The sequence below is a fragment of the Antechinus flavipes genome, chromosome 6 (genome assembly GCF_016432865.1).
Source record: "Antechinus flavipes isolate AdamAnt ecotype Samford, QLD, Australia chromosome 6, AdamAnt_v2, whole genome shotgun sequence".
Taxonomy (NCBI): Eukaryota; Metazoa; Chordata; class Mammalia; order Dasyuromorphia; family Dasyuridae; genus Antechinus; species Antechinus flavipes.
In genome coordinates this window covers 203,843,769-203,915,857 of record NC_067403.1, presented here as the reverse complement: position 1 = coordinate 203,915,857, position 72,089 = coordinate 203,843,769, and the positions used below count along the sequence as shown (strand labels likewise).

The following is a 72,089-nucleotide window of genomic DNA, read 5'->3' as shown; positions in this document are numbered from 1 at the left end:
ATATTCTATTCCTTGAAACATCACTACAAATGTAAGTACATGATCATACATAGGTAATGAAAATTTAGGTAAAAATCTTTTTGTATACATAAGAACATTTGTTTCATTTATTACCTCCCACCCCCTACTTTTAAAATTGAGTCTTTGGGGAAGGAATTTCATGAATATATTTGTTGGTAGATGTAATGGAGAGAGAGTTGGACTTGAAATCAGGAGAACTGGATTTGAAACCTACATCTGAGCCTTGTTGACTGTGATTGTGAATAAATTACTGCACTTCTGTTATCCTTAGTGATCCTCTTCTGTAAAATTAGTATAACAATATATTCTAAAAATTGTGGAGGGAATAAATTATGAAATTTAAGTTGTCTTATTGAATTATTAATATTCCTGTTAAGTGATTATTTTGATTATGATACCAATATGATTGAAACTTGAAGTTTTCAAAAATGCAGTGTTGTCTTCCATTCAACTAATCTTTTGCTGCATACATTATACAGAGTGTGTTGTCCTAGACACTGGGGATTAAAAAAAATGCAAGAATCGATCAAGAAGATTACATTGTATTGGAGAAAAGGGGTTAAAATATTTAGAGAGATAAAAAAGAACAAGGTAAGCTAAAGAAGGACAGAGTTTTAGAAATTAGGCTTCCTATAAGAGAAAAAGTCCCATTGAGAAATTTCCTATATTCCTTCATGCTAGCAACATCTCATTGAAAGACAGTCCTATGACTGTCTATGAGCAAAATAACATAAGATGACTTGGAAACCAGATTTCCTGTTCCTGATGATTTTACAGCATAACGATCATCTTAGAAAGCAGGATTTTCCTTATAGTCAATTAGCATTGTGAATAATACCTTCAGTTCTGGAAGGTAATCCTTTGAGTGAACAAGATCACAAAGCAGACTCTTCAGAAGGGATTAACAATGATGTTTACTCAGCAAAATTGTTTTTTATGCATTTGGATTTAGTTGCTGCATATATTTAGGACAAATTCTTATTAGGGAATTAGAGTATTCTTTTAATTTTTAAAGGCTTTTTTACACTGTCAAAATGGTGAAAATGGCAAAATGTAAAGTCATGTTGATTATTAGGGAAAAATTTGGAGGAAACAAATTTATTCATCACTGCTTTGCTGATGGCACCCCCTTCCATAATGCATAGGAGTAAATTTGGAAGTAAGATAGTAGGATGGATAGATTGAATATAATCGATAGACATAGTCATATCTTAATCTTTTTTTTTGTTGTTGTTGTTGAGGGAATTGGGGTTAAGTGACTTTACCTAGACTTACACAGCTAGTAAGTGTTAAGTGTTTGGAGTTGGATAGAAATGCAGATCCTCTTGACTTCAAGGCTAGTGCGCTATCCACTATGCCATTTGGCTGCTCCTATGTTAATCTTAATATTGTACTTTAATCTCCTTATCTTCTGTCTAACAGGCACTCCTTCCGAGACAGATGTCTGGCAATAACTGCACTGCTGTGACTGAATTCATTCTTTTGGGGTTAACAGATGATCCAACCTTTCGTGTCATCCTCTTTGTGATATTTCTGGGTGTCTATACAGTCACCTTAGTTGGTAACCTTAGTATTATCATATTGATTAAAAATAGCTCCCAGCTTCACACTCCAATGTACCTTTTCCTCAGCCATTTGGCTTTTGTGGATGTTGGCTATTCTTCGTCTGTTACACCTCTCATGCTCATCAACTTCCTTGTGGACAAGACTGCGATCCGTAGGGGAGAGTGTGTGGCTCAGTTTTGTTTTGTAGCCAGTTTTGGGACATCTGAGTGCTTCTTGCTGGCTGTAATGGCCTATGATCGGTATATGGCCATCTGTAGCCCCCTACTCTACTCCACAAACATGTCTATTAGAGTTTGCACTCTGTTACTCATCACAGCCTACCTAGGTGCTTGTGTAAATACTTGGATTGTTACTGGTTGCTTATTGACTCTGTCCTTCTGTGGAGCCAATAAGATCAACCACTTTTTCTGTGATTATTCACCACTTTTGAAGATTTCCGACTACCAAGATGATCTTGCTGAAATTCTTCCTGCTGCCTCTGCTGGGTCAGTAATTATAATTACAGTGTTAATTGTCATAATTTCTTATGTATATATCCTCTTCTCTGTCCTTAAAATAAGATCCACTGAAGGGAGATATAAAGCTTTCTCAACTTGCACTTCCCACCTGACAGCAGTTACTCTGTTCTATGGGACCACTACATTCATTTATGTGTTGCCTAGCTCCAGCTACACAATGGATGAGAATAAAGTGGTGTCTGTTTTCTATACTGTAATAATCCCTATGTTGAACCCCCTGATCTACAGTCTCAGGAACAATGAAGTTAAAGAGGCTTTGAGGAAACTGATGAATAGGAAACATCTTTTTTCATGAATTCAACTCAAAACAAGTACTTATTCTGTACATGTATTGTCTCATTCACTATGTTTGATTTCATGGATGCAAGGGCAAAACCCAAAAATTCCCTTCTTTTAAGGATCTACTATTCTACTGATATAATGATTATAATTAAGTTATATTAATTAATGGATTTCATATTGTTTGCCTCAGTTTCTCATTGTAAAATGAGCTGAAGAAGGAAATGACAAACTGCTCCAGTATCTTTTTCATGAAACCCCCAAATGAATTCATGAAGAGTCAAACGTGGCTGAAATGAATGAACAACAAAATAGATGTGTATTGTTTTCTTGGCTCTATCATCACTGTATTAGATCATGTAAATCTTTTCTATATTTCTGTATTAATCATATTTTTGTTTTTTACTGCACAATAATATTTCATCATTTAATATGACAAAATTTGTTTAGCAATTTTTCAGTTGTGGGGCATCTGTTCTGTTTCTAGTTTTTTCTTACCATCAGAGTAGTGCTACATACTTTGCTCTATTAAGGGAATTGCTTTTTATCAATGATCACCATTGTAGCATAATATACCTGTATTAAATGTATTCTTTTTTCTTTGGATAGTTCTTTGTGATGAGGAGGGACAGATACTAAAAGAAATTTAGATCATGTTAAAATGAAAGATATCAATAAAGAATCATTAAAAAAAATCTCCAAAATTTTGCTCCTTTCTACCTTTTTAGTCTTACGTCTTAATCTCATCCATGCAGTTTAAAATCTAGTTGCACTGAACAATTTGCTTTTTTCCGCTCATGACACTCGATCTACTGTGTCTTTCTATGGGTTCTCTTACTGGTCTGAAATGGTTTGCCCCTTTGTGTTTCCTGCTTCCATATCCTCCTTGCCTCATATTAGTTCCTCATATTAGCTTTCTTGAAGATAGCTCACATTCTATTTTCTGCAAGAAGTATTTTCTCTCTAGATCACTGTAGCTTTCTCTCCATCATTCATTTATTCTTTCTGTAATTTGTATGCACCTAGCTATTTGCATGGTATCTTTCCTAATATAGTGGAAATAACTGGACTGTTTTTAAAATTTTCTTTATATTTTGTACTTTGTTGCTATGAACTCTCAATCCATTTTGGCAAGTAGACTCTCAGGTATTTTATATTGTCTGCAGTTATTTTACATGTAATTTCTCTATCTCTTGCTGCTTAACTTTGTAATACAGAGAAATTCTGAGGATTTATATAGATTTATTTTATATCCTGTAACTTTATTTGAGTTGTTAATTATTTTAACTAGTTGTGTAATTGATTCTCTAGGATTCTTCAAGTATACCATTATATTATTTACCAAGAGGAATAATTTTGTTTTCTCATTGCTTAATCCAATTTGAATTTTTTCCTATTCTTTTAATTTATTTGATATTGTTTTTTTTTTCCTTGATGTCTCATGGAATGATTAGCTTCCACTAGCCTGATCCTAGTTTTTAAGGAATTATCTCTTTTGTGAATGTTGTACATTCTTTTTTATTTGATCTATTCTTCTTCTTTTATATATATATATATGTATATATATATTATTTTATTTTATAATAACTTTATATTGACAGAATCCATGCCAGGGTAATTTTTTTTACAACATTATCCCTTGCACTCGCTTCTGTTCTGATTTTTCCTCTCCCTCCTTCCACACCTTCCCCTAGATGGCAAGCAGTCCTATATATGTTAGATATGTTGCAGTATATCCTAGATACAATATATGTTTGCAGAACCGAACAGTTCTCTTGTTGCACAGGGAGAATTGGATTCAGAAGGTAAAAATAACCCGGGAAGAGAAACAAAAAAGCAAATAGTTCACATTCATTTCCCAGTGTTCTTTGTTTGGATATAGCTGCTTCTGTTCATCATTTATCAATTGAAACTGAGTTGGGTCTCTTTGTCAAAGAAATCCACTTCCATCAGAATACATCCTCATACAATATCGTTGTTGAAGTGTATAATTGATCTATTCTTTTTAAAGAGTTCTTATTTTCAGTGAATTTTTATACATCATGTTCCATTTGACCAATTTTACAAGTTAGGGAATTCTCTATAGCAGTGTTTTTGGTGGCTCTTTTACCATTTGGCCTAATACTTTTTAGGGTTCTTTTCCTTTTAAACTTTTTTACCTCCTTTACCAAGCCATTTACCTTTGCTCCCATAATTTTCTTATGTTACATTTCTTCAATAGCACTTATTTGATTTTTAAAATCCTTTTTAATCTCTTCCAGGAGTTGTTTTTGGTTCTGAATTGGACTCAATTTTTCTTTGAGGTTTTTCATGTAGTTGATTTTATTTCCTTGTCTTTTTCTGAGTTTATATTTAGATCTTCCTTGTCATCATAGTAACATTGTAACATGGTCAAGTTTTTGTTGTTATTGTGATTTGCTCATTTTTTTGACTAATTTTTAAATTTTTTATTTTTATTTTTAGCCTTATATTTAACTTGTGCTCTGGTGAAGGAGATACTGTCCCAAGTTTCAGATTTTTCATGCTGCTATATTTGGAGCTAGTTCTGTTGTGTGTATAAGTTTTGAGTTTTTTCATGGTGATATACTTTTTAAAGAGTTCTTACTTTCAGTGAACTTTTGTACATCATTTCCCATTTCACCAGGTGTGCATCTTGAGGATTTCTCTTTAGCAGGTTTTTTATGAGTCCTTTACCATTTGGCCTACTCTGTTTTTAAAGGTATTATTCTGTTAGTTTTTCTTTTTTACTTTTTTTTTTTACTGAGCTATTTAATTCCACCCCCTTCCAATTTCCTTTCATCACTCACATTTCTTTTCCTAAATTTTTCTCCACCATTTCTTAATTGGTTTCTAAAATCCCTTTCAAGCTCTTCTAGTTTTTGGTCCTCCATTTTATTCATATTTCTTTGAGGTTTTGTATATAGTTGCTTTGATTTTTTTTCATCTTTTTCTGAGTTGGTAGTTTTGATCAACTCTGCTACCATAGTAACTCTCTATAGTCAGGTTTTTGTTGTTGTTAGTGGTGTTTGCTCATTTTTTTCTAGTCCATTTCTTGATTTTTAGTCTTATGTTTAAATTGAGCTCTGCTCCCTGGTAGGGAAGGAGTACTGTCACAAGCTTCAGATTTTTCATGCTGATATTTTTGGAAGTAAGATAACCATAAGGGATTATATAATTTTATAAAATACTATTAGTTTGAACCTCTCTTCCAGTTCTGGACTGTTCTTTGCAACATCAGTCTCCAGCACCAATTGATATGTCTCCAACATCATCATTTGATGAAGTGTTTAGCTCTCTATTGTCATTTTACCAATGATCATCAATTAGCTCTACAAAGGGATATTTACCAAGAAGATATAGCACAACCAGAAATTAGCAATATATCTCTATGGACCATTACCATACTCTCTTCTACACTACCTCAGTCCCTGGAAGAATGGGTTTAAACTGACATCACCTGCTACAAAAAATTGGCTCTATTACATTCACTTCCAAATGCAGGATAACTAATGGATAGTCTCTCCTTTGTTTGTAAGTGCTGGTATCTTGACTGTGAAATCTATACCTTACTGTGGTAGCTTCTGATTTCTTTTCGGTGCTCTGCTGGATAATCTGGAATTCATTGTCCAGAGATTTAAATGTAGACTTCAGTATCCAAACCTCTGACATCTTGAAAACCTTTTGAACTTCATTTGATCTTGGCCTTCTATAATAGTCCTTCATTTAAAAAATAAACATCTTTATTATGCAGAGAAACTCAAAGGACTGTGTATATATGGATTTATGCCAACCTGGGTAGAGATATTGTGATCACTGTAAATGTGCTTTGAATGTTAGAAATTTTGCTAACTAGAGCCTTGGGACATTGTGACTGAATTTGCAATTTTTCACATAAAAACTCTCTGGACAAGAAATTATACCACAGGCTAAAATGAGCTAAATTTTATTCCAGAAGGTTACATAGGGACAATGAATGGAGTTTTAGGAGAGTAAATTCACAAACTTTTCAGGAGCAAAAGTATTGTTTTGTTTATGTTCCCATATTATTTGAAATTGCTCTTCATAATGGTTAAATCAATTCACAACTCAATCAATTTTCCTACCTCTCCTAGAACTTTTTTTTTTCAGTCTTATTAGCCAATCTTACCTCAGCATTTTTTTACTTTGCATATCTCCATTCAATAGTGATTTAGGGCTTTTTTCATATACAATGAAAAGCTTTAATTATTTCATCTGAAAACTGATTGTTCATATCTTTTGATCATTTATCAACTGGGAAATAGATCTTTTATATTTATATAGCTGAGAAATAAATCCTTTATCTGAGAAACTTCCTTCAAATGATTTTTCACAATTATCATTGTTAACTGTATTTTTCCTATGTTTATTCTGTTCTCTCTCTCTTCTTTTATCTTGTCCCTCCTCAAAAGTCTTTTCCTTCTGGTTATCACTTCTGATGTGCCCTCCCTTACATCAGTACTTCCCATTTCTCTTAATCTTTTATCCTCTTACTTTTCTGCAGGGTAAAATAGCTTTTTCTTTCCAATTCAGTATGTATGTTCTCTCATTAAGCCAATTCCAATGAAAGCAAGATTTAAGCATTTCCTGCCACCTACCTCACCTATTCCTTCAGTGCAATAGCTCTTTCTTGCCCCTTTTATATGAGGTAATTTTTTTCTTTCCCATTTTTTCCCATTCTTTCTATTCCTTTCCCCTTTTCCAAGTGCATTACTCTTCCTCATGCCTTAATTTTATTTTTAAGGTATCAACCTATCATATTCAAATCACACTTGTGCCCTCTGTTTCTATATACTCTGAACTGGCCTTGTAATGAGTTCTTATGTGTTACAAGCATCATCTTCCTATGTTGGAATGTGAATGGTTTGACCTTATTAAGTACTTTATGATTTCCCTTTTCTATTTATGTTTTTATGGTTCTCTTGAATGTCATATTTGAAAAGTCAAAATTTCTATTCAGCTCTGGGGTTTTCACTAAGAACTTGGAAGTCCTCTTTTTCATTGAATACCAATTTTCCCCTTAAGGATTATGCCAGTTCTGTTAGGTAGGTGATCTTGGTTGTAATATTAATTTCCTTTCCTTTCCAGAATATTATTTTCCAAGGTCTCTGATCCTTTAATGAAGATGCTAACCTTGTGCTATCCTGACAGTAAATCCATTAAGCTTGATTTTAAAATCCTTTTTGATTTCTTCCATGGTTTGAGAACAATTCATATTTTCCTTTGAGTCTTTGCATTGAGGAGTTTTGATCTTGTCTTCTGACAAGATCTTCTTTGTTACCATAGTAACTTAGTTAAGAATTTTCTTCTGTTTATTCATATTTGACTTTTAACTCTGCTAAGGTAGGGCTCTGTTTTCAGAGTGGAGGGAACATAGTCCTAAGCTTCTGTGATTTTTTTCAGCTGTTTTCAAAGATGTTTCTAAGGATTTGCAAATTTTCAGCTCTTCCAAGATAATGTAATCTAAGGACAGTTATATTTGTTACTCTCTTCATCTGTGTTCTTATTTGTGGTGACCAAAAGCACTCTTTTTTTTTTTTTGCCATGGAATGGTGATGAAGGTCCCTTCTCTATTGTGGCCATAAGCTCTGGTGTGCTACTGCTCCTTCTTGCCCTAAGACTGCAAGGTGTGACTAAGGCAATCCTAAAACAGTGATTAAAGTGAGATAATAAATGAAGTAGAGATTGGCTTCTTTTATATAGTTAAAAAAAATTGAATCTGGGAGAAGAAAATTTCAGGGTTTCTGAAAAAAAAAAACAGAAACAACTACTATTTACATTCACTCTGAATCAATCAATAACCAAATGAAACTTGGCCTGGGGGCTGTTATTGGTCAATTAATGAGAGCTAGATAGATTTTGGTTTAAAACATGGTCCTAGCTCATGCCCAAAGTTCATTCCCAAAACTTGGGAAGTTTCAGTTATATTCCTAGCCTGAAAATTTTTTGATTTTTATTTTATGTAATGTGGGGAAGAAAAAGTCCCTATTCTGGAGAGATTTCTTCCTGAAGGACATGCTGACATATAATGGAAATACCTTGAAGAAATTTAGGACAAGGAGAGATATTCTATAACTAACTTATATACAAGGTAAAGAGGAAGCTCTTTAATTGGATATTTAATTAGAATTGGGGCTAATTTTAAAAGAGTTTTAGTCATCCATAATCATTTGCTTGGCTTGGGCACTTTCTAGGCTTCCTGAACTTATAGATGGAAGCTACACTGTTTACTGAGGGCCTGAGGAGGGAGCCCTTGTCAGACCCTCCATTCTCCAGAGCCAGCATAAAACCAAGGGTGCACAGCCCATCCTATATGTACATGATTATAGTTATGTGTATATATATATATGTATATATATGTATATGTGTGTGTCTGTACATATATATTATGTGTGTGCATCTATATATATCTATATATCTATATTTCTACTTTTTTTGGTAGTTTTTGGGCCAAGAAAGAAAGAGAAAAGCAGAAAAAAGAATAAAGTAAAAAATATACAATAGAGAACAAAAGAAAACTCACAAGGAAGCAAAAAAAAGGACAGCTCTGAACAAAATGTGTAGTGTGTATTTTATAGGTTTTCCTGAAAAATGGAAATTTATTTCTTGATATTTTGAGTCCTCTCATGCTCTGTTGTGTATTTGGAAAAAGAAATACATTTTAAAACAATTAAAAAATAAAAATAATTTCCAAAAAAAGGCCCAGATAATTCTAAATTATGTTTCATCTTTTAAACAGAAACCATCAGCGTTTCTATGTATTATAAAGCATAGTAGAAAGAGATTGAAAGAGAAATTCCATGTAAAATAACTACAGACAATAAAAATATTTTCCAAGCAAAATATATACAGGAATTCTATGAACAAAATTACAGTTTTAATAATTAAGTCAGAAATTTAGAATTTTTAACAAATTTAGAAATATTAATAGCTCATGAGCAGCCTGATCCAATATAACAGAAATGACAATTCAATCTAAAGTAATTTATTTACTAAGTACCAAAAAAGTTATCCCCCAAAATACTTGATAGAACTAGAAAAATAATAAAATTCATCAGAAAGGACTAAAGCTCAAGAATGTCAAAGGAATCAATAAAAAAAATGTGAAGAAAAGTGATTTAACATTCTCAGATCTCAAGTTGTATTACAAAATGGTAATCATCCAAACAATCTGTTTAACCTAAGAAATTAAATGGTGAATCAGTGGAATCAATTAGGCAACCAATATTATGGTAGTGAGTGACTGTGGTAATCTAGTGTTTGATAAACCCAAAAATCTAAGCTTTTGGGACAAGAAATCACTATTTGACTAAAATTGTTGGGAAAACTGGAAAGCAGTTGGGCAGAAATTAGATATAGACCAATCTCTCATATTGTCTACTGAAATAAGGTCAAAATGGGTACATGATTCAGATGTCAATAGTAATATTATGGGCAAATTATGAGCAAATACCTCCATGAGAAGCATGGAACAGCTTCCTTCTTAGATATAAAAATAAGGGAAGAATTTATTACCAAGCAAAGTATAGAGAGCATTATGACATTTCCTGACTGACTCATAGCTTGTGTCAACTATGATATTTTTGTGTCATATATTGCATATACCTATGTATTATAGTCATTAGGAACCTTGAAAGATTGTTAGTCCTGCCTTTATACGTGAATAATTGTCTTTATTAGGAATAATTCCAAGATCTATAGTTTCTACTAAGTTGAGTTTCATAGTTGGTTTTTCAGCTCCAGCTTTGTATAAGTGTAATCAGTATAGGTTATTGCTGACCCAAATGAATCTGATGAGGTGATGAAGAACACCATGTTGATCCCATAGCGATTTTTGAAAGCTTCCATGACAGAATATACTTGTTTGTGTATGGTGCTATCTTTTTTTTTAACTTTTAAAAAATCTGAGACAAACAGATAAAGAAAATATAATGAAAGCCCTTGGGAATTTAGAGAACTCCTAACACAATGCATGGTGGTGTTTTATTTTCTCCATCCCAATGGATTTCAAAAAAACATTTTAATGACAAAAAACATTTTAATGACTTTGGCTACATTTGGATGTAAGGTGCTCAAGAGGTTATATCCCAAATGTTATAAAACCCAACATAAATAAATGGTGCTACTATGCAAAGATGATAACTTGGAGCTTAAAGTAATCATCTGTTTGCATGAATGGGTACCACTGCTGTTCTTGGTTCTACCATGAAAATTCTTAAATCCAATTATTGATTTCTAGCTCCTTTCAGGGAAGCCTATCTATTCCTCTTATCATGTCATACTTTATATTTGTTTTAATTTTGTATAGGGCTTTAATCTCTCTCTCTCTTTCTGTTACTGTCTATTTGTCTCTCCCCAGCCCATCCCCTCTGCCACCTTAATGAAAAAGATTAATTCCTTATTTTGATCTTGTTTCTGTTCCTTTTTGTGCCATGCAATGTTTAAGAAAAGTAAAGTATATGCATTGAGCATTATTGCTGCTTGGTAGTAAGTAAAATTCTGATCTTCCACAGGTCATACCATATAGCTTGAAAATCATTAGAAAAAGTAAATTCTTGATCATATAGGGTTAGGTAAGGAAAAGTGAGATAAAAATTTTTGTCTATATGGAAGTATTTTTTTTTTCATTTATTACTTTCCTCCCACTTCTCAAACTGAAGCTTTGGAGGGGGGAATTTCATTGACATGTCTGTGGATTGATGTAATGGAAAAAGAACTGGACTTGAAGTCAGGAGATCTTAGCTTGAATTGTACATCTGATTCTTGAGTTTTCATTGTGATCCTGGGTAAGTAACTGTACCTCTATGGCCCCTAATTAACACTTCTTTAAAATTAGCATAACAATGTCTTCTAAAAATTGTGGGAAAGTAATTGCTAAAATTTAAATTGTTATATTGCATTATTAATATTTCTGTTATATGATTTTTCTGATTATGATATTACCATGAATGAGATTTGAAGTTTTCAAAAGGACACTGTTGCTTTTTATTCAACCAATATTCATACCTATGTAAGGTGTACTTTCCTAGCTCCTGGGGATAAAAAAGAATAAAATGCAAAGCAGTCCTTAATCTCAAGGAATTTGCATTCTATTGGAGAGGAAATATTTCTATAGATAGTTAAACCAATACAAGTTTTGATGGGACAGCTTTAGAAAGTAGGCTTCCTATAATTGGGAGTCCAGTAGCTGAGAAGAAAGGAAGTTTGAAATTCTAAGAGGCAGAGATGAGGTAGGGCATTTAAAAATATGGAGAAGCCTGTGCAGACAAACAGAGATGGGGGAATTCTGAATCTAAACATGAGTACATTTTTTTCCCTGTAAAAGGTTTTTGAGAAAGGGAAGAGATAGAGTATAATAAATTAAAAGGATGTCTGAGTCAATTGAAAATTTTAAAGAATTGGAAAAATCTAAGCCCATTTCTAGGAAAAAATGGAAAGCCTATAGATAAAAAAATATTAAAAATTTAAAGAAGATTTTCAATGAGGAAAGCTTAGGCTTAAAATATTAGATAAAATAATGGGATAATTAGAGAAATTGTCCATGGATAAAAGAAGGACTAACTCTTTCTCAGTGATTGTTGCAAAGACAATATTAGATGATATTGAGAAGTTTTGAACTGTGGAAAAGAAAAGAAAAGTGACCCCATTGTGAAAGTCTTCCTTTTGCTAGAAAAATAGAATTCAAAGTGCTCTCTAGAGAGGGAAAGGTAAAGAAAGAGATAGGGAAAACTCTGCTAATTTGTTTAGTTATTATTTTTTCATTGGATATAAGGAAGGAATTGGACAATAGATCCATAAATGAATCTTATAATCAGGTTCTTTTTCAGGTGAACAGTATCTCAGCATTTCCTATCCCTTGTCATTGGAGTGAGAAAAAAAGAAAATTCAGTTTAGAGTTAGGAGAAATAAGAATGTTTCAGGAAAAAAGTAAAAACTCAAGATAATTTCTTTTGTTTCAAACTCAACAGGTATCAACAAATGGACATATTTCATGACAACTTGGTCTCTAAATGAAACATAACATGTATACAAGTAAAATTATAGTTGCCTTTTATTTATTATTGTATTTTGAAAATATTTTGTTGTTACTTTTCTCTTCCCCCATGTCCATCACATGTAGTCCACTTAGCTACATCTCCCCACTCACAGTAAGGACCCTTCTTGTAAATGATACATATAGTCAAGGAACAAAAACCCCACAATTTAGCCATTTCAGAGAATGCTCTAGTCTATCACATTCGAATTTTTTTTTTCTGAAGCAATTGGGGTTAAGTGACTTGCCCAGGGTCACACAGCTAGGAAGTGTTAAGTGTCTGAATACAAATTTGAACTCAAGTCCTCCTGACTTTAGGACTGGTGCCCTATCATGTTTGAATCTGAACAAAAAGATAAGTTGAGACATGTCTCTGAGAAAGATTCTAATTAATATCAAAAAAAGACCAAATGGCAATTACTCATTAACAGATTTTGGGGCATTTAGAACAAAAAAAAGAATTGGGTAGGTGACATCATGGGATTAAAAACAACATGATTTAGCATGTATTGGTCATCCTATCATCTAGGGGAAGGGTGGGGGGAAAGAGGGGAAAAACTGGAACAAAAGGTTGGCAATTGTCAATGCTGTAAAATTACCCATGCATGTAACTTATAAATAAAAAGCTATTAAAAAAAAACAACAACAACAACGTGATTGGTTACAGAATTGAAGTGCAGGGAACACGCATGATTGGTTGGAAGTTTGGTAATTAGGGCTACCAATGACTATCTTTACTCTCATAAGAATAAGAGATTCTCATTATTTGGGTGAAGGTGCAAGATAGTAGCCCAGACTTTTGGACAGGAAACTTGACATCTTTGACAGATAGCTTGATGATATAGGGAACTTAAGCCCCATTCCCTTGCTTTCTCATATATTTCCCAATGCAGTTAAATTCTCTGAAACAAGAATATATTAGTGATTAGCAGGGAACCTGAATTTGTAAAATTAACCCATTACAAACCAGCTAAATTCTGAAATGATTTCAGAGATGAAGAACCATGATTCAAGTAATTCAAGGACAAAGCAGTTATAGGACAAAATTTTAAATAGATCAATAGATAAATGGTATAGGATCAATCCTAATCTTTTAAAGTCCAGTACCTGTCTGCTGAGTAGTGGTATGTAGTATTTCTTCATAGGTCTTTTGAAAACTTGATTTGCCACTACTCTCATAAAAGTTCAGAGCTCTTTCAAAGTTGTTTCTCCCATCATGATTATTGTGGTTGTCATATTAATTTTTTGGGTGGATTTGCTCTGTATTTGTCAATAAAAATGTTCCCATATTACTTCAAAGCAGCCATACTCGTCATTTCTTAGGTCGTAATAATTTGGCACTACTTTCCTATATCACAGTTTACTCAGCTATTCTGCAATTGAAAGAAGCAATAGATAAACAAGATATGTTTATAACAGATTTTTTTAAAAAGAACTTTTCCTTGTTTTACCTAGCATCAATGAAGTTCCCATGGGAAATTTCACATAAGACTTCAGGATGGCAATGTCTAGAGTAAAGAATGCCCTTTATATTACTACCAAGTTCTAGCAGTACAGTAAAACGAGAAGACTTAGAATCTGTATTCTTCATTTCTTTTATAATTTTAGAACATAAGTGTCATGTGGAAAAGTAGGTCTTTCCTCAAAATCAGTTAGTATGTACTTTGTAATATCTTGTTGAAGATAGACATCAGAATTCAGGAATCACAAAATGGATTCTGTTTCTTTAGAAAGGGTAAACAAAGGTGGTTAGTTGGGAGAAGAGCACTTACACATTTGGATATAATCTTTGTATATAGTTAAGAAAGGCGACCATGTGGAAATTCAATTATCATTTTTACTCTTGCCTAATTTTTTATTCTTATCACTGTGTCAAAATGGTCCATTCACACAGTACTGTTGGTTCATGGGGAAACATTGGAAGAAAACAAATTTATTCTATATTTGCTTTGCTTATTGGCACCCTGCCATGGTGCATAGGAGCAAAATATGGAATTAGGATGGGAGGAATGGCATGGGGGAGGTGTTCACTGAATGTTTCCTGAATATCAGCAGACATATATGAATCTTAGTTCTGTAGTCTTTTTTAATCTCTTTCCTCTCCCCTGTCTAATAGGTACTCTTTGCAAGATATGTCTGGAGATAACTGCACTGCTGTGACTGAATTGATTCTTTTGGGGTTAACAGATGATCCAACTCTTCGTGTCATCCTCTTTGTGATATTTCTGGGTGTCTATGCTAGCACCTTAGTTGGTAATGTTAGTATAATCATGTTGATCAGAAATAGCTCCCAACTTCACACTCCAATGTATCTTTTCCTTAGTCACTTGGCTTTTGTGGATTCTGCATATTCCTCATCTATCACCCCTCTTATGCTCAAGAGCTTCCTTGTGGACAAAACCCTAATCCCTTTGGAATGTTGTGTGACCCAATTGCTCTTTGGTGCCATCTTTGGGACAGCTGAATTCTTTTTACTGGCTGTGATGGCCTATGATCGGTACATGGCCATTTGCAATCCACTACTTTACTCCATCAACATGTCTCCTAAGGTCTGCACTCTATTACTCATCACATCCTACCTGGGTAGTTGTGTGAATGCTTGGACCTTCATAGGTTGCTTATTGAATCGGTCCTTCTGTGGACCAAATGAAATTAATCATTTTTTCTGTGATTATTCACCACTTTTGAAACTTTCCTACTCTTCAAACAATCTTGCTGAAATTTTACCTTCTGCCTCTGTTGGGTCAGTGATTATGATTACGGTGTTAATTATCATAATTTCTTATGTGTATATTCTCTTCTCTGTTCTGAAGATAAGTTCTACTGAGGGAAGATCCAAAGCTTTCTCAACTTGCACTTCCCACCTTACAGCAGTCACTCTCTACTATGGGACCACTACATTCATTTATGTAATACCTAAGTCAAACTACTCAGAAGATGTGAATAAAGTGATGTCTGTTTTCTATATTGTAATGATTCCCTTCTTGAACCCCCTGATCTACAGTCTAAGGAACAATGAAGTAAAAGGGGCCCTGAGAAAATTGATGAATAGGAAATGTTCTTTTTAAGGAATTCAACTCAATACTGCAATAACTCTTAGGGATATAAGAAAAAATTGTCTTTGCCCATAAGAAATTAACATTTTACTGATAAGATTGTCAGGATAAAATTATATGAATAAAGTTTTTTAAAAAAAACTTTTAAAAAAGTAGATTTGTATTGTCATGAGTTAAAGTTGTCATTTTAAATGTTGATTGGAAAGGTCTGAAAATACATGCAGTGTTTCAGAAACAGAACCTCCTACCTTTGCAAAGGAATAGGGAAATATGATCCTCATATTGCTCTTCTTTGAGTGGTTTTTTTTGGGGGAAGAGGGAATATTCTGGCAACACACACATTTTCTTTTCCAATATAGGAATTGTTCTTTACATTTACATTCTTATAGTCATTGTGTTCAGTGGCTCTCCTTTCTTCAGTCTGTATCAGATAATGCAAATCTTTTGTACTTCTGTCTTAATCATATTTGTTGTGATGGTGATTGTTTTTTATAGCACTGTAACATTCCATTGTGTTCATATGTAATGATTTGTTTAGCATCCCACGATCACTGTGCATGTTTGTCTCCAGTTTTTGCAACCTTAAATTTTTCCTATAAATATTGTGATATGGGGACTTCCTTTTTTTTTTTTTTTTATCAGTGACCACATTTGTGGTATAATAAACCCGAAAAAATATGTCCTTTTTTCTCTGGGATAGCTCTTTATGGGAGGTGGGGAGGGTGGAATACCAGAAGAAATGTAGTTCATGAAAAAGAAAAGATATCAATAAAGAATCATTTTTAAAAGTCTCCATAATCTGTTCTTTTCCTACCTTTCTATTTTTACTCCTTCCCATCCATGTAGTGTCCAATTTAGCTACAGTGGACTATTTGTCTTTCCCCACATTTGACACTCTTCTTTGTCTTTACATTGGCTGTCTATCTAACAGTCCTGGAATGTTTTACTTGCTCATATTTGCCATTTAATTTCCCTGGTTTTCCTGGAGACAGTTCACATGTATTTTCTGTAAGCATTTTTTCCTTTCTAGTCAACTGTAGCTTTCTTTTCTAAATGACCATTCAGCTAGGTGTGTAATGGGCTGAGGCTTGAGTTGATGCACTGAGGTCCCAACCACGTGAGGCTAAATAGTAATTGGACCATACTCTATTAATATATAAGCTTGGAGAAAGAATGGCCCCCGCCCACTCTTTGTGCAAGTCCTGATGTGTTGTATAGGAAATGACGATTTTGATGGGTGGAGGCAGGGGAGTGGAAAAGGAAGGGGAAGGAGAGGCTGCTTGCATTTGCCATTGCGACAGCCCTTTCAGCTCAGATCGCTCTCTGTTGGCTGGTTTCCTGTCGCAGCTGCCCATATTGCTATCGCAATTCTTCTTGCTCATATTGCTATCGCAATCTTTATTCACCTCTTCACTTCAATAAAGATTGAAGATTTTCCCCTTAACCTGAATTCCTGACTCCGGCTGATTTTAAATACACGGTCATTACATACTGTGTTTCCCCGATAATAAGACCTATCCCGAAAATAAGCCCTCCCCTTACTGTGTAAGATTCCTCTAAAATAAGCCCTCCCCCGAAAATAAGCCCTATTGAGATTGTGACTGCAGTGAAGGTGATCCCCTGTGCTACACGCTACATTATGGTACCCTCTGTATGCACTGTCCCCTCCCTCCCCTCCCCCGCCCCGGGTGAAACGCTCCCCGAGCTGCATCCAATCAGAGCTGCAGCAGTGAATGCGTCATCCTGTTCTTCCGCAGTGATTTGCTTGCTGGCGCCATTGAGAGCAGTGCCGTGGAGGAGAGCTGAGGCAGGACAACATAAAAACCCAGTATGTAAGCGGGAGTGAGGGGGCATGATGGAGGATAAAAGAAGAACTCAGGGGACATCATGGAGGATAAAAGAAGAACTCAGGGGGCATCATGGAGGATAAAAGAAGAACTCAGAGGGCATCATGGAGGATAGAAGGAGCACTCAGGGAGCATGATGGGGTTAAAACATTATTGAGGGGCATGATGGAGTGAAAAGAAGGACTGATGGTCATAATTTTGTTATTCTGTCTGCACGGGTCACCCGTGTTTTGGCAATTCATTTGGATGGAAAGAAAGCCACACTTCTAATCATCAGTAAGGGCAAGAAAGATAAGATTGAATGTGTATCAGGCATTTACGTTCTTGAAACCGAAAAAGTCTGGTGTACACAAGCCATTATAAGAAAGTGGGTTGATTTAATGCTGCCACTTATTATGTGAGGTAACCAAAGAGGTCTGATAAACTGGGATTCAGCCAGCACTCACCGGGCTAAAGAAATGAAGAACTTCCTTGCAGAGAGAAGACTAGATCAAGTAATGATTCCTGCAGGAATGACTGCCTATCTCCAGACCCTTGATATTGCAATAAACAAGCCATTCAAGGACCATTTGCGCATGGAAGTCAATGACTACATTGAAAATAGAATGGAAAGAAATCAGCGTGGAAACTTTGTGAAGCCCTGTCTGCAAGAAGTTGTGACTTGGGTGAAGAAGTCATGGGATAAAATTACTGACAGCTATGTCGCCAAGGCACTACGAGCAGGTTACCTGGACAAGACATGTTCATTTAAAGAGAGCTATATTGCTGGACATGACAGATTGGGTCCACTTCTTCTGAAGGAAATAAAGGTGCAAGACATCCAGGAGGGAATTCAGGATATGGACACTTATGACGATGTTGTTGAAGAAGATGACACGATCATTATTGAATAAAGGTACTTTTTTTGTTCACATTTACCTGTTTATTAAAATTGCTGTCAATGTTCATTAAAATAAGCCCTCCCCTGAAAATAAGCCCTCTGGCGGTTTTCTGTCCAAAAAAATTAATAAGACAGTGTCTTATTATCGGGGAAACACGGTAGGTGAACTATGATTTGTATGGACAATTATTTACATGGTACCTCTCCCATTTGAATGGGACCTCTGAGAAGAACCAGACTTTATTTTTTATTTTTGCTTTTTTTTGCCTTTCAATATTTTTGTTGACTTGATCATCCTCCTTTGGATACTCTCTAGATTTTTGATATTTTCTTAGTATGGGGAGGGCAAGACTGAAAATACTTTTTTCATGTCTGGTCTTATTAAGTCAGAAGCCAGAGAAATTATTGCCTTCCTACTTTTATGAATCATCTTTTACTTTCCAATAAAAATTTATTTTAAAATTTTAAATTCTTACCCTCCTATTCTCCCATATTCACTTACTGAAAATAGAAGCAATTTGATATGTTATACAAGTATAATCAATCATGCAATTGATATGACCATATTAGTCATTTAGAAAAGAAAACATAGACCCCCTTTCAAAGACCCTCAAGAAAAATAAAGTTAAAAAAGAGCATTTTGATATGTACTCAGACTCCATCAGTTATTTCTCTTGAGATGGTGCTTTTCTCAGCAAAAGTTATTCACAATTCATTATTGCACATGATTGCTCTTAGTAGTCTCTTCATTTTTTTTCACTGCACCACTAGTTCATTTAAATCTTTCCATATTTTTTTGAGACCATCCTGCTCTTCTTTTCTTAGACATATCGAAACTTGTTCAGTCATTTCCTAACTGATGGGCATGCTTTCAATTTCCAATTTTTTGCCTCTACCAAAAAAAAGTTAATATTTTTGTACATATAAGTCTTTATCCTTTTTCTTTGACCTCTTTGAGCACAAACTTAGTTGTATTTCTGGGTCAGTGATTATGCACAGTAGAATAGTTACTTGGAAATAGTTCCTAATTGCTATCCAAAATGATTAGATAAGTTCAAAACTCCATCAACAGTGCTTTAGGATCCAATTTTCTCACATAGCCTCCAAGATTTGCTTTTTTTTTCTTTTCTGTCATATTAGCCAATTTGATAGGTATAAGGTGGAACTGTAGTTGTTTTTAATTAGCACTTTTTTTATTGAAGCTTTTTATTTTGAAAACATATGCCCAGATAATTTTTCAACATCGACCTTTACATAGCCTTGTGTCCCAAATTTTACCCTTCTTCACTCCACCCCTCACCTAGATAGCATGCTATCTGATATATGCCATACATATTAAAATATATGTTAAATCCAATATATGCAAACATATTTATTCAATTCTCTTGCTGCATAAGAAAAGTCAGATCAAAAAGGAAAGAAAATGAGTAAGAAAACAAAAAAAGGTGAAAATGTTATGTTGTGATCCACACTCAGTTCCCACAATTTTCTCTCTGGGTATAGATAACTCTCTTCATCACAAGATCATTGGAACTGGCCTCAATCAGCTCATTATTGCAAAGAGTGACATCCATCAGATTTGATCTTTGCAAAATATTGCTGTTGCCATGTACAATGATCTCCTGGTTTTGCTCATTTCACTTAACATCATTTCATGTAAAGCTTTCCAAGCCTCTCTGAAATTATCCTAATGATCATTTCTTATAGAATAATAATATTCCATAACATTCATATACCATAACTTATTCAGACATTTGCCAACTGATGGGCATCCACCCAGTTTCCAGTTTCTTGCCACTACACAAAAGGGCTGCCTTATCTCGGAATTGTTTTACTTTGCATTTCTCCGTTATATACTGACTTAGGGCTTTTTTCATATGCTATGAATAGCTTTAATTGCTTCATCTGAAAATTGATTGTTTATATCTTTTAATCATTTATCAACTGGGAAGTGGCTCTTTTATATTTATAAATTTGATTCCTATTTTCATATATTTGAGAAATAAACACTTTATCTGAGAAACTTACTTCAAATCCTTTTTACAATTATCATTGCTAACTGTATTTCCCCCATGTTTATTCTATTCTCTCTCTGTTTTCATTTTTTCCCTTCTCAAAAGAATTTTCCTTGTGGCTATCACTTCCTCTGATCTACCCTTCCTTATATCAGCACCTCCCACTTCTCTTATCCTTTTATTCTCTTACTTTTCTGCAAGATAAGATAGCTTTTTTTTTTTGTTGTTGTTCATTTTTGTATGTATATTGTTCTTCCATTGAGCCAATTCTCATGAGAGCAAGATTTAAGTATTTCCTGCCACTTACCTCATCTTCTCTTCCAGTGCAGTATCTCTTTCTTGTCCTTTTCATATGCTCTGAGAGGTATTTCTAGCTTTTTAAATTATATGGTGGTCACTCATCTCTCTGAGCCACACAGTTTTGGGGGCTTGCCTGGGATCACATGACTTTGTGAGTAGGTGAATTCTCAGGTGTTAGCAGAATGGCCCCCTGCCCTGTTTTAGGCAGCCAGGGAGAATCCATGGGTTTTTTCCTTGCTCTCCAAGGTAAAGTGGCCCAAATTGGAGAGACTTGGGGCAAAGCGAAAGTCAGAAACTTCTTAGCAAGATTCCTACTGGTTTGGGGTGAGGACAAAGCAATCAAGCAATTTTCTGTGTACATAACCCAGAGGTAAGTCCTGTGAGCCCTTTGAGTTGAGGTTTACAGACTTTGGAAGGGCACTCTGGACAGGATAAGCCTTTTTGGGTAACTGAAGTCAGGAGATGATGTCTGGAATGCTTGGGCATTTGGAATTTAGGTTCCATCCAAATTAAAATGGGTTTGACCCAGTCTCAGACGTCCCTTGTGGAGAATAATGATAAAAAGATACTAGTAGATAGTCCCTTGGGAAAGAAGTTAAGTAACTAGAACAAGCTGCCATAATACAAGGGAAAAAAAACAAGAAAAAGATGCTAAGATATTGTTGTTTTGTCTGTGGCAACAAAGATATTGGTGGAGGCATGATTTGGCTTAAATATGGCTCCCCTGAAGATTGGGTATGCTAAAAACTAAACCTGTATGTTAATAGTAAAGAATCTGTTAATTCAGAGGAGGCAGTGTATGCCAGAGTATGGCTTTCTGAGGCACAAATAATGTTAAGTAAAGATCAGAGTGGAAAAGGGCAGGCAGAAAATGAGCTCCAAAGACACTGCAATGGGACTCGCTCTTATCTCCCTCTCATCCACACCTATTTCCACCCCAGGAAGCCATGGCATCCAGGCCTGAAAAGGGAGGAGAGAACTTGATTCAATCAACCCCTGCCAGGCTCCTGAGGGCAAGGGAGAACTTGATTCAATAAATCCCACACAGGCCCTTTCCCCTTTCCTTCCCCATTGTGGGACATATGCTCATTTGTGGAAGAAATTAGCATGAATTCAAAGGGATATCCAAAATTCCCCCCTTCCAGATTCCAAGACCCCAAGTTTTAAATTATATCCTATAAGAGAAGTTCCCTTGGCTCAGAGAGGCATAGGATATGTGAATGCTCCCCTTAGTACCACAAAAGTCAGGAACTTTAAGAAGGAAATGAGGTTCTTAATAGAAGGTCCCATTGGACTAGCAGAACAATTTGACCAATTCCTGGGCCCTAATCTTTTTACCTGGGGAGAACTTATGTCTATTTTGAATGCTCTCTTCTCCTGAGAGAAGAGGGGTCTAATCAGAGGAGCAGCTATGCAGGAATGGGACAGAAGACACCCTCTAGCTGACCAGAAATACCCTTTGGTAGATCTGAATTGGGGTCACAATAACCCTGTACCCTGGGGAAGTATGAAGGATCTTAGAGAACTGATAATTACAGGAATTCAAAAAGCAGTACCAAAGGCACAGAACATGAGAAAGGCCTTTGAGGTGACTCAGGGGAAGGAAAAGTCACCAGTTGATTATCTGAAAAGACTAAAAGATAGCATGAGGAAGTACTCTGGATTTGATCCTGATGACCCAGGAGTAGAAGATACCTTAAAATTGCACTTTGTGACCAATGCATAGTCACACTTAATAAATAAGAAGTTACATAAAATAGAAGGATGGAATAATAAGAGCCTTTCCAATCTATTGGAAGAGGCCACCAAGGTGTATGTTAGGAAAGATGATGAGAAACAAAAGCAGAAAGCCAACATTTTAGTCCAGATGGTAAAGGAATGTAGAAAAGCCAATAGGACAAGGCCCCCAAGGAGAGGAATGATGGATATTCAGAAAAGAATAGGAGGCTTGTTATTCCTGCTGGTCTAAAGCCTTTAGGGATGCTGAGGATGTCAACAAGAAGGACATATACAAAAAGACTCCCCAGCAGAGACTGAAACAGCAGATATATTCCCTTGTTGAGCTTGATAAAGATTAGGGAAGTTAGGGATTCTTGAAAGGTTCCAACCCAGAACCTTTGATAAATATAAGGGTGGGGCCCCACCAAAAAGCTATTGTATTTTTAGTGGACACAGGGGCATCAAGATCCTCAGTGACCTGTTTGCCTGAGGGGGTTAAATTATTTAAGGAGACCCTGGTGATTTCTGGGGTTAAAGGAGCAAATTTTCTTCTACATATGACCATCCCTTATAAAATTTATATTGGAAAAAGGGAAACATTGGGCAGATTCTGCTCATCTCAGAAGCAGGAATAAACTTGCTGGGGAGAGATTTAATAACTAAACTAGCAATTGCGTTGATTCCACATGGACCCAGTATATACCCCAATAGAATGGCACTAATGAATGAGGAAGAACAGACTAGGATAAACTCTGAGGTTTGGGCAGGACCTGATAATCCAGGCAGAGCAGACATAGTTCTGATAAAGATCACATTGAAAGATACTAGGAATGTAATGAGAGTCAGGCAATACCCAATTTCCCTAGAAGGAAGGAGAGGTTTGCAACCTGTGATACAAGGTTTACTGAGAAATGGGTTAATAGAACTCTGCATTTCACCCTTCAATACATCTATACTTTCTGTCAAGAAGAAGGATGTGAAATGCAGGTTAGTTTAAGATTTGAGGGAGATCAACAAGATTGTGTTACCATCCCACCCTGTGGTTCAAGACCCATATACTATCCAGGACTGGATTCCTGCTCTACCAAGTAATTATTGGACCTGAAAGGTGCATTTTGGAGCTGCCCTTTAGAGGAGAATAGTAGAATCCTCTTTGTCTTTGAATGGGAAGACCCAGAGACTGGAAGAAAGCAGCAGTTGAGGTGGTGTCTTTTAATTCAGGGTTATACTGAGTCCCCAAATTTGTTTGGATGAGTCCTTGAAAATTACATGGGAGAGTTCCATTCAGTAATGGGAACTTGGGTGTTGCAGTATGTAGATGATGTATTAGTAATGGGGGATACAAGGGAATATACCAGTAGTTATACCATTGATCTATTAAACTTCTTGGAGAATTGAGGTTTAAAGTATCAAAAGAGAAATTGCAGTTTGTGGAAGGAGGTGAAATATTTAGGCATTTTATCAGTGAAGGCAGCAAGAGATTGGACCCTGCCAAAATCAAGGGAATATTACTCACACCCAAACCTAAGACAGAGAAAGAGCTATGCCAAATTGTGGGGTTAGTAGGTGTTGTTGGACATGGATAGATTCTTACACCATTATCACTAAACCCTTATATAAACACCTGCTGGAGGGAAGTACAAATTCTATCATGTGTGATCAAGAAACTGATCAGAAGTCTGAAGACTTAAGACATCTGTTAATTTTACTACCTGTATCGGCTCTGCCCACCTTGGAAAAACCTTTCCACCTTTTTGTCAATGTTGAGGGAGGAGTGGTTCTGGGAGTTTTTGGTCAAATAAGAGGGAGGCTTTCCTTTCCACAGTATTAGATCCTGTAGCCAAGAGATGGCCAATTTGTGTACAAGCAGTAGCTGTTACTGTCCTATTGGTAGAAGAGAATAGGAAGGTTATCTTCAGAGGCAGTCTTATAGTAAGTGTCCCACACCAAGTAAGGACAATACTAAATCAGAGAGCTGGGAGATGACTCACAGATTACAGGATTTTAAAATTTGAGGAAGTACTATTAGAAAAGGATGATCTGGTAATCACTCATAACTTTAATCCTGCCTCCTTTTTGTCCCCTGGACCAGGACCATCCACCAGAGAGGATTTAGAGTTAATTGATTACCAAACAAAAGTAAAAGAGAATTTACAAGAATCTCCAATACCTGGGGTGGGGTGGGGTAAATTGGTTTATAGATGGCTTTTCTAGGGTGGTAGATGGGAAAAGGAAAAATGGATTTGCTTTTGGTGATGGAGACAAAATTTCCATTGTTACTAAAGGCAGTCTACTTGTCCATTGGTCAGCTCAAATTTGTGAATTGTATGCCTTAAATCAATCATTAAGTTATTGAAGGACCAGCATGGGAATACATACAGATTTGAAATATGCCTGGGGTGTGGTGCATATATTTGGAAAAATTTAGGAAGAAAGAAGGTTTGTAAATAGTAAGGGCAAAGAGCTGATCCACCACACACTAGTCAGAGAGGTACTGAAAAACATTCTGGCTGCTTCGAAGGACTAACAAGGCTGCTCAATGCCAGGTCCTGAAAGGGGGATGATTTTTCACTCTGGTCAGGATCAGAACCAAACCACATAGAGATTTTGGACTTTCTCCTTATGAATTATTATACGGTCACCCTTTCCAGGCTTATTGGAAATTGGGACCCTATTTTAGAGATAAAGGATTTAGTTCTTAAAAAATATGTTAAATCATTGGTAAAAACATTTAGAGGAACTACAACAAAAAGGTCTGATAGCTTAGACTCCTCCCTTAGGTTTCCTTATTCATAGAATTCAGATTGGTAATTGGGTATTGATTTGACCCTGGAAGGATGAGAAGCTGACTCCATGCTGAGATGGACCGTACAGATGACACTGACCTCAGATATTGCAATTCAGCCCCAGGAACAAGGCTGGACACACCATATTAGAATAAAAAGACCTGTGGTCCTTTATCAGGGTGGGCTGTCAAAGAAAAAGGAGGTCTCAAATTACATTTGAGGAGGGGACCTCCACTGAATGGGAGCCCAATATCTGAACTCACTGCATTGTAATTGTCTATGTATTATTCTTGTTACTCTTTCTTTTTTTCTTACATTAACCACTTTAGGCCTCTTGGTCTTTTTCAGAGCTAATATGTTTTTCTCCAGGAATTCTACTTTAACCTAGCAGTGTAATAATATCTGGACCTCATGGGGCTTTTCCTGGGCTTTAGGTTAACTTGTTTCCTCATGATGGTCATGGTGGTAAAGACCAGACCTTTACCTCCCAGAGATGAGAACCATTTCCTCTTGGATGCAGAATAGAGGAAAAACTTTTAACATATCAAAATGTTGAATCTGTGGTAGGTCTCAGCAGCTGAGCCAATGGCCATGGGTACCTGTCCCCTTAAGTCCAGCTGGGTCCTCAGTAACCAATCCCAAATTCATAATGGGACTGGTTTCTGGAATTTGAAAGAGAAACATCAGTGGCTGTTGACAGAAGGTAGGAAAGAGAAATACTGCCTGAATCAGATGGGGCAAGGCTTGAAACTAGGGAATAGTTTATGTGAAAGGACCTATTTGGGAACAGATCTGAAGCCAAAAACAATTGTACGGAAATGTCTACATATTGGCGAGACATGGATAAGAATCCCCAATTGAAATGTGAAAAGGATTGGAAAAGTAGCATCTTGGACATTCTCTCAGAAACAGGAGGAGAACAAGGATATTGCTATTGACATGCTTAGTACAGTGGACCATATAATAAAGTAGAGTGGGATATATTGAATTGTATAAAGGAGAATAAGAGGAAAGGGGATATATACAGTGGGTACTGTTATCAATGGGGTTGGTACCACGTCACCACAGGGATACCGGGGAGACATGGAACTTTGTTCCCCACTTTTTGGAGTACCTCTAATTTAACAGATCAATGTCCAGTTACCAATTGTAGTTGGAAGAAGGAGCAAGGATTATGAAAATGTCAACATGTCACCTTTTGGTGGGGAGATCCCCTAGGGACAAGAGACCAATAATATTACCCTTTTACAAGAAATAGCTCAGACATATTCTCAAGGGAATAACCTCCTCTAAAGGGCCACTATCGGATTCATGGCTTAACCATCTGTACTCACCTACTTCTTAACTGCGCAGGATCTATTATATTGGATTAATAAAGCCAAAATTTTTTTTCGTCTTGAACAGATAGATAAATATTTAGGGATTCGGCTATATGATGATCTAGAAAGAGAGAAACGGAGTTTAGATACCTCCATTACCAAGACTAGAGGTGCAAATGGTTGATGTGACACACCTGGTCCCCAGAAAGAATAAAGAGTATGGGCCAGACTCCTGGGTTCAAGATGGAAGCTGGGGGATATAGAACCCCGATATACATGTTGAACAGGATAATTAGACTTTAAGTAGTTGTAGAGATTATCACCAATCAGATGGCTAGGCACTGGATCATTTGGCTGACCAAACCGGAGAGGCCGTTTTACAGCATAGAGTTGTGCTGGACTATTTGTTGGCTGAAGAAAGGGGGTTTGTGTGAAACTAAAGTGTGTTGATGACAATGATGACAATGGGGATGGAGTGAAAGAAATCACTAAGAACATCAGGAAACTTGTTCATGTTCCTGTACAGACCTGGACCTCGCTGTCAGTACTTGCTGGTGATCCTGGTTTGAGGGATGCTGGTGGAAGCCACTTCTTTGGACTGGCCTTATAGCTCTTGGCGGGGTTATAGTACTCCCTACCTGCCTGCCTTGTTTAATCCGACTGTAACTAGAATAGTCCAAAGCTCATGATCTAGAACGATTAGGCTGGAAGGGAAAGCTGAAGGGTCTGTTAGATTGACGGTGTTAAAAGGACAAGAGTGGGAGCCAGTGGCCCAAGAAGACCAACAGGAACTAGGAGATGAAGAATTAGATTAAGGATGTGAAATTACATTAAAAATTGAAGAGATCTCAGTGGACAAATGGGGGGGGGGATACTGAACAAGACGGAGTGAGATCTGTCAGACAGATGTGAAAATCAAGGAAAGCTTCACCCACTCCAGAGTTAGTGTAGGCCTGAACCACCCATGAACATACTTCCCTCTCCTTCCTGCTATTCTTCCATGACATCACTTCCCACCTCAACCTAAACCGAATATGGACAGCTATGCTCTTATTGGCCAAAATTCAATTTCCAGGGGTAGTTCCCACAATTAGAATTGGCCTTCAGCCAATAGGGATGAGGGTCAGTGGTGAGAGGGATTTTGTGTTAGGGACTATTTAATCTGTTGATTTGTTTCTAAGGCTCTTCCTCCCTTTGATTGCTTGCTCAACTAGATTGACCCTGGCTTCTGGTGAGACCATATAATAAACCTTTATTTTCCTTCTAGAGATATCTCCAGTTTTTTTTATTATATAGTGCTCACTCATAGCTATGGGCCACAGAGTATTATTATAGTGTTATATATATATTGCATATATATATATATAAATATATCTGTACTTATTGGTCGTTTTCTTGGGCAAGAAAGAGAGCAAATGCGGTAAAAAGAATTAAGTAAACAATACACAATAGAGAACAAAAGAAAACCTACAAGGAAGCAAAGAAAAGGACAACTTTGGACAAAATGTGTAGTATGCATTATGTAGGCTTTCTTGAAATGGAAATTGATTACTTAATATTTTGAGCCCTCTCATGTTCTGCTATGGACTTGGAAAAATAAAAAAATTTGAAAAGAATTGAAAATAATAAAAATAATTTGCAAATAATGACCAAATAATTCTAGCTTTTGTTTCATCTTTTAGACAGAAACCATCAGCATTTTTATATATTACAAAGGATTTTAGGAAGAGATTGAAGAGAAATTTCATGTAAAATAACTGCAGAAAATAAAAATATTTGGAAGTGTACCAGGCAAAATAAATACTGGAACTCTATAAAAAAAATTGCAAAACATTGTTTTCAATGATTAAGTCAGATATAAAAAAATAGAAATATTAATTGCTCATGAGCAGCCTGACCCAAAATAACAGAAATGACAATTGAACCTAAAGTAATTTATTTACTGAGTACCAAAAAAGTTATCCTCAAAAATTACTTTATAGAATGAAAAAAATAATAACAAAAATTATAAGAAATGATTAAAGCTCAAGAATGTCAAAGGAACCAATGGAAAAAATGTGAAGAAAAGTGACTTAACATTCCCAGATCTAAAGTTGTATTACATAATGATAATCATCCAAACATTCTGGTTCTAAGAAATGAAATGGTGAAACAGTGGATTCAATTAGGCAACCAATAGTAGTAATCTAATGTTTGAAAAACCCAAAGATTCAAGCTTTTGGGATAAGAAATCACTATTTGACTAAAATTGTTGAAAAAACTAGAAAGCAGTTGGGCAGAAATTAGATATAGACTAATATCTCACACTGTCTACTGAGGTAAGGTCAAAATGGGTACATAATTCAGGTGTCAATAGTGATATTATGAACAAATTAAGGGGAGAGGCATGGAACAGCTTCCTTCTTAGATATAAAAATAAAGGAAGAATTTATTACCAAGCAAAATATAGAGAGCATTATGGCATTTCCTGGCTAAGTCATAGCATGTGTCAATCATCCAATGTAACGTTTTTGTGTCACATATTGCATATGCTTATATATTATAGTGAAGTGTTATCAGGAGTCTTGAAAACTGTCAATCCTGCCTCTACACATGAATAATTGTCCTCATTTGGAATAGTTGTGAGATTTATAGTTTCCACTAACTTGAGTTTCATAGTTGGTCTTCCGGCTTCAGCTTTGTATAAGCATAATCAATATAGGTTATGGCTGAAGAAAATGAAATTGATGAGGTGATGAGGATCAATTATCATATTTGGTGGATATAGTCACAATCACAATAACCTCAAGTTGATCTCACAACAATTTTTGATAGGTTCCCAACAGAACATACTAGTTTGGCATTGGTGCTATTTAAAAAAACAAAACAAAACAAAAAACTCTTAAAAAATCTGGGACAAACAGATAAGAAAAAAAAAATAATGAAAGCCCTTGAGAATTTAGAGAACTCCTCATACAATGCATGATTGTGTTTTATTTTCTCCATCCCAATGGATTTCAAAAAAAACCATTTTAATGGTTTTGGCTATATTTGTATCAAAGGTGTTGAAGAGGTTATATCCCAAATGTTATAAAACCCAACATAAATATGATGCTGCTATGCAAAGATGATAACCTGGAGCCTAAAGTCATCATCTGTTTGCAAGAATGGGTACAACTGCTGTTCTTGGTTCTACCATGGAAATTCTTAACTCTGATTATTGATTTCTAGCTCCTTTCAGTGAACCCTATCTATTCCTCTTGTCATGTCATACTTTATATTTATTTCAGTTTTGTATAAAACTTTAATCCTTCTGTGTGTCTCTGCCTCTCTGTCTGTCTCTCAACCCCCATCCCCCACCTTAATGAATCAGATCAATTCCTGATTTTGTCATTGTGTTTCTTTTCCTTTTAGTGCCATGCAATGTTAAAGAATTGAAGTAAAATATATTCATTGAGCATTATTACAGTTTATTAGTAAGTAAAATTCTGATCTCCCACAGGTCATACCATATAGCTTGAAACATCACTAGAAACAATAAGTTCTTGATCATATAGGGTTAGGTAAGGAAGAGTGAGGGAAAAATCTTTGTCTATACACAAGCATTTTTTATTTATTTATTACTTTCCCCCCACTTCTCAAACTGAAGCTTTGGGAGTAGGAATTTCACTGACATGTCTGTTAGTTGATGTAATTGAAAAAGAATTGGATTTGAAGTCAGGAGATCTTAGCTTGAATTGCACATTCTTTCAAGTTCTCATTGTGATCCTGGGTAAGTAACTGCACTTTTATGACCCTTAGTTAGTGCTTCTGTAAAATTAATATCACAACGTATTGTAAAAATTTTTTGGGAAATGAATTGATGAAATTTAAGTTGTTGTATCGCATTATTAGTGTTTCTGTTATGTGATTATTTTGATGATGATATCAACATGAATGAGACTTGAGGTTTTCAAAAGGGCATTTCTGCCTTTTATTCAACCAATATTCACACCTATTCAAGGTGTATTTTTCTAGCTCTTGGGGATAAAAAAGAATAAAATGCAAAGCGGTCCTTAATCTCAAAGAGTTTGTATTTTTTGGAGGGGAAATATTTCTATAAATAGTTAAACCAATATAAGTTTTGGTGGGACAGTTTTAGAAAGTAGGCTTCCTATAATTGGGGGCCCGATAGCTGAGAATAAAAGGACGTTTGAAATTCTAAGAGGCAGAGATGAGTTAGGGCATTTAAAATATGGAGAAGCCTGTGCAGACCAACAGAGATGATGGAATTCTGAATCCAGAGAACAGGTAAACCAGTTGGCTTGGAGTATAGGCATGTTTGAGAGTGAAATGAAATAAATCTGAAGAGGGAGAATTGCTTCACATGGCATAGGAATACAAATATCAAGCCGAGGAATTATTATTTTGTCCTCGGTTTAATAGTGTATCTGTTCAAGACTTGAGTAAGCAGGTAATATGGTGATATGGTCAGGCAGGTACTTTAAGAAGACCTTGTTTTGTAGATTTTTAGAGAATAGTTGAGAGAGAATAAAGACTGGACTTTTAATTAAGAGACTTTGTCAATAGTCCAAGTGAGAAGAGGTACAAATCTGATTTAAGGAGGTGATTGTATGAGTGGACATAAGATATATATTGTGAGTATAGATAGGGCAGTACTTGGCAACAATATATATCTTATGTCCACTCACACACTCATATATATATATATATATATATATATATATATATATATATATATATATATATATATATATATATATATTATAGATACAGACAGGGCAGTATTTGGCTACTCACTAGTTGAAGAGGGGAAGATAGAAAGAAGAATAGAAAATAATTCCAGGTTTGCAAACCAAGGATCCTAGAACAGTAATAGGACCTCATACAGAGAAAAAAGACATTGTAGATATAAATTTTTAAATTTCAGGTTGAAGATAAGATAAGTTCTCATTTGAACTTTATGAGATGTGCCTTTGGGACATCTAGATATAAAATTCCAAATATTAGTGATCTATGGATCGGAGTTTATAGGTGTTTATATAGAATCGGGATTCATCTAAGAAGAGTAGTTAATGGCAGAGGAAATTAAGGAGCTCATTGTAAAGATATAGAAAAGAGGAAGGCCCTAGGATCAAGATATAGCCATGTGTAGGATTTTGGGACAGGACAGAGTGTGAGCTGATCTAGGAGATGAAGAAGAAAAGATTAGACTGGTAGAATAATAGTACTATTAGAATGCCATGAAAAGTTATGTTACTGGCAGTCTACCTTGTCATGTGTTTGGTAGAGGCTAAGAATAAGTCAATCGTTCAAAATTTATTTAGCATGTATTTTGCTCAGTTACTTTACTAGGTGCTAATGATATGATAATTATTACAATATCCACCACCTAAGAATTTAAATGAAGATTAGGAAAATATTATCATTTACAAATTTAAAAATTATTGGTAATATTGTAGAGAATATTTTCTTTGGAGTAATTGGGTCAGAAACAATACTATCATGGGTTACCAAGTGAGTAGGAGGAGAGCAAGTAGACTAAACAAGATTATATTTTTTCACCTAAGAGATTTTTGAGAAAGGGATGAACTATAGTATGATAAATTAAAAGGATGTCAGAGTCAAATGAAAATTTTATAGGATTGGAAATATCTGAGCCCATTTCTAGGAAAATAGGGAAAGCATGTAGAGAAAAAAGATTTAAAATTAAAAGGGAAGTTTTCAATGGAGAAAGCTTAGACTTGAAATAGGAATGATGGAATAATGGAACAATTAGAGGAATTGTCCCTAGACAAAAGAAAGACTAACTCTCAGTGATTGTAGCAGAGACAATATAGGATGATATTGAGGACTTTTGAACTGTACAACAGAAAAGAAAAGGGAGCCCATTGGAAAAGCCTTTCTTTTGCTAGAAAAGTAGTATGCCAAGTGCTCTCTTGAGAGGGAAAGATGAAATAGGAGGTAGGGAAAATTACTACTAACTTGTTTTGTTATTATTTTTTTTCATTGTTCATAAGGAAGGAATTGGGCAATAGATAAATGAATTTTATAATCAGGTTATTTTTCAGGTGAACAGTATCGCAGTATTTCCTATCCTTTGCCATTGGACTGAAAATAAAATAAAATTCATTTTAGAGTTGGGAGTAATAAGAATGTTTCAGAAAAAAAGTAAAATTCAAAATAATTTCTTTTGTTTCAAACTCAACAGGCATCAACAAATACATGTATTTCACAATATCTTGGTCTGGAAAAGAAATGGAACATGTATACAAGTAAAATTATAGTTGCCTTTTGTCTATTTATGCATTTTCAAAATGTTTTTTGTTACTTTTCTTCTCCCACATGTGCATCACTACTCACTTAGCTCCATCTCCCCACTCACAGTGAGGTCCCTCCTTGTAAGTGATATATATATATATATATATATATATATATATATATATGTCATTCTCTACTTCTAGTCTGTCATGTCTGAATTTGAACAAAAAGGTAAGGTGAATCATGTCTTTGAGAAAGATAAGCTGCCTGTCAATAAATGGATCAATGTCTTACTTCTAATTAATGTCAAAACAAGAGCAAGACGATAGTTACTCATTAACAGATTTTGGGGCATATAAAACAAACAAACAAAAAAAAGAATTGGGTAGGTGACATCATGGGATTAAGAGCAACTTGGCTGATTACAGAATAGAAGCGCAGGGGACAACATGATTAGTTGGAAATTTGGTGATTAGGGCTATTTTTTACCTTATTTTCTTATAAGAATAAGAAATGCTCACTATTTGGTTGAAAGTGCAAGTTAGTGGCTCAGATTTTTGGACAGGAAATTAGACATCTTTGACAGATAATTTGATGGTATAGGGAACTTAAGCTCCATTCCCTTGCTTTCCCATATATTTCCCAATACAGCTAAATTCTCTGAGACAAGAATATCAGTGATTTGCATGGAACCCAACTTACTAAAATTAACTCCTTACAAACCAGCTAAATTCTGAAATAATATCAGAAATGAAGGGCCATGATTTAAGTAATTCCAGGACAAAAACGGGTATAGGACAAAATTCTAAATAGATTAATCAATACATAGTACAGGAACAATCTTAATCTTTTAAAGTCCATCAACTCTCTTCTAAGTAGTAGTATGTAGTATTTCTTCATAGGTCTTTTGAAGACATGATTTGCCACTATTTAGGTACAAGTTTTGAGGTCTTTCAAAGTTATTTCTCTTGTCATGATTATTGTGGTTGTCATATTAATTTTTCTAGTGAACTTGCTCTATATGTGTTAAAAGTGTTCCCATATCACCCCAAAACAGTAATAACCATCACTTTTATGTTATAATAATTTGGTACTGCTTTCCTATATCACAGTTTACTCAATTATTCTGTGATTGAAAGAAGCAACAGATAAACAGGATATGGTTATAACAGATTTAAAAAGGGGTTTCCATTGTTTTAACTAGTATCAGTAAAGTTCCCATGGGAAAATTTCCATAAGGCTTCAGGCTGGCAATATCTAGCCTAAGGAATGTCCTTATAACAGTACCAAGTTCTGAAAGCATAGTAAAATGAGAAGACTTAGAATCCGTATTCTTCATTTCTCTTCTTTTCTAATTTTAAAGCATGTGTCATGTGCAAAAGCAGGTGTTTTCTCAAAATCACTCAATAGGTGCTTTATAACATCTTGTTGAAGGTAGACATATCAGAATTCAGGAAGCAAAAAACAGATTCTGTTTCTTTGGGAAGGGTAAACAAAGAAACCCTTTGGTTGTTGGGAGAAAACATTTACAAATTTGGATTTAATCTTTTCATATACTTAAAAAAGGCTGCTGTGATAGGAATTCAATTATTGTTTTTATTCTTGCCTATTTTTTGTTTTGCTCTTATCACTGTTTCAAAATTGTCTATTCCTACAGTACTATTGGTTCATGGGGTAAAATTGGAAAAAAATACATCTGTTCATATTGGCTTTGCTTATTGGCACCCTGCCATGGTGCATAGGAGAAAAGTATGGTATTAGGATGGGAGAAATGACATTTGGGAGGTGGTCATTGAATGTTTCCTTAATACATCAGTAGACATATCTGAATCTTAGTTCTGTAGTCTTTTTTAATCTCTTTCCTCTCCCCTGTCTAATAGGTACTCTTTTCAAGATATGTCTGGAGATAACTGCACTGCTCTGACAGAATTGATTCTTTTGGGGTTAACAGATGATCCAACCCTTCGTGTCATCCTCTTTGTGATATTTCTAGGTGTCTATGTTATCACCTTAGTTGGTAATGTTAGTATAATCATGTTGATCAGGAATAGCTCCCAACTTCACACTCCAATGTATCTTTTCCTTAGTCACTTGGCTTTTGTGGACTCTGCATATTCCTCCTCTGTCACCCCTCTTATGCTCAAGACCTTCCTTGTGGACAAAACCCTAGTCCCTTTGGAATGTTGTGTGGCCCAATTGTTTTGTGGTGCTACCTTTGGGATAGCCGAGTTCTTTTTGCTGGCTGTGATGGCCTATGATCGGTACATGGCCATCTGCAATCCACTACTTTACTCCATCAATATGTCTCCTAAGGTCTGCACTCTATTACTCATCACATCCTACCTGGGTAGTTGTGTAGGTGCTTGGACCTTCACTGGCTGTGTATTGAATCGGTCTTTCTGTGGACCCAATGAGATTAATCATTTTTTCTGTGATTATCCACCACTTTTGAAACTTTCCTACTCTTCAAACAATCTTGCTGAAATTTTACCTTCTGCCTTCACTGGGTCAGTGATTATGACTACAGTGCTAATTATCATAATTTCTTACATGTATATTTTCTTCTCTGTTCTGAAGATAAGTTCTACTGTGGGAAGATCCAAAGCTTTCTCAACTTGCACCTCCCACCTTACAGCAGTCACTCTCTACTATTCGACCACTGCATTCATTTATGTGATGCCTAAGTCAAGCTACTCAGAAGATGAGAATAAAGTGGTGTCTGTTTTCTACCTTGTAATGATCCCCATGTTGAACCCCCTGATCTACAGTCTAAGGAACAATGAAGTAAAGGGGGCCCAGAGAAAACTGATGAATAGGAAATGTTCTTTTTAAGGAATTCAACTCAAAATAAAAAAGTATTGAAATATTGAATAACAAAAAAGTATGAAATAACTCTTAAGGATATAAGAAAAAATTGTCTTTGCCCATAGGAAATTAACATTTTACTGATAAGATTGTCAGGATAAAATGATATAAATAAATCTGTTTTTTAAAAAGTAGATTTTTTTTGTCATGAGTTAAACATTGTCATTTTAAATGTTGATTGGAAAGGTCTGAAAACATATGCAATGTTTCAGAAACGGAAACCTCCTACCTTTGCAAAGGAATAGGGAAACAGCTTCTTATTGCTCTTCTGTGACTCAATGATTTACATTCTTATGGTCATTGTGTTCAGTGGCTCTACTGTCATCTGTCTGTATCAGATAAGAAAATCTACATTTCTATCTTAATCATATTTGTTTGTTGTGGTATTTTTTTTTATAGCACTGTAACATTTCATTGTGTTCATATGTAACAATTAATTTACCATCCCTCAATCATGTGTATAAGTTTTGTCTCCAGTTTTTGCTACATTAAATTTTTGCTATAAATATTGTGATGTATGTGGGGATTTTCCTTTTATCAGTGACCATATTTGTGGCATAATAAACCTGAAAAAATATATTCTCTTTTTTCTTTGGGATAGCTCTTTATGGGAGATGGGGGGGGTGAGATACTAGAAGAAATGTAGTTTAGCAAAAAGAAAAGATATCAATAAAGAATGATTTTTAAAAGTTTTCATAATCTGTCCTTTTCCTACCTTTTCATTCTTACTCCTTCTTCCCATCCATGTAGCGTCCAATTTGGCTACAGTAGACTATTGTTCTTTCCCCACATTTGACACTGTTCTTTGTCTTTATGTTGGTTGTCTATCTAACTAACATCCCTGGAATGATTTGCTTGCTCACATTTGCCATTTAGTGTCCCCAGTTTTCCTGGAGACAGTTCACATGTACTTTCTGCAAGCATTTTTTCCTTTCTAATCATCAGTAGCTTCCTTTTCTAAATGACCATTCATCTAGTCCACCTATGATTTGTATGGACATAGTTATTTACATGGCACCTCCTAGAAGAACCAGACTTTTAATTTAAAAAAAATTTTTTCTTTTCTCTTGCATTTCAAGTCCTCAAAATTCTTGTTGACTTGGTCATCCTCCTGGGGATGCTCTCTAGATTTTTGACATTTTCTTAATATAGGGAGGGCAAGACTGAAAATAGTTATTTGTTTAGTTTTATTAAATCAGAAGCCAAAGGAATTATTACCTTCTCAATTTTATGAATCATCTTTTACTTTCCAATAAAAATTTCTTATTTTAAAATTTTAATTTCCAAATTCTTATCCTACTTCAATATTCACTCGCTGAATATGGAAGCAATTTGATTTAGATTATACATGCACAGTCATGCAAAACATATTGTCATATTAGTCATGCTATAAAAGAAAACATAGACCCCCTTTCAAAAACCCTCAAGAAAAATAAAGTTAACAAAGAGCATGTTTTGATATGTATTCACTCCATCAGTTATTTCTCTTGAAGTGGATTGCATTTTTCATCATAGGTCTTTCTGAATTATCTTAGTTTATCATATTGCTTAGAATAGCAAAAATTATTCAGAATTCAATACTGCACATGATTGCTCTTAATATTTTTTTAGTTTTGTCCACTGAACTTAGCATCAGTTCATTTAAGTCTTTCCAGATTTTTTTTGAGACCATCTTGACCCTCTTTTCTCAGAAATCATATACCACAACTTAAGATATTTCCTAACTGATGGGCATGCTCTCAATTTCCAAATTTTTGCCTCCACTAAAAAATCATGTAAATATTTTTGTACATATGTCTTTCTCCTTTTTCTTTGATCCCTTTGAATATAAACTTAGTTGTATTTCTGGATCAATGATTATGCACAGTAGAATAGCCACTTGTAAATAGTTCCAAATGGCTATCCAGAATGCTTAGATAAGTTCAAAACAGTGCATTAGGGTCCAATTTTCCCATATAACTTCCAAGATTTGTTATTTTCTTTTCTGTCATATTAACCAATTTGATAGGTGTAAGGTGGAACTGCAGTTGTTTTTAATTTACATTTTCCCTTTTCTTTTTTTTTTTTAACCAGAGCTTTTAAATTTGAAAACATATGCAGGGATAAATTTTCAACATTGACCCTTGCATAGCTTTGTGTTCCAAATTTCCCCTTCTTTCTTCCTAACTCCTCCCCTAGATGTCAATTCATCCAATATATGTTAAATGCAATACATAGAAACATATTTATACAATTCTCTTGCTACCCAAGAAAAGTCAGATAAAAAAGGAAAGAAAATGAGTAAGAAAATGAAATGCAAGTGAAGAACAACAAAAAGAATGAGAATGTTACGTTGTGATCCACACTTAGTTCCCACAGTTTTCTCACTGGGTACAGATAGCTCTCTTCATCACAAGATCATTGCAACTGGCCTCAGTCAGCTCATTGTTGCAAAGAGCCACGTCCATCAGAATTGATCATTATATACTATTGCTGTTGCTGTGTACAATGATCTCTTGGTTCTGCTCATTTCACTTAGCATCAGTTCAAGTAAGTCTCTCCAGGCCTCTCTGAAATCATTTCTTATAGAACAATAATATTCTATAACATTCATACACCATAACTTATTCAGTCATTCTTTAACTGATGGGCATCCACTCAGTTTCCAGTTTCTTGGCACTACACAAAAGGGCTGCCTTACCTCAGAATTGTTTTCCTTTATCTTTCTCCATTCCATAGTGATTTAGGGCTTTTTGCATATGTTATGAATAGTTTTAATTACTTCATCTGAAAATTGATTGTTCATATCTTGTGATCATTTATATTGGGAAATAGTTGTTTTCTGTTTATAAATTTGATTCCTTTCTCTATATATTTGAGAAATAAATCCTTTATCTGAGAAACTTCCTTCAAATGTTTTTCCATAGTTATCATTGCTAACTGTATTTCCCCCATGTTTATTCTATTCTCGTTCTCCTTTCATCTTGTCCATCCTCAACAGTGTTTTCCTTCTGACTACCACATCCCCTGATCTGCCCTCCATTATATCAGCACCTCCCTCTTTTTTATCCTTTTATTCTCTTACTTTCCTGAAGGGTAAAATAGCTTTTTTGCCCATTTTAGTATATGTGTTTTTTTCTTATGGAGCCAATTCCAATGAGAGCAATATTTAAGCATTCCCTGTCATTTACCCTATCTTCTCCTCCAGTGCAATAGCTTTTTCTTGTCCCTTTCATTTGAGATAATTTAGCACATTCTCTCTTTTCCTTTGTCTTTTCCAAATTCTTTGCTCTTCCTCATGCCTTAATTTTATTTTTAAAGTATCATCCTAGCATATTCATATCATATCTGTGCCCTCTGTTTCTATATACTCCTAACTGCCTAAAAGTTAGGTAAATGAAGCAGAGAAGGGTTTCTTTTATCTTGTTAAAAAGTTTGAATCAGGGAGAAGAAGATCTCAAGATTTCTGGGAAAAAAACCCCAGAAACAACTGCTATTTACATTCACTCTGAGTCAATGTTCAAGTAGGACCTGGCCTGGGAAGTATTATTGATCAATTAATGAGAACTAGACAGAGGTTGCTTTAAAGCATGGTCCTAGCTCTTGTCCAAAATTATATTGTGAGGTTACAATTATATTCCTAACCTGATGTTTTTAGATTTTTATCTACTTAATATGGGAAGGAAAAAGTTCCTATTTTGGAGAGATTTCTTCCTGAAAAACATGCTGACATATAATGGACATAGCTTGAAGAAATTTAGCCCAAATATAGACATTCCATAACTAATTTATATCCATGGTAAAGACTTTTACCAAATTTTTTACCAAAATATCTTTGACTGGATATCCAATTAGAATCTGGGCTAATTTTAAAAGGATTTTTAATCATTCATGGTCATTTACTTGGCTTGGATACTTTCTGAGCTTGCTGATCTTGTAGATGGAAGTTCTTAAAAGGCCCTGAGGATGGGGGACATGTGTCAGACCCTCCGTTCTCCAGAGCTGTCATTAAACCAGGGAGTGCATAGCCCATCCAATATGTATGATTATAGTCATATATGTGTGTATGTTTATATGTATATATACACACATATATTATGTATTTATAAATATATCTGCACTTATCTGTAGCATTCTTGGACAAGAAAGAGTAAAGCAGTAAAAAGAATAAAGTAAAAAATACACAATAGAGAACAAAAGAAAACCTACAAGGAAGCAAAAAAAAAAAAGGACAACTTTGGAAAAACGTGTAGTATGTATTATCTAGGCTTTCTTGAAATGCAAATTATTGCTTAATATTTTGAGTCCTCTCATGTTCTACTTTGTACTTGGAAAAATAAATACATTTTAAAACAATGAAAGAAATAAATATAATTTGAGAAAAATGACCAAGTAATTCTTGCTTATATTTCATCTTTTAGACAGAAACCATCAGCATTTCTACATATTATAAAGCATTTTATAGACATTGAAAGAGAAATTCCATATAAAATAACTGTATATAATAAAAATATTTGGAAGACTTCCAGGTAAAGTACATACTGCAACTCTATGAACACAATTACAAAACACTGTCTTCAATAATTAAATCAGACCTAAACAAATTTAGAAATATTAGTTGCTCATGAGCAGCCTGACCTAATATAACAGAAATCACAATTCAATCTAATTTATTTATTGAGGACTGAATGGGACTAGGTGAAGATTTCTGAAAAGATCAGCCTAGTCATGTGATCCCTATACCTCGAGATCTGTAGAACTGGAAGATCAGGTCTTGAGTCTAGATTGCAGGAAGTCATGTGATCTCTAGGCCTAGAGGTCTCCAAAAGTGAGACCCTAAGACAGCTAAAGGAAGTGATGTGACCCACACGAAACAGACAACATTGGTGACCACTGATCAATGATGGTTGCTTGTAAAGGGCTGAAACTCTGAGTTGATGAACTAGAATCAAACCTGAGACCTGATTCTGACACTCAGCATCAGATGCTGCTGACACCACTTACAAGTCACTTGTCTCCCCTCTTCAGTGTGGACCCCACTGGGCAGGGCCAGCTATACACCCTTGTCAGCCTGTAGTAGCTCCAGAAGATGAGACTTTCATCCCTCTGTCCCAAATGAATCTGGGTCTGAACTTCTTGAGGTGGGAATGATGTGACAATGGACCTGAGGCCCCCGGTCCTTATACTGCTGTAGTTCTATGGATAACTGGCTGCCAGATGCCAATTTGTTGGTCTGTGATGACTGGGTTTCAAGACAGATAGTGGAAATTGGTGGATGCTGAGTCTCTGATTCCTGCTCATTGTTTTAAGCAGCAATACCCTGTCACCCACTTGTTTATGCACTTAATCATTAGAATAGTTCAAGATTTAGCCAAATTCAGGAGTAGCTAAAGGAGTTCCTGAAAACTTCCACTGATGGTTGGGTATTTGTTCTTAATGGTAGAGGAAGGATTAGTTAACACTGAAGAGAATGACCAGCCAGAAGGCCCAGGTCACAAAGATGTCCTAGTGAAAGAAATATATCAGGATTGGTGTGAGAAAGCTTCAAACATATAAAAAAGAGTGGGGACCAAGTGGGACCAGGTGGAGATTTCTGGAGAGGTCTGAAGAGCTGTAAGGTTAGATCTTGGGCCTAGGTTATAGGAAGTCACATGATCTCTAGGCCTAGAGATCTCCAAGAGTGAGACCCTAAGTCAGCTATAGGAAATGATGTGACCCACCGGAAGCAGACAACATCAGTGACCATTGGTCAATGATGGTTATTTCCTTTTAGTTTATCCAATGAAAAAACTTGCTTCTTTTTCTAGTTAACCAACTTTATTGTGGGTTTGTCAGGTGAAGAACATGTTGGGAGCTGAGATGTTTCCCAGATGTGCTTGGGCCTCTCCCAGCAGGGACTAAATAAATGCTTTCTCTTTGTTTCTAAAAATGTCTCTGATTACTTAATTTGGGGAAGGGTGTCTAATACCTGTTGCAACAGTTCCAAAAAAGTTATCCCCCAAATTACTTTATAGAACTAGAAAAATAATAACAAAATTCATCAGAAAGGATTAAAGCTCAAGAATGTCAAAGGAATCAATTAAAAAATGTGAAGGAAAGTGATTTAATATTACCAGATCTCAAATTTTATTACAAAATGGTAATCATTTAAACATTCTGGTTCTGCCTAAGAAATGAAATGTTGAATCAGTGGACTCAATTAGGCAACCAATATATGATATCATGAGTGACTGAGATAATCTAGTGTTAGATAAACCCAAAGATCCAAGCTTTTAGGACAAGAAATCACTATTTGACTGAAATTGTTGGGAAAACTGGAAGCAGTTGGGCAGAAATTAGATATAGACCATCATCTCACACTGTCTACTGAGATAAGGTCAAAATGGGTACATGATTCAGATGTCAATATTAAAATTATGAGCAAATTAGGAGAAGAGCCATGGAAAAGCTTCCTTCTCAGATATGTAAATAAGGGAAGAATTTATTATCAAGCAAAATATAGAGAGCATTATGGCATTTCCTGGCTGACTCATAACATGTGTCAATCACCCAATGTAACATTTTTGTGTCACATATTGCATATGCTTTTATATTAGAGTGAAATCTTATCAGGAGCCTTGAAAGACTGTCAGTCTTGTCTTTACACATAAATATTTGTCTTCATCTGGAATAGTTCTAAGATCTGTAGTTTTTACTAAATTGAGTTTCATAGTTGGTTTTTCATCTTCAGCTTTGTACAAGTGTAATGAGAGTGGGTTATGGCTGACCAAAATGAATCTGATGAGGTGATGAAGATCAATTTTCATACTTAGTGGAATGGCCATAGTCATAAGAACCCCATGTTGGTTCCACAGCAATTTTTGGAAGCTTCCATGGCAGAACATACTAGTATGGCTATAGTGCTATCTTTAAAAAATCTGGGACAAACAGATAAAGAAAAAAATAATGAAAACCCTTGAGAATTTAGAGAACTCCTCACACAATGCACTCTTGTGTTTTATTTTCTCAATCCCAATGGATTTCAAAAAGCATTTTAATGACCTTGGCTACATTTGTATCTAAGGTGTTGAAAAGGTTATATTCCAAATGTTATAAAACCCAACATAAATATGATGCTGCTATGCAAAGATGCTAACTTGGAGCCTAAAGTCATCATCTGTTTGTATGAATGGGAACCACAGCTGTTCTTGGTTCTACCATGAAAATTCTTAACTCTGATTATTGATTTCTAGCTCCTTTCAGGGAAGCCTATCTATTCTTCTTGTCATGTCATACTTTATATTTATTTCAGTTTTGTATAGAACTTTAATCTCCCTTTCTCTCTCTGTCTCTGTCTGTCTGTCTCTCAACCCTCCTTTCCCACCTTAATGAATCAGATTAATTCCTGATTTTGACATTGCGTTTCTGTTCCTATTAGTACCATGCAATGTTAAAGAATGCAAGTAAAGTATATACATTGAGCATTAATACAGTTTGTTAGAAAGTAAAATTCTGATCTTCCACAAGGTCATATACCTTGAAACATCACTAGAAAAAGTAAATTCTTGATCATATAGGGTTAGGTAAGGAAGAGTGAGGGAAAAATATTTGTTTATACACAAGCATCTTTTTTTCATTTATTACTTTCCTCCCACTTCTCAAATGAAGCTTTGAGGAGAGAAATTTCACTAACATACTGGTTGGTTGATGTAATGGAAAAAAGAATTGGACTTGAAGTCTAGATAACTTTGAATTGCACATCTGATTCTTAGGAGTTCTCATTGTGATCTTGGGTAAGTAACTGCACCTCTATAGCCCCTAATTACCTGTTCAGTAAAATTAGCATAACAATGTCTTCTAAAAATTGTTGGGGGAAATGAATTGATGAAATTTAAATTGTTGTATTGCATTATTAGTGTTTCTGTTATGTGATTATTTTGATGATGATATCAACATGAATGAGACTTGAGGTTTTCAAAAGGGAATTATTGCCTTTTATTCAACCAATATTCACGCCTATGCAAGGTGTACTTTCCTAGCTCCTGGGGTTAAAAAAGAATAAAATGCAAAGCAGTCCTTAATCTCAAGGAGTTTGTATTTTTTGGAGGGGAAATATTTCTATCAATAGTTAAACCAATATAAATTTTGGTGGGACAGTTTTATAAAGTAGGCTTCCTATATTTGGGAGTCTAGTAGCTGAGAAAAAAAGGAAATTGGCAACTCTAAGAAGTGGAGATGAATTAGGGGATTTAAAATATGGAGACTAGACTGTGAAGACCAACAGAGATGGGAGGAATTCTGAATCCAGAGAACAGGTAAGCCAGTTGGCTTAGATTATAGGCATGCTTGAGAGTGAAATCTGAAGGGGAGAATCAATTCACATGGCATAGGAGTATAAATATCAAGCTGAAGAATTATTATTTTGTTCTCAATTCAATAGAATGTCTGTTCAAAACTTGAGTAAGCAAGTGATATTGTCAGGCAGGTACTTTAGAAACACCTTGTTTTGTAGGTTTTTGGAGACTAGTTGAGAGTGAATAAAGACTGGACTTTTATTAAGAGATTTTGGTAATAGTCCAAGTGAGAAGAGGTACAAATCTAATTTAGGGAGGTGAGTGTGTGCGTGGATATAAGATGTATATTGTGGATATAGATATGAAAGTACTTAGCAACCCATTATTTGGCAAAGGGAAGATAGAAGAGTAGAGATTAATTGCAAGGTCCCTAGTATAATGATAGGACCTTGTACAGAAAGAAGAAATTGGAGATAACAATTTTTAAATTTCCGATTGAGAATGAGTTCTCCTTTTAAATTTCCGATTGAGAATGAGTTCTCCTTTGAATTTTTTGAGTTTGAAATGCCTTTGGGACATGTAGGTACAAAAATCCAAATATTAGTGATCTATGGATTGGAGTTCATAGGTAGTTATATAGAATTGGGATTCATCTAAGTAAAGTAGTTAATGGGAGAGGAAATTAATGATCTCATTGTAAAGATATAGAAAAGAAGAGAAGTTGTAGGATCACTATATAGCCACATGCAGAATTTTGGGCCTGGATAAAGGATTGTGAACTGGTTTAGGAGATGAAGAAGAAAAGATTAGACTGATAGAATAAAAGTACTATCAGAGTGCCATAAAAAGTTATGTTATTGACAGTCCACCTTGTCATGTGTTAGGTAGAGGCTAAGAATAAGTCAATCAGCCAAAATTTATTTAGCATCTACTATGTTCAGGTGCTTTACTCAGTGCCAATGATATGTCTATTATAATATCTAACCCCTAAGAATTTAAATTAAGATGAGAAAAATATTATCATTTGCAAATTAAAAAAATTATTGGTAATATTGTAAAGAATATTTTTTGGTAGAGAATTGGATCAGAAACTATATTATCATGGGTTACCAAGTAAGTAGAAGGAGAGAAAGTAGACTAAACAAGATTATATTTTTTCACCTAAGAGATTTTTGAGAATGAGAAGAGATATGGTATGATAAATTAAAAGGATGTCAGAGTCAAATTAAAAAAAATTTTTTTAATAGCCTTTTATTTACAAGTTATATGTATGGGTAATTTTACAGCATTGACAATTGCCAAACCTTTTGTTCCAATTTTTCCCCTCCTTTTCCCCCACCCCCTCCCCTAGATGGCAGAATGACCAGTAGATGTTAAATATATTAAAGTATAAATTAGCTACACAATAAATATACATAATCAAACCATTATTTTGCTGTACAAAAAGAATTGGACTCTGAAATATTGTACAGTTAGCCTGTGAAGGAAATACAAAATGCAGGCAGGCAAAAATAGAGGGATTGGGAATTCAATGTAATAGTTCTTAGTCATCTCCCAGAGTTCTTTCACTGGGCGTAGCTGGTTTTGTTCATTATTGCTCCATTGGAATTGGTTTGGTTCATCTCATTGCTGAGGATGGCCAGGTCCATCAGAATTGATCCTCCTATAGTATTGTTGTTGAAGTATATAATGATCTCCTGGCCCTGCTCATTTCACTCAGCATTAGTTCATGTAAGTCTCTCCAGGCCTTTCTGAAATCATCCTGCTCGTCATTTCTTACCGAATAATAATATTCCATAATATTCATATGCCACAATTTATTCAGCCACTCTCCAATTGATGGGCATCTACTCAGTTTCCAGTTTCTAGCCACTACAAACAGAGCTGCCACAAACATTCGTGACATACAGATCGCTTTCCCTTCTTTATGATCTCTTTGGGATATAAGCCCAGTAGAAACACTGCTGGATCAAAGGGTATGCACAGTTTGATAACTTTTTGAGCATAGTTCCAAACTGCTCTCCAGAATGGCTGGATGTGTTCACAATTCCACAACAATGTATTAGTGAGCCTGTTTTCCCATATCCCCTCCAACATTTCGCATTATCTTTCTAGCCAATCTGACAGGTGTGTAGTGGTATCTCAGAGTTGTCTTAATTTACATTTCTCTGATTGATAATGACTTGGAGCATCTTTTCATATGACTAGAAATAGTTTCAATTTCTTCGTCTGAGAATTGTCTGTTTATATCCTTTGACCATTTATCAATTGGAGAATGGCTTGATTTCTTATAAATTAGAGTAAATTCTCTATATATTTTGGAAATGAAGCCTTTATCAGAACCTTTGATTATAAAAATATTTTCCCAGTTTATTGCTTCCCTTTTAATCTTGTCTGCATTAGTTTTGTTTGTACAAAAACTTTTCAGTTTGATATAATCAAAATTTTCTATTTTGTGATCAGTAATGATCTCTAGTTCTTCTCTGGTCATAAATTCCTTCCTCTTCCACAGGTCTGAGAGATAAACTATCCTGTATTCCTTTAATTTATTTATAATCTCATTTTTTATATTTAGGTCATGGCCCCATTTTGACCTTATCTTGGTGTACGATGTTAAGTGTGGATCGATGCTTAGTTTCTGCCATACTAGTTTCCAATTTTCCCAGCAATTTTTGTCAAACAGTAAGTTCTTATCCCAAAAACTGGAGTCTTTGGGTTTGTCAAACACTAGGTTGCTATAGTTATTGACTGTTTTGTCCTTTGAACCTAACCTATTTCATTGATCAACTAATCTATTCCTTAGCCAATACTAAATGGTTTTGGTAACTGCTGCTCTATAATATAATTTTAGATCTGGTACAGCTAAGCCACCTTCATGTGAAATGAAAATTTAAAAAAACTGGAAAAATCTGAGCCTATTTCTAGGGAAAAAAAGGAAAGCTCATAAATAAAAAAAAAAAGATTTAAAATTGAAAGGGAAATTTTCAATGGAGAAAGCTTAGATGTGAAATAGGAGTGAAGGCATAATGGAACAATTAGATAAATTGTCCCTGAATAAAAGGATTAACTCTTTCTCAGTTATTATTACAAAGACAATATTGGGTGATATTAAGGAGTTTTGAACTGTAGAAAGGAAAAGAAAAGGGAGCCCACTGGGAAAGCCTTTCTTTTGCCAGGAAAGTAGTATGCAAAGTGTGCTCTTGAGAGAGAAAGGTGAAGTAGGAGGTAGGGAGAATTACTACTAGTTTGTTATTACTTTTTTTCATTGATTATAAAGAAGGAATAGATCCATTAATGAATCTTACAATCAGGTTCTTTTTTCCAGTGAACAGTATCTCAGCATTTCCTATCCTTTGTTATTGGACTGAAAAGAAAAGAAAATTCAGTTTAGAGTTGGGAGTGATAAGAATGTTTCAAGAAAAAAGTAAAATTTAAGATAATTTCTTTTGTTTCACACTCAATAGGCATCAACAAATGCACATATTTCACAACATCGTGGTCTAGAAAAGAAATAGAACATGCATTCAAGTAAAGTTGCAGTTGCCTTTTGTCTATTTACGCATTTTCAAAATGTTTTGTTACTGTTCTCCTCTCCCATGTCCATGACTACCCACTTAGTTACATCTTCCCAGTTACACTGAGGTCTCTCTTTGTAAGTGATATATGTGTGTGTGTGTGTCAGTGTGTGTGTGTGTGTGTGTGTGTGTGTGTGTGTACTCAAGGAATAGAAATCAACAATTTAGCCATTTCTGAGAATGTTTGTCATTCTTTACCTCTAGTCTGTCATGTTTGAATTTGAACAAAAAGACAAGCTGAGATATGGCTCTAAGAAAGATAATATGTTGCTTGTCAATAAATGGATCAATGTCTTACTTCTAATTGATGTCAAAACAAGAGCAAAATGAGTTACTCATTAACTGATTTAGAGTATCTAAAATAAAAAAAGAATTGGGTAGGTCACACCATGAGACTAAGAGCAACTTGACAGGTTACAGAACTGAATTATAAGGAACACCATGATTGATTGGAAATTTGGTAATTAGGGCTGCCAATGACCTTTTTTTTTCTCATAAGAATAAGAAATGCTTGTTATTTGGGTGAAGGTGCAAGATAGTAGTCAAGACTTTTGGACAGGAAATTAGATATCCTTGACAGAAAGCTTGATGATATAGGGAACTTAAGCCCCATTCCCTTGCTTTTCCATACATTTCCCAATGCAGCTAAATTCTCTGAGACAAGAATATATAAGTGAGTAGCAGGGAACTTGAATTTGTAAAATTAACTCATTACAAATCAGCTAAATTCTGAAATGATATCAGAAATGAAGAATTACGAATTAAGTAATTCCAGGACAAAAACAGTTATAGGACAAAGTTTTAAATAGATCAATTAATACACAGTACAAGATCAATCTTAATCTTTTTATGTCCATCACAATTCATACTTTTGAAGACATAATTTGTTACTATTTTGGTACAAGTTTCAAAATTGTTTCTCTTGTCATGACTATTGTGATTGTCATATTAATTTTTCTAGTGAATTTGCTCTATATCTGTTAAAAGTGTTCCCATATCACTCCAAAGCAGTCATAATCATCACTTCTTAATGTTACAATAATTTGGCATTACTTTCCTATATCACAGTTTACTCAGGTATTCTGCAATTGAAAGCAGCAATAGATAAACAGGATATGATTATTACATTTTAAAAGGCTTTCCATTGTTTTATTTTTTTAAATTTATTTTTTATTATTATAACTTTTTATTGACAGAACCCATGCCTGGGTAATTTTTTTTACATTATCCCTTGCACTCACTTCTGTTCTGACTTTTCCCCTTCCTCCCTTGCCCCCTTCCCCAAGATGGCAAGCAGTCCTATACATGTTGAATATATCACTGTATGTCCTAGATACAATATATGTGTGCGGAACTGAATAGATCTCTTGCTTTCCGTTGTTTTAACTAGCATCAGTGAAGTTCCCATGGGAAATTTTCCATAGACTTCAGGCTGGAAATGTCTAGTCTAAGGAATGCCCTAATAACAGTAATAAGTTCTAGAAGCACAGTAAAATGAGAACACTTAGAATCCGTATTCTTTACTTCTCTTCTTTTGTAATTTTAGAGCATGTGTCATGTGGAAAAGCAGGTCTTTCCTCAAAATCAGTTAGTATATGCTTTATAACATCTTGTTGAAGGTAGGCATATCAGAATTCAGGAAGCAAAAAACAGATTGTTTCTTTGGAAAGAGTAAACAAAGGTGGTTAGTTGGGAGAAAGGCATTTATCCATTTTGATGTAATCTTTGCATAAAAGTTCAGAAAGGCAACCATGGTAGGAATTCAATTATCATCTTTATTCTTGCCTAATTTTTTACTTTATCACTATGGCAAAATAATCCAATCACACAGTACCATTGGTTTATGGGGAAAATTGGAAGAAAATACATCTGTTCATATTTGCTTTGCTTATTGGCACCCTGCCATGGTGCATAAGATCAAAGAATGGTATTAGGATGGGAGAAATGACATGCGGGAGGTGGTCACTGAATGTTTCCTTAATACATCAGTAGACATATATGAATCTTAGTTCTGTAGTCTTTTTATTAATCTCTTTCCTCTCCCCTGTCTAATAGGTACTCTTTTCAAGATATGTCTGCAGATAACTGCACTGCTGTGACTGAATTGATTCTTTTGGGGTTAACAGATGATCCAACTCTTCGTGTCATCCTCTTTGTGATATTTCTAGGTGTCTATGTTATCACCTTAGTTGGTAATGTTAGTATAATCATGTTGATCAGGAATAGCTCCCAACTTCACACTCCAATGTATCTTTTCCTTAGTCACTTGGCTTTTGTGGACTCTGCATATTCCTCATCTGTCACACCTGTTATGCTCAAGACCTTCCTTGTGGACAAAACCCTAGTCCCTTTGGAATGTTGTGTGTCCCAAATGTTCTGTGGTACTACCTTTGGGATAGCCGAGTACTTTTTGCTGGCTGTGATGGCCTATGATCGGTACATGGCCATCTGCAATCCACTACTTTACTCCATCAACATGTCTCCTAAGGTCTGCACTCTATTACTCATCACATCCTACCTGGGTGGTTGTGTAGGTGCTTGGATCTTCGCTGGCTGTATATTGAATCGGTCCTTCTGTGGACCCAATAAGATTAATCATTTTTTCTGTGATTTTCCACCACTTTTGAAACTTTCCTACTCTCCACATAATCTTGCTGAAATTTTACCTTCTGCCTTCACTGGGTCAGTGATTATGATTACGGTGTTAATTATCATAATTTCTTACATGTATATTTTCTTCTCTGTTCTGAAGATAAGTTCTACTGAGGGAAGATCCAAAGCTTTCTCAACTTGCACCTCCCACCTTACAGCAGTCACTCTCTACTATTCGACCACTGCATTCATTTATGTGATGCCTAAGTCAAGCTACTCAGAAGATGAGAATAAAGTGGTGTCTGTTTTCTACCTTGTAATAATCCCCATGTTGAACCCCCTGATCTACAGTCTAAGGAACAATGAAGTAAAAAGGGCCCTCAGAAAACTGATGAATAGGAATTGTTCTTTTTAAAGAATTCAACTCAAAATAAAAAAAGTATTGAAATATTGAATAACAAAAAAATATGAAATAACTCTTAGGATATAAGAAAAAATTGTCTTTGCCCATAAGAAATTAACATTTTACTGATAAGATTGTCAGGATAAAATGATATAAATAAATCTGTTTTTTAAAAAGTAGATTTTTTTTGTCATAGTTAAAAGTTGTCATTTTAAATGTTGATTGGAAAGATCTGAAAATATATGCAATGTTTCAGAAACAGAAACCTCCTACCTTTGCAAAGGAATAGGGAAACATCTTATTGCTTTTCTGTGACTCAGTGATTTTTTTTTGGGGGGGAGCATTCTGGCAATACACATTTTCTTTTCCTATATGGGAGTTGTTCTATACACTTACATTCTTATGGTCACTGTGTTCAATATCTGATCATGGAAATCTTCTATATTTCTATCTTAATCATATTTGTTGTTGTGTTGGTTGTTTTTTATAGCACTGTAACATTCCACTGTGTTCATATGTAATTATTTGTTTAGCATCCTTCAATCACTGTGCATAAGCTTTGTCTCCAATTTTTATTACCTTAAATTTTTGTTATAAATATTATAATGTATGTGGGGACTTTCCTTTTTATCAGTGATCACATTTATAGTATAATGAATATGAAAATATATATTCTTTTTTTCTATGGATAATTCTTTATGCTAAGTGGGGATGGTGAGATACTAGAAGAAATGTAGTTCAGGAAAAAGAAAAGATCAATAAAGAATGATTTTTTAAAAGTCTCCATAATCTGTTCTTTTCTTACCTTTCCATTCTTACTCTTTTTTTTCCATCCATGTAGGTCCAATTTAGCTATCGTGAACTATCTTTCCCCACATTTGACACTCTTCTTTGTCTTTACATTGCCTATTTATCTTACAGCCCTGGAATGTTTTGTTTACCCACATTTGCTATTTAGTTTCCCTTGTTTTCCTGGAGAAAATTCACATCTATTTTCTGCAAGCATTTTTCCCTTTCTAATCAACAGTAGCTTCCTTTTCAAAATGACCATTCATCTATTCCTCCTATGATTTGTATGGACATAGTTATTTACATGGCATCTCTTCCATTTAAATGGGACCTCCTAGAAGGGACAGACTCTTTTATTTTTTATTTTTGCCTTTTCTTGTATTTCAGGTCCTTAAAATTCTTGTTGACTTGATCATCTGCTTTTGGATGCTCTCTAGACTTTTGATGTTTTCTTAATATGAGGAGGGTAAGACTGAAAATAGTTATTTCATGTCTGGTCTTATTAAGTTAGAAGCCAGAGGAATTATTTCCTTTATAATTTTATGAATCATCTTTTACTTTCCAATAAAATTTTTTTATTTTAAAATTTTAATTTTCAAATTCTTATCTTCCTATTCTCTCATATTCATTCACTGAAAATGGAAACAATTTGATATAGACTATACATGTACAGTCATGCAAAACATATTACTATATTACTACTGTTATAAAAGAAAACATAGACCCCATCCCAAAAACCCTCAAGAAAAATAGTTTAAAATAGCATATTCTGATATATATCCAGACTCCATCAGTTATTTCTCTGGAGGTGGATAGCATTTTTTATTATGAGTCTTTCTGAATTATCTTAGTTTATCATATTGCTGACAATAGTAAAAATTATTCAGAATTCATTATTGTACACTATTGTTCTTAATATTCTCCTAGTTTTGTTCACTGTATTTAGCATCAGTTCATTTAAGCCTTTCCAGATTTTTTTTGAGACCATTCTTCCCCTCTCTTCTTAGACAATCATATACCACAACTTGTTTAGTAATTTTCTAATTGATGGGCATGCTCTCAATTTCTAATTTTTTGCCTCCAAAAAAACCCCATGTAAATATTTTTATGCATGTAAGTCTTTCTCCTTTTTTGATCCCTTTGTGTACAAACTTGGGTCAATGACTATGCACAGTAGAATAGCCACTTGGAAATAGTTCCAAATTGCTATCCAAAATGATTAAATAAGTTCAAAACTCTATCAACAATGCATTAGGGTCCAATTTTCTCTTATTTGAGATTTGTTTCTTTTCTTTTCTGTCATATTAGCTAATTTGATAGCTGTAAGGTGGAATGACAGTGTTTTTAATTTGCATTTTTTCTTTTTTTTTAATTAGTAAAGCTTTTTATTTTTGAAACATATTCATGGATATATTTTTTGACATTGACCTTTGCATAGCCTTGTGTTCCAGATTTTCCCTTCCTTCCCCCAACCCCTTTCCTAGTTGGCAAGACATGCAATATGTTATACATGTTAAATATATGTTGAATCCAATACATGGAAACATATTTATACAATTCTCTTGCTGCCCAAGAAAAGTCAGATCAAAAAGGAAAGAAAATGAGTAAGAAAACAAAATACAAGTGAACAACAACAAAAAGAGTGAGGATATTATGCTGTAATCCACACTTAGTTCTCACAGTTCTCTCTTTGGGTATAGATGGCTCTCTTTATCACAAGATTAGTGGAACTGCCCTCAATCATCTCATGGTTGGAAAGAGCCAGGACCATCAGAATTGATCGTCATATAATATTGTTGTTGCTGTGTACAATGGTCTCCTGGTTTTGCTCATTTCACTTAGCATCAGTTCATCTAAGTCTCTCCAGGACTCTCTAAAATCACCATGCTGATTGTTTCTTATAGAACAACAATATTCCATAACATTCATATACCATAACTTATTCACCCATTTTCCAACTGATGGGCATCCACTCAGATTCCAGTTTCTTGCCTCTACAAAAAGAGCTGCCACAAACATTTCTGTACATGTGGGTCCCTTTCCCTACTTTAAGATCCCAGTAGAAACATTCTTGAATCAAAGATTATGTACAGTTTGATAACTTTTGGGGAACAAATTCCAAATTGTTCTCCAGAATGTTGGATCCGTTCACAGTTCCAATAACAATGTATTAGTGTCCAGTTTTCCCACATCCTCTCCAACATTTGTTGTTATTTTTTCCTGTTATTTTAGCCGATCTGAGAGGTGTCTAATGGTATGTCATAGTTGTCTTAATTTGCATTTCTCTGATCAAGAGTGATTTAGAGAACCTTTTCATATGATCAGAAATGGTTTTAATTTCTTCATCTGAAAATTGTCTTTTCATATCATTTGACCATTTATCAATTGGAGAAAGGTTTGAATTCTTGTAAATTTGTGTCATTTCTCTATGTATTTTAGAAATGAGGCCTTTATCAGAGCTCTTAAATGAAAAGATGTTTTCCCAATTTATTGCTTCTTTTCTAATCTTGTCTGCATTAATTTTGTTTGTACAAAGACATTTTAACTTAATATAATCAAAATTAACTATTTTGTGTACAATTATGAGTTCCAGTTCTTCTTTGGTCACAAATTCCTTTCTTCTCCACAAATCTGAGAGGCAAACTATCCTATGTTCTTCTAATTTGCTTATAATATCACTCTTTTGTGGAATGCCAATGAAAGCCAGCTATAATGGCTCTCACAGGGATCATGAAAGCTAGAGAAGAAAGAGAGACACTGATGCTTTTTTCAGTCAAGAGAATGAAGATGAAGATACTTTTTTTTTTTTTTTTTTTTATTAGTAAAGCTTTTTATTTTTGAAACATATTCATGGATATATTTTTTGACATTGACCTTTGCATAGCCTTGTGTTCCAGATTTTCCCTTCCTTCCCCCAACCCCTTTCCTAGTTGGCAAGACATGCAATATGTTATACATGTTAAATATATGTTGAACCCAATACATGGAAACATATTTATACAATTCTCTTGCTGCCCAAGAAAAGTCAGATCAAAAAGGAAAGAAAATGAGTAAGAAAACAAAATACAAGTGAACAACAACAAAAAGAGTGAGGATGTTATGCTGTGATCCACACTTAGTTCTCACAGTTCTCTCTTTGGTATAGATGGCTCTCTTTATCACAAGATTAGTGGAACTGCTCTCAATCATCTCATGGTTGGAAAGAGCCAGGACCATCAGAATTGATCGTCATATAATATTGTTGTTGCTGTGTACAATGGTCTCCTGGTTTTGCTCATTTCACTTAGCATCAGTTCATCTAAGTCTCTCCAGGACTCTCTAAAATCACCATGCTGATTGTTTCTTATAGAACAACAATATTCCATAACATTCATATACCATAACTTATTCACCCATTTTCCAACTGATGGGCATCCACTCAGATTCCAGTTTCTTGCCTCTACAAAAAGAGCTGCCACAAACATTTCTGTACATGTGGGTCCCTTTCCCTCCTTTAAGATCCCAGTAGAAACATTCTTGAATCAAAGATTATGCACAGTTTGATAACTTTTGGGGAACAAGTTCCAAATTGTTTTCCAGAATGTTGGATCCGTTCACAGTTCCAATAACAATGTATTAGTGTCCAGTTTTCCCACATCCTCTCCAACATTTGTTGTTATTTTTTCCTGTTATTTTAGCCGATCTGAGAGGTGTCTAATGGTATGTCATAGTTGTCTTAATTTGCATTTCTCTGATCAAGAGTGATTTAGAGAACCTTTTCATATGATCAGAAATGGTTTTAATTTCTTCATCTGAAAATTGTCTTTTCATATCATTTGACCATTTATCAATTGGAGAAAGGTTTGAATTCTTATAAATTTGTGTCATTTCTCTATGTATTTTAGAAATGAGGCCTTTATCAGAGCTCTTAAATGAAAAGATGTTTTCCCAATTTATTGCTTCTTTTCTAATCTTGTCTGCATTAATTTTGTTTGTACAAAGACATTTTAACTTAATATAATCAAAATTAACTATTTTGTGTACAATTATGAGTTCCAGTTCTTCTTTGGTCACAAATTCCTTTCTTCTCCACAAATCTGAGAGGCAAACTATCCTATGTTCTTCTAATTTGCTTATAATATCACTCTTTTGTGGAATGCCAATGAAAGCCAGCTATAATGGCTCTCACAGGGATCATGAAAGCTAGAGAAGAAAGAGAGACACTGATGCTTTTTTCAGTCAAGAGAATGAAGATGAAGATACTTTTTTTTTTAGTACTCTACTCATAAATGCTTTCTAAATATAAAGTTGCTAAGGAAACAAAAAGGAAAACAAAAAGTAGATAAAGCAGTCAGGGTATGAAGAGACTATATGAATATTGGGTTCAAGGAGAAACTTTAACATTCTCAGACAAATTGTCTCTCCTATCATTATCATTCTTGCAAATCGTTTCAAGCACATCTGTTCCTAAAACTTCCTGGTCTTTACTGCCCTGTGGCCAGGTCAGAATGACATGGATTCCTGCAAACTATGCACAGACTAAGCAAGTGTAAATGCCTGGGAAAACACAGCTTGGGATCTTGCAAACTATGTATAGACTAAGCAGATTTGATTGCCTGGGAAGGCACAAATTCCCCCTTTTTAAAATTTTGTTGCAAATATATCTGGCGATTAATAATTGCCATCTGCTTATACAAGCCATTATTGGACAGAGCCAAGGTATCAGTTAACAGAACATGAATATCAACAATAGGATGGCAAGGAAGGAGAGTATCCATTGCCAAGAGGAGAGGGATGGCTAGAATAGTTAATGAATTTCATCAGCAATGCCCTTGGGATCAGATTGCTCTAAAGAAGCCCAGTTCATATTCTGAATGATTTTTTTCAAGATTGCCATATCAACACCAATCTTAGAAGTTTGCAATACCCCAAACAAATGAGCTCTTAGCTGATTCCAAGAATAATTAGATGCATTAACATTTACAGCAAGTGACACAAAAAGTTTGAAATCTATAATCACATCTCAATGTAAGCAGTTATTCTAAGTAATCTACAAGATCTCCTAAAACTAACAAAGTATCTCTTATTTCAGTAATAAGTTGTAATAAATTCTAGTTAATTGTTTTTGCAAAGCAAGAGTGATATTATATTGCAGAGCAGTTACACATTGAATTGCCTGTTCGTTATACATGAACAGCTTGTACAGAAACAGCAATGGAGATTGCAGAAGCAGTAAGAGATGCTAGAAGTGTAAGACCTAAAATAATACATGAAATACATTGCTTTTTTTCTGTTATGCTGAAGATAATAGAGTTTCTTGGGCAGGAGAATCATACCATTGAGGGGCAATGACAGGAAGAATAGCAAATGGAGTATGTGTTGCTATATAGATATGAATCTGCTTTCCAGGGTACAGAGTTTGAGCTTTAGTATCCATTCTGTAAGATAAATATTGCAAAAGCATACAAACTATACAGGTTTACATTCCACAATCTTTGGCCATCAACTTTGGGATCATAATGAAGTTGTGATGGACCAAGCAAAAAGGAATTGTCTGGCGTTGTGCACACAACAGGAGTTATTGCATTGTATTTAAAAAGGAAGAGATAGGAAATATTAATAGATGGTGCTAAGGTGGATAGTAACATCTATAAAGAAAGGTGCTCAATTCCTGAAGGACCACGACAGACTGGTTTAAAAAAGGTGAGGTCTGATTGCCAGATTATTTGAGGTACACTCATGGGACTACAAATACCAAAGTAAAGCAGACTCCAAGTAGCAGCAGCTTACAACATGTTGGTTCAGCAATGGGTTAGAGAAGGGAATTTAGAGATAAGGGAAATAGGATGCACAACATCAGTTTTATTGTAACAAAAAGGAAGATTGGGACCAAGAACAAGTATATTGGGAGGATTAACATATTGAGCTGCAGGAAAAATAACAGCTAGAGAAAAACATTATTTACAACTACATTTCCAGATGATAACAATGACACCTTTTCTATCTATAGATTCCAGAGCCTATCCTCTCAGTGGAAACAAATGGGGGCGGGGGTTAGGCTGACACACCAGTATAATTAAAATGTAACATGACATTCTTATTCTTATGCCTTTCCCTGCCCTAGTTTTCCTAATTGTCCTGACTGAGTTTTCCTAATTGTCCTGCCTCAGTTTCCTTAACTGTTCTGCCTCAATCCCCTTAATTCTAAAACCACATCCTCTGATTCATTAAGACTGAGGACTATTTGCTCTAAGGTTATAAATAGTCATTGTAAGACTCAAGAGGGGGAGTTCAGACTTCCTAACTCCTAACGCCTTCTGCTCTCAAGAATTTATGACACTACCCCCTCTAAAATATTCCAAAAGATAAGACTGTCTTGGATACCTCATTGACATCTTTACTTCTGTTTATTCAGACATCCTGACTCTGGCTTCCAGTTTCCCCCCATCCTGCTAGAACCAAATTTATGGTCCTGAAACTCCCCACTCTCAATGTTCTGACTCCACCCCTGCCTTGGTCTATCCCTGTAGCTGAACCATGTGGCTATATATGTCATTGAGAACTCACATTCACCACTGGATACTTTGAGACGAGAGTCCTGTCCAGTCAATTATACTCTCCAATTAATAAAATATTAAAAACTCTCTAATCTCTATCTTGCCTCAGTTTCTCTGGCATTACATTATGAGGCAACTGTTTCACAGTGGGAGGTATTAATATGCTCATAGCCCAGGTAGTCTTGGAACTGTCATCCATCCTAAGGGAAATGGTGAATCTTCCCAGGTCACTAGTGACAACCAAGGTGGGGGGAGGGCATCCCACAAGGCCCAGCGGAGTTCCATGGATACATACTCCCATGATGGAGAAACAAACAAGTACAGCAAAATCTTCATGGTGGTTTCTCAGCCATTGCTTTACTCACTACAAGCCATCCTCTTCTCCAGGGTACAGTTATCTTGTCCCAGAATCTGCAATGAGAAGAACAGACCCCTTCTCCCATCTTTCCATCGTGGCTGGGCAGTGCTACAGCCCTGTGGCCAGATCTTTCCACCATCACTTGTGAAGCCAGAAGTTGGCCTGGTGATGAAGCATTCGGTGCCTGCTGGGGTGGGTGGAGAAAAAACCGCTGGAGAAATGCTATTTGAGTTAAAAATTAAGAAATTCAAAGTGTGGCTGAGGAGAGTGATTGCACACAGCCATTAACTCCCCCTTTTGTGTTTAAGGAGATAAGCTTTGATGCCTCCAGGGCCGTCTGGCTAGTCAACAATAGCTGGACTGGTGAGGAATCCATGTGAGAGGATGAAGACAGAAGGAGGCAGAAGAAGCAGAACCATCATTTGTTTTAAGAGAAGCTGGGACACTACAGTTGCAAAAGCGAGAAGAAAATGAGCCTTGAGTGCTGAAGTGTTCTCCCAACTGTGAGCCCAGGCAAACTTAAATGAAGAATAGCTATCTATGGAAACATGGACCTAACGAAGGCGACCAAACACTGAAATACAAGTAATATCGCTCTGCCAGAGATCATGAGGGAAATGAACTCCGGGGTTGAAAGAGGGAGGGAGAAGGAGTGGGGAGAATGGAAAACAGGTAGGGCAGCTTTTCAAGATCTATCCTACCTGCTCTCTTAATATAAAACAGGCAGAGGATTGATTTAGCTGAGAGATTTAAGTGCGCATGTTCAAACTGAGCTTCTTGGAGTGTATCTGGAAGAGAATTGGCAATGGCATTAGATTCAGCCATTGGGCTGGGGAAATTTGGGTGAAAGCAAAGGTGAACAATGTAAAATAGTGAGGATCCAGAGCTTCTGACAACAATTGAAACACATCATTAGACCCCCAAAGGAGGATAGCTGTTTCTAATTGTCTAATGATGTTTACTGCATATAAACTATCAGAGATAGTATTTAAAGGACCAGAAACACAAATTAATGCCTAGAAGGCTGTAAAAAGTTCATTAGCCTGGGTAGACATAAAGGGTGTGGAAAACACAAAAGACTGAGACATATCAGGGAGAAACAGGGATGCTTTATAGTTCTTCACAGCATCTGTATATGTGTGAATAGCCTGACACAAGGGAGAAAGACTGGTTATTCGAGAAGCAATCCAAGGCCAATAAGAGATAGTAAATATAATTGGATTGAAGAGCAAAATAGTGACACGAACAATATAGCGTATGCAAGAAGCACTTGTCACTCAAGGTCCTGTGAGAGGAGGGTCTCCAATTGGCTTTTAGTACGTATAGTGGCAATACCATCTAGAATTGAAGCTAAACATGAAATAACACTTTTAATTGCTGTATGCAAGAAGCATCCTACTGTAATGCCTCAGTTTTCCTGAATAGTAATACTTCAATTTCCCTGAATTATTGTGCTATACCCCGAATAAAATATTATGGCCATCCTCCCATTTCCTTACACCATTAACTTCTGGTCACTTTCAATTTCCAGTGAGTCATAAAACTCTAGATGGCTTATCTCAAATACTGGGGTATCTTCTGTCACAGACTCCTGTCTCCTGCTCCCGACCTTCTGGACCCCCATCCTGTCAGGCTTGGAATTATGGCTCGTCCACTTACCCAGTGTTCTCTGTCCTCCCTTTCCTCCCCCTCCCGGCTAGCTGAAGTCCTATAAAAGTCTCTGGAATTAATTGCTTACTACTGGATGCTTTGAGACAAGAGTCCTTTCAGTCGACTAGTGTCAGCTAGTCCAAATTCTCCACTATTAAAATATTAAAAACCTAATCTATGTCTTGCCTCAGTTTCTCCAGCATTACACTGGGGAAGAGGCATTAGGCAAAATCACATGGTGAGGCTGAATGGGAAGAAAAAAACATTCTAAAATTGAATCATTTTGGTGGAGTAAGGCAGTAGGATACTCTGGAGTGGGAAGAAGAGACAAAGTAACTGGAAGGACTGGATCATAATGATAAGATGCTGAGTGAATAACATCTACAACTTGCCCCAAAGCAGCTTTGGCTACTGGAGTGAGAAAACAGGTAGAAGTTAAAGCTGGATCCTAGATAGCAAATCATACAAGGGCTTTAACTGAGCTTACTTAAGGGCAGTCTCGGACATAACCACTGGATGTCGCCCAAGAGCTTTTAATAGTCATTAAAGAGTAGTCAATCTGTTATTATAACTTTGGGGCATGATGAATTCAGGGGACACTCAGAAACTTAAATAGTTAACAGTAGTAGTTTTCTGTATTTTTTCAGGTCAATATATAATTGTACTGCTTCTAAGACTCTGACTATGTGTTGTAACATGTTCTCAGCCCCAAGATCATCCATATAATAAATCATTATAGAACTGGGATATTTTTTCCTAATAGGTTTAATAACTTTTGCAACATACATTTGACGTAAGGTGGGATTATTTTTCATGTCCTGAGGTAAAACTGTCCGTTGATTTCTTTCATAAGGAGCTGCAAGATTAGGAGTGGGAACAGAAAAACCATATCTTCATCTGTCCTGGGCATATACAGGTATAGAATAAAAACAATCCTGAATATCTATGACTATACTGGCCAGGATGAAGGAATCACATTGGGAGATGAGAATCCTGGCTGTAATGAACCCATTGTCTCCATTTGATCATTAAGCTTCCTAAGATCTGTCAACATCTCAATTTTCCTGATTTCATTTTTAACACAAATACTGGAGAATTCCAAGGATTATTAGAGGGCTCAATATGCCCTTGTTTTAATTTGGTTTGTCCTATTTCTCTCAAAGCTTGTAATTTTTCTTTGGTGAAGGGCCACTGCTCTGTCCATAATGGTTGATCTGTTTTTCATCTATTTGGGACAGGAGCAGGCTGTGTGGTGGCCACTAAGAAAAAACCTCTGTAATGAGGCGAATTCCTAAGTTGACTGAGTTTCTACCCCCTAAATTTACAGGCAGGTGGTCAATAATATAAGCTCTGATTTTCCCTTGAAGTCTACTATATACACGTTAAGGGGTGATGCTGCAGCTGTACCAATTCCCACTAAGGCAGTATTAGCTGATTGAGAGGGCCAAAATAAAGATGACAACACCTTTTTGTCTGTACCTGTATCTAAAAGACCTTCAAACATTTTTTTCCATGGATGTTAATTGTCAATATAGGATAGGAGGATTGCTTTATCACTTTAAACCAATAAACATGGGAACTTCAGTGTCAAATTTCTTGAAATTAAAAAAAAACTCTTTGGTATGGAAAATAAAGCTGTAAGCCAACATCTCCCTCTCCTGAAAAAGCATGGCTCACTTGGTAGGATTAATGATGGCCACTTTTTTTTTAGGGCCCCAGAAGATGTGATGTATAATGTAGCCTTTAAAGGCAGCATCTTCTGTGCCTACAGAAATGCCTAGGGTGGACAGAGGGAGAGCTGGGTTTTCTACTATGCTAATCTGGGAAGTGGAAAAAGGTTTGACATGGGCAGGAGTGACCATAAAAAGTAAATATGGCTCTATCTTGGGCATCTTTAAAAATTAAGGCTTTTGTGTCTGCCCCTTCAGCCACTGCTGCATGTACTGCTGACTAAGTAGTAGTGACTTTGATAGGATCACCATACCCAAATTTTTTTGTGACTGCTGACAGGGTCCCCCTTGCTGGGGATTTCCTTTATGATTTTCTGTAAGATGTCTAGGTTCTTTTTTCCCCACCATCTCTTTCAGGAAGTCCAATGATCCTTAGATTGTCTCTCCTATATTTATTTTCCAGGAAAGCTATTTTTCCTAGGAGGTATTTCATATTTTCTTCTATTTTTTTTCTTTCTTTCTTTCTTTTTTTTTTTTTTTTTGGTTTTGTTTGATTGGTTCTTGTAGTCTTATTCAGTCATTCATTTCCATTTGTTTAATTCTAATTTTTAGTGTTTTATTTTCTTCAGTTACCTTTTTTTAAGCTTCTTTTATATTTGGTTAATTGAATTGTTTTGTTTATTGCATTTTTTTCCATTTCACAAATTCTGTTTTTCAATGAATTGGCATCTTTTTCATATCTATCTTGTAAGGAATTATATACTTTTTCCAGTTCATCAAGTCTATTTTGTAGGGAGTTATATGCTTTCCCCATTTCATCACATCTATTTTTAAGAAGTTTTCTTTAGATAATTTCTGTTTTTCCTTTTCCAAACCCTCTTGAAAAAAAATCGTATTTCCTCTTCCCATTTTTCTTCTAACACCCTCTTAAGATCCTTTTTGAAATCTTCCAAGAAAGCCTTGTGAAATGGGGACCAGTTCATATCTCCCTTTGGGGCTTCATCTGGAGGTTTAGGAACCTCAGGATTTGAATTCTGTTCTCTCTCCATAAAAGCTATCTATGGTGAGAATTCTTTTTGTTTTTTTTACTCATTTTTTAAAAGGGTTAAGGTCTGCTCTTAATGCAAAGGAACTATAGCTGCTTTAGTTTGCCCTGGGCCAGTTCTGCTGACTGACTTCTGGTGCTGGATAGTCACAGCCAGACACATGTTCTTCTGGGGCTCAGTGGTTTACAATTTGTCTTTTGTACCAAATCTGCTAGATCACCTGATTACGACCAGGACGGATTAGCCTAAAAGGCTCACAGAAGATTCCAAGTTGAATGCAAGCTGCAAAGCTCTGACTACTGGCCCCAGCTTCTTTCCCCAGTCTCTCTGTGCTGTAGTCTGAACTTGGCAGACTGTCTCTTGCCAGTTTGAAACATACCTGTTCTGAAATTCTTCCAAGGTATCTTCTTTGGAAATGTGTTGGACTCCAAATATTTGTAGGTTCTGTCACTGCAAAACCAGTTTAGAGGCTTACTCTATTGGTGGTTTGAAAGAAGATGAGAGGAGGTCACAGAAAGTTGTGTCTGCTCTCCACCATCGTGGCTCTACCCCCCCCCCCCATTTTTTCTAATCAAATGATTATCATATGACTATAGATAGTTTTTTTTTCTGCTAAAAACTGCTTCTTTGGGGAATGAATTGTAGAATTGTATTCTTTTAAAATTGCCTCAGATTTGAGAAATGAGGCCTTTATTAGAGACATTGGCTGTAAAAATTATTCCACCCCACCAGGTTTTCTGCTTTCTTTCTAATTTTGTCTGCATTATTTTTGTTTCTGCAAAAATCTTTTAATTTAATATAACCAAAATTAATCACTTTACGTCCAACAAGGTACAATCTCTTTCTCCCTCTCCCCTTTCTTGTTTGGTCACAAAATTTCCCTTCCCCATAAATCTGATAGGTAAACTATTTCAACTTCCCCTAGTTTGGTTATGATGTAACTTTTTATGTCTAAATCTTGTGCCCAAGAAGCAGCTACACCCAAAGAAAGAACACTGGGAGATGAATATAAACTGCTTGCATTTTTGTTTTTCTTCCCAGATTATTTATACCTTCTGAATCCAATTCTCCCTGTGCAACAAGAAAACTGTTCGATTGTGCACATGTATATTGTATCCAGGATATACTGTAACCTATTCAACATGCAAAGGATTGCTTGCCATCTGGGGGAGGGGGTGAGGGAGGGAGGGGAAAAATTGGAACAGAAGTGAATGCAAGGGATAATGTTGTAAAAAATTACCCTGGCATGAGTTCTATCAATAAAAAGTTATTTTAAAAAAATAAATAAATCTTGTGCCCATTTTGAACTTATTTCAGGATATGGTGTGAGAGGTTGGTATATATTTTCTACCAAGCTTCTTTCTAGTTTTCCTGGATTATTTTGTCAAATATTGAGTTCTTGTCCCCCAAACTTGGTCTTTGGGTTTCTCAAACATTTGTCCACAATAGCTATTTATTTTTTGTATTGTGTCCCTAATCTATGACACTGATTCACTGCTCTATTTTTTCTACTGCAGCAGATTGTTTTGATGATTGGTGCTTTATAGTTTGATACCTGTTATTGCTATGTGATCTTCCTTCACTTTTTTCCCATTAATTCCTTTGATATTCTTGACTTATTCTTCTTCCAGCTGTATTTTATTACACTTTTTTGCAGCTTGATTGGTATGGCAATGAATAAGTAAATTAATTTAGGTGGCATTATCACTTTATTCTATTGTTTTGGCCTGTCCATGAGCAACAAATATTTTCCCAATTATTTAGATCTGAATTTATTTGTTTTAAGTGTTTTGTAATTGTGTTGATATAGTTTCTGGGTCTGTCTTGGTAGGTAGAATCCCAAGTATGTTTTTTGTCTACAGATATTTTCAGTGTAATTTCCCTTTTTAAGTCAGTCTCAATCTCATTCATCTGTTATACAAAATTCAGTTATCATATTGAGGGGAGATTACTATGTAGAAATTGTGTTAAGCTTTAGCTTAGGGACCATGGTAGTATAAAGGAGAGAGTGTGTCTCCTCCAGGGAGTAGAAAATGTAGAAGCTTGGTTCTTCTGTGCTTGCTATATCTGCAAAGAAAACACCCTTTTGTAAAGTCTCATTGACATTAATTGGACAAATGAAACTAGGGCAGTTATCACTTTCAACTAACAAGAGAGGGAAATATAGCAATGGGCATTTAAGTTCACAAAATTACATTAAAACTTCCTTATAACCATCAAGTGAGATTTTCAAACAATGGAGGGAAGATTTATCTGCCATAGCTCTGGAGTACTAAAACCAGATCAAGCCTATATACAAATAGTATCTTAACTATTATTACTCTAAATGTAATGGGATCCTTTTCCACTTAGCAACCAGTGGGCACAATCCTGGAAACAAGGGAAGCATATCTTGCTTTTTTTGCTGTAAATCAAATCAGAATAAGAAAGGATCTTAAAGCCAAATGGGGAGGTGGTTCTGAAATTGTTTTTAGAGAGGCAAAGAGGGGAGTTGGTGTAACAGATATTATCTTATGACCAAAGGTAGCAAGAAACATTTCATGACATATTTTTTTCTCATTTTATATTGCAGAGATTTAAAAAAAAATACAAAAAGACCACTCATGTAACTTCTGTGTCAATATCTTTTAGGAAAAAATCACCAGCATTTCTAGAGTCTAATAGAAAGATATTGAAAGAGAAATTCCATGTAAAATAACTGCAGACAATATAAAATAACTTGAAAGTCTAGCAGACAAGACAAATCCTAGAACACATAAAAACAATCACATAACTCTTTTTACACAAACTAAATCAGATCCAAATAGATAAATATTAATTGCTTATGAGCAGGTTGAGCTAATATAGTAAAAATTACATTTCAACCTAAATTAATTTATTTATTCAGTATCATCCAAAATTATAGAAGTATACAAAACAGCAAAATTTATCTAGAAGATAAAAATTCAAGAATACAAAGGAATCAATGGAAAAAATGTGAAGAAACGTGATTTACTACATTTTAAACTGTATTACAAAGTGACAATAATTCAAATCATCTGGTGCTGCCTAAGAAACAAAGAAGTGAACCAGTGGAATCAGATAAACAATACATAGTGGTAAGTGATCATAGTAATCTAATATTTGATAAACCCATAGATTCAAGCATTTGGGACAAGAAATCATTATCTGAATAAAACTGATGGGGAAATATAGAAGGAACTTTTTAGAAAATTGATATAGACCAAAATCTTACACCGTCTACTGAGATAAGGTAAAAATGGCTACATGATTTAGACATAAATTGTGCTGTCATGTGCAATTAAGGAGGGGGATGGAATAGATTTATTCTCAGATATATGGATAAGGGACGAATTTATGACAAACAAGATATAGAGTGCATTATAGAATTTCCTGGTTTTCAACTGACTGCACATATTAACTGTCCTATGGAAAATTTTTGTGTCATATTATATATGCTCTTATATTTCAGTGATATTTTATGAGGAGCCTTGAAAAGATTGTCAATAATGTATTTATACATGGATAATTGCCCTCACTAGGAACAATATTTTTGTTCTAGGGTCTGTGGTTTCTACTAAGCTGAGTTTCATTTTTCAACTTAAGTCTTTCAACTTAAGTCTTGTATATGTGTAACAAGTATGGGTTTATGGCTTGACCAAAATGAATCTGGTGAGGTGATGAGGACCAATTTTATACTTTGTGAACATTGTCAAAACCAATAACAAATTATATTTACATAAAATGGGGAAGATACAGTGCTCCATTTTGAAGACTTCTTCCTGACAGATATGCTGACATGTAATGGAAATGTCTTGAGGGAATTTAGAACAAGTAGAGACATTCTTTAACTATTTTATGTAATTGATAAAGAGGATTTAATTAGAATTGGGGTAAGTTTTAAAGGGGTCCATGCTCTCTCTTAGCTTTGGCACTATTTGGATTTATTGTCATTGTAGATAGAGGCTTCATTGGCTTCTGAAGACCTGTAGAAGAGGGATTGTATCAGACCATCTATTCCCCAGAATTAAAATAAAATCTAGAGTATGTAGCCCATCCTTGTGAGTTTAAGAAAGCCAAGGGAGTGAAGCAAGTCAATAAGTTTTAGTCAGTGAATCTAGCATCTAAGTTCTAAGGAAGCACTTTTAGGATCCAACTTGGAATTAGCAAAGATTCAGTCTCATTCAGTTGTTATGTCACATTTGGATGTGAACATGGTAGAGAAGATTGCTATGTATAAATTGTGCTCTTAATTTATTTTCTCTAGGTAGTATAGTAAAGTGGTATATATATATTCTTCCCCCAGGGACTGGGGAGTGAGGAATATTGGTACTTTTGTGTTTGCTATATCTTCCAAGTAAAAATCTTTTTGTAAAATCTCACTGATATTAGCTAGATAAATGGAACTGGGACAGTAATCACTGTCAGCTAACAGTGGAGGGACACATAGCAATGAAGGCTCAAACCCACAGAATTACATTAAAATATCTCCATCACCATTAAATTGGACCTTAGGGGAATGAAGGGAAGACAAAGCTAGCATAGATCTGTATCACCAGACCTTGCCTATGTATAAATTGTGACTTAATTATTGTTACTCCAAATGCAATGAGATCTTTGTCCAGTGATTGACAAGCATACACAATACTGGAAAACAGATGAATCATATCAAGTAATTTTGTTATCAAACTAAAATACAAAAGGGAGTTATAATTAAATGGGAAGATGGTTTTAAAGTTATTTTTGGAGAGGCAAAGAAAGGAATTGGTGTAACAGATGTTATCACATACCCAAAGGTTAGAAGAAACATCCTATGACACATTTTTTTCATATTATATTGCAGAATTTTTTTTTGAAACAAAAGGGGAAGGGAAAGGGTCAGGGCAGAGGATAAGAGAGGAATAAGTTAAGTAACAGGAGGGCAAGGTTTCAGGTAGAAGTAAAGCAGTGGACTTAGGAGGGGTAGGAAATAATAATAATAATAATAGATACAAACATAATAACAAAGATCAAGAGTAGAATTTATTGGATTAAAAAAAGCAAGGATAGTAATCATGATCTTGGACAAAATTAAAGCTAAAATACATTTAAACCAAAAAGAAAACAAGGAAACCACAGTATAAAAATAGGGAAACCAGACATATTAATCAATATCATTTTAGACTACTTAAAATAACTAGATGGCATAAGTTTAGAATATTGCTGTGGTGCAGGAATGATGAGTTGGTGTATCTAAACATTTTTTAAGAGACTTGGACTTATGAAGAAAGATGCTATTCACCTTTGGAGAGATAGGGGATACACAAGCAGAGTAAGAGCTTCCATAAATATATATGAATGTATATTATATGTATGCATATGATTATAGATATCTATGTAAATATATGTATATATATGTGTGTACATATATATAAACATATATATGTAAAAATAAATATATTTGCACTTAAATGTAGCCTTCTTGTAGGAGGAGGGAAAGAAGAATGAAAAAAGAATAAAGTAACAAGTGTACAGCATTGAACAAAAGAAAATATATAAGGAAGCAAAGAAGAAATAATAGCTCTAAACACAATGTATAGTGTTTATTATATAGGAAATGGAAATTTATTGGTATACATTTTGAATCCTATGTTCTGCTATACACATGGCAATTTTTTTCTTCTTTTTCTATTTTCTATTTAAATTTTAAATAAATAAATGTTTTAAAAATTTAAAATAAAAAATTGCATAAAAATCACCATGATAATTATTGTATTTTGTGTGTCAATATCTTTTAGACAGAAATCATCAACATTTTATTTATTTCAAAGTATAGCATGAAGAAATTCTAGGAGAAATTATGTGAAAAATAACTGCAGACAATATTAAATTTTTGGAAGTCTTTCTTGTGGACATAACAAATTCTGAAACTCCATGAACACAATCCCCAAACCCTCTTAGGTATTAAGTCAGACATAAATTAATTCAGATTAATTAAGTCAGATATAAAACAATGGAGAAATAGTAATTATTCTCAAATAGCCTGGGACAACTTAGTACAAATAACAATTAACCAAAATTAATTCACTTATTTAGTGCCATAGAAATAAAATTCCAAAAATTATTTTATGTAACTAGAAAAAATGACACATTTTGCCTGGAAGAATAAAAGGTCAAGAATATCAAGGGAATCAATGAAAAAAAAGTGAAGAAAAGTGACTTAATAATATCACATCTCAAATTGTATTACAGAGTGATAATTACTCAAACATTTTCATATTGCCTAAGAAATAGATTTGTGGATTAGTGGAATTGATTTGATAAAGAATACATTAATAAATGGCCATAGTAATCTAGTGTTTGATGAACCCAATGATCCAAGCTTTTGAAAAAAGAAATCACTATTGAGCTTAAATTAATGGGAAAACTGGAAAGCACATTGGCAGAAACTAGATATAGGCCTGCTTCTCACTTGACATACTGAGATACGTTCAAAATGGGTATGATTTAGACATAAATAGTGATATCATGAGTAAATTTAGTATGGGCATGGAACATGTTTGTTTTCAGATATCAGCATTATGAACAAAAAAATTTTAGAGAGCATTATGGGATTTCCTAATCCTCAGATGACTCGTGGCATGTATTTGCTGTCCTATGGAAAATTTTTTATATTTAAAAGTGTGCATAATTTCATTAGGAATCTCGAAACAACTGTCAATACTGTCTTTACACATTGATAATTGTCTCATCAGTTATAATACCTTTGTTCTAGGATCTGTGGTTTCTACTAAGCAGAGTGGTGTTTCAGCTTCATTTTTATATATGTGTCATCAGTATGGGTTTTGGTCAGATCAAAGTGGATCTGGTGAAATGAAAAGTAACAGTTTTCATACTTAAACCATTGACACATATTGATCCTGTAACAATTTTTGAAAGTTCCTACTGCAGATGATATTAGTTTAGCTATAGTGTTGTCCACTTAAAAAAATTTTTTTTAAATATGCTGGACATAGATCAAGAAAAAATAATGAAGCCACTTGAGAACTTAGACAACATCACATATAATTGTGTGTTTTTAATTTTCTCAATCCCAGTGGATTTTAAAAGGCATTTTAATGATGTCAGCTATATTTGGTGCTAAAGTGCTCAGGGGGTTATATCCCAAATGTTATGAAGTTTAAAATAAATATTGTATGCTATGCAAAAATAATAATTGGAGTCTAAAGTGATTATCTACTTGTTTTAATATGTACTTTGCTGTTCTTGATTTTCCTATAAAAATTCTTGGGTCTGATTATTAATTTGTAGCTCATTTCAGAGAAGCCTGTCTATTTCTTTTGATGTACTAAACTTTATATTGTTTTCAGTTTTGCATAGGGCTTTAAATCTTTCTCTCTCTCTTTTTTCTCACACACAAACACACAAACTTTGTCTCTCCCTTTTTCTTTTTTCTTTTTTTATTATAGGTTTTTATTATAGTTATTATTACAAAACATATGCATGGGTAATTTTTCAACACTGACCCTTGCAAAAACTTCTGTTCCAACTTTGCTCCTCCTTCCCTCCACCCCCTCCCCTAGATGGCAGGTAGTCCCATACATGTTTAGTATGTTAAAGTATATGTTAAATACAATATATGTATACATATTTATACAGTTATCTTGCTACACAAGAAAAATCGGATTTAGAAAGAAGGTAAAAATAACCTAGGAAGAAAAATAAAAATGCAAGCAAACAATAACAGAAAGAGTGTAATGCTATGTTGTGGTCTATACGCATTTCACAGTGTTCTTTCACTGGATGTAGCTAGTTCTATTCATTACTGATCATTGGAACTGAGTTGGATCCTCTCATTGTTGAAGATGGCCACTTCCATCAGAATTAATCCTCATATAGTATTGTTATTGAAGTGTATCATGATCTCCTGGTTCTGCTCATTTCACTTAGCAACAATCTCTCCAAGTCTCTCTGTATTCATCCTACTCGTCATTTCTTATAGAACAATAATATTCCATAACATTCATATACCACAAATTTACCCAGCCATTCTCCAATTGGTGGGCATCCACTCAGTTTCCAGTTTCTAGTCACTACAAAAAGGGTTGCCACAAACATTTTTGCACATACAGGTCCCTTTCCCTTCTTGAATATCTCTTTATACTAGAAAGTATAAAGTGTCTGAGGTCAAATTTGAACTCAGGTCCTCCTAATTTCAGGGCTTGTGCTCTATCCATTGCACCTCCTAGCTGTCCCCCTCCCCGGAATTTAAATGAAGATTTTGAAAATATTAGAATTTACAAACTAAAAAAAATATTGGTAATGTTGTAGAGAATATTTCCTGTGTAGGAATGGGGTCAGAAACAAGACTATAATGGATTAATTAACATGTGAGGAAGAAGAGAGGAAGTAGACTACAAAAAGATTAGATTTTTTTTCTGGAGAGGTTCTTGGAAAAGTAAATATGTATAATATGACAAATAGAAACAATATCAGGGTAAATTGAAAATATTCACAGGTTTGGACAGATTTGAGCCTATTTTTAGGAAGAAGAAGAAGAAGAAAACCGATAGATTAAAAAAATTAAAAATTCAAAGGGATTTTTTCAATGGGGAAAGCTTAGGGTTGAAATAGGAATGATGGGATGAATGTAACAATGAAAGAAATTGACATTGGACCAAAAAAGAACTATCTCTTTCTCAGAGATTCTTGCAAAGGCAATAGTGGATGGGATTGAAAAGTTTTGAATTGTAGAAGAGAAAGAAAGGGGCAACATAGGGAAAGCCTTTCTTTTGTCAGAAAAGTAGGATGCAAAGTGCTCTTTTATGAAAAAAGGATGAAGTTGCATATGTCAAAATGTTGATTTAGCACTCTACTAATTAGTGAGATACTATTTTTCTTGTGATCATAAAGAGTTGGATCATAATTCCATAAATGAGCACTAAATCCATAAATATCAGTTGAACAATATCTCAATATTTTCTATCCTTATTGGACAGAGAAGAAAAGAAAAATGAATTTAGAGTTGGGAGTATAAAGAACATTTCAGAGAAAAGGTAATATTTAAGATTTCTTTTGTTTTAGACTCAATAGGCATCAATAAATGCTTGATAGCTAAAAGATGTATAACATCTTTTTGCTTTTGACTTTTTTTTTTTGCATTTTAAAAATGTTTTGTTGTTACTCTATCACTCCCCCATGTCTATCACTACCTATTTGGGTACTTGTCCACCCTCACAGTGTTGGCTCTTCTTATAAGTGGTATGTATCATCAAGGAATAGAGATCAAAAGTTGAGCCATATCAAAAAAATGCTTGTGTCATTCTGTACTTCTAGTCTGTCTTGTTTGAAATTGAATGAAAAGGTAAATGAGGCAACTCTCTGAGCAAGGCAACATTTATTAACAGACCCAAGCTGCTTACAAAAAAAACTGATCCATGGTTTACTTCTATTAATATGAATGTTTCTGAGGAAGTAGATGGTTCCTCTTTTATAAATTTTGAGGTATATAAAACTAAAAAGAGAATAGAGTAGTTGACATCCCAGGATTAAGGGCAACATGATTGGTTACAGAGCTGAGGTGCAGGGAACAGCATGTCTGGTTGGAAATTTGGTAATTAGGACAAGCAATGACAACCCTTATTTTCTCATGAAAATAAGAAATACTCATTCTTTGAGTGCAGGTTTGAGATAGTTTTAATTAGGAAAGCAGACATCCTTGAGAGATAATTTGATAATGTAGAGGGCTCAGTCCCCACTCCTTTGCTTTCTCACGTA

General features: G+C 35.0%; 4 protein-coding genes across 4 annotated transcripts; all 4 read left to right on the top strand.

The window, feature by feature from the left end:
* Positions 1–1,455: 1,455 nt before the first annotated feature.
* LOC127540668 (olfactory receptor 480-like) lies at positions 1,456–2,400 on the top strand. The gene has a single exon (XM_051965459.1). It carries the CDS (start codon positions 1,462–1,464, stop codon positions 2,398–2,400), a length of 939 nt encoding a protein of 312 aa, XP_051821419.1. The 5' UTR covers positions 1,456–1,461.
* A 12,167-nt stretch (positions 2,401–14,567) lies between these two features.
* LOC127540681 (olfactory receptor 508-like) lies at positions 14,568–15,503 on the top strand. The gene has a single exon (XM_051965482.1). The coding sequence runs from the start codon at positions 14,568–14,570 to the stop codon at positions 15,501–15,503; it is 936 nt and encodes a 311-aa protein (XP_051821442.1).
* An 18,990-nt stretch (positions 15,504–34,493) lies between these two features.
* LOC127540663 (olfactory receptor 508-like) lies at positions 34,494–35,429 on the top strand. Its single transcript, XM_051965453.1, has one exon. It carries the CDS (start codon positions 34,494–34,496, stop codon positions 35,427–35,429), a length of 936 nt encoding a protein of 311 aa, XP_051821413.1.
* A 13,931-nt stretch (positions 35,430–49,360) lies between these two features.
* On the top strand, positions 49,361–50,296 carry LOC127540642 (olfactory receptor 508-like). The gene has a single exon (XM_051965419.1). It carries the CDS (start codon positions 49,361–49,363, stop codon positions 50,294–50,296), a length of 936 nt encoding a protein of 311 aa, XP_051821379.1.
* The last annotated feature ends 21,793 nt before the right edge of the window (positions 50,297–72,089 follow it).

Bases quoted from the DNA above. Each gene is read 5' to 3' on its own strand.
- LOC127540668 (XM_051965459.1), top strand. From the start codon at position 1,462: ATGTCTGGCAATAACTGCACTGCTGTGACTGAATTCATTCTTTTGGGG.
- LOC127540681 (XM_051965482.1), top strand. From the start codon at position 14,568: ATGTCTGGAGATAACTGCACTGCTGTGACTGAATTGATTCTTTTGGGG.
- LOC127540663 (XM_051965453.1), top strand. From the start codon at position 34,494: ATGTCTGGAGATAACTGCACTGCTCTGACAGAATTGATTCTTTTGGGG.
- LOC127540642 (XM_051965419.1), top strand. From the start codon at position 49,361: ATGTCTGCAGATAACTGCACTGCTGTGACTGAATTGATTCTTTTGGGG.